We start from the raw sequence: 70236 nt of genomic DNA, 5'->3' as shown, positions 1-70236 counted from the left end.
TGAGTAGCTGCTTTGCCTGACACACAAGGTGTTGTCTTGGTGGTGGATACATGAGAGCGTCGCGTTGCCGGCTGGCTGCTCTGCTGGTCGTGTCCTGGCCGGTAGCTGTAACGGTTATAGGTTCTGCTGGGCTCCTTTGAGACAACTGAAAAAGCCCTGCTGGAAGGAGCCGTGCTGACCTCAGCCTCTCGGTGCGTGTGCGAACATCTCTCTGCTTGCCAGCAGTGCAAAGGATGCCTGGGCTCTCACCAGATGTACCTTTTTTTTTTATAATCAGAATTGCACACCTGCTAAGCTCTCCCAGCTCGCCCCACATCTTTCAGCCCAGCCCCACGGGACACGACGAACGCAGCTGGGATCAGTGAGTAAGTACTGCTGACCCTCGCCAGCCGGGTGCAGGGGCGTAAGCTGGAGGTGCCCTGGGTGGGAAACTGGCGTTCGGAGTTGTGCATTGTCACTAACTTGGGGCACCTGGGATACCAACTGGACTGGTCTGACTACGTGTGAACAAAAATAAAATTGTTAGTGAATTAAGCTAAAGGGATTTAAAGGAGAAGAAATCTGCTTTTAAGAAGCAGCATGTGGTAATTTATAGGACAGCGAATGAAAGTGCTGAAGTGGCACCACTACTTTCTGCAACAGCAAAAGACTGTTTCTGTCAAGTTTTTTCATAATTTATGCAGAGCGTGGCTGGTGGGAAGGGGGAGAGCAAAGCCTGTTGAGAAATGGAAACAGAAAGGGCCACGGACCGTGTCCTGTCACTGGTGAGGGGAGTTTGTGGTGGCTCCATCTCCGGTGGGCTGTACGTAGTGCACAGCGGAGCAGTGTCGCACCAGAACTGGTCTCGGAGAAAATCACGTCTGATTTTGTGGTGGTGCAAACACGCTTGGGGAGGAGGAGGAGGAGGAGGAGCAGGAGGAGGAGGAGGAGTGACTTAGGTTCCTTCAGGTGCTTGAGTTCCCCAGGCGAGATCTGTTTGCAGGGTATCACCAGTTTGCTTTACTTCATGGTTTGCCAATGTTCCCTGTGTCTCCACAGGAACAGCGAAAGTCCTTAAAGAAGGAGCAGAGTGGCCAACGGCACCAGCCCTGTTTCTCCTAAGTTAACCCTTTCTGAACGAAAGCGCCGCGTTCAGTTAACCTTTTAGAGTGTAAAGGCTGGAGAATAGTACCCCAGTTCTGCTCTGGCCCAGTAAAGGCTGTTTCTGTTAGTTGCACACGCACGTACACGCAGGCGCGTGCACAGAGCCCTCTCCAGAATGTGTGCGCCGGTGCTTTGGGAGCTCTGTAGGTGACTGGCTTTCTGGTCCCCAAGGATTCTTTTTTCCTTGTTTTTGATGTTAGTGTCAGCAAGGTAGGCTCAGTGTTCGTTACGTGCTTGGTGTTGGAAGTTACATTAAAACACACCTCCAGTTCCTTCCAGTGCAGACAACCAACCAAATACCCTAAAGATATGAAGCCTGTTAAAAGAAGCCGATGAGCTTTCAGGGAGGAGCCAGGGACAAGTGATGCCACAGGGAGTCTGAGGGCCCTTGGGAAGAGTTGCAGTAACAGGTTGGTTGGTGAGGGAATGAGCAGAAGCACGAAACTAAATACAGACCTCAGCCTTATCAAAACCCAGGTTATTTTCTTTTTTTCCTCTTGTCATCTACAGTGTACTTCATGTTACTTGGCCTCTCAGATTCCTTCCTCTGGTAGATACATCTTCGACCATTATTGACTTAATCTCCTCTTTTGTTTATTTTTTTTTCATAATGTTTTTGTTTGTCTAAATACTGGCTACTGATGTGTTCAAGCTGAGGACAGGTTAAGTCCAATTTATTAGGACCTTATGTATAACTTTATTTCATAACTTCGACTGGATTTTATGTGTCCGAGAACATAGGCTGTTATTTTGGGCCATTTGAAGCTGTACCTTAATTCAATAGCAAGTAAGTTTTGTAATTTGCTGCGTGAATAGCACTCTAAACTCGTGTTTCATAAAATGTCCTCGTGGTAGCTTGGGTTTTGCTTGGCAGCCATGCCATGTTCAGAGCTGGGGACCGAATGCGTACTCAGGAAGGGCTGATGAACGAGAGTTCAGCTGTGCCTCCTCCCATTCAAAAAACAAGCACATACTCTAATTTTCCTTCTTGCTTCCTTAAAGTGGTTGGGATTATAATTGTTTTTGTATTTAAAGTAATTGAGGAAACGGAAACCAGTTCATCATAGACAGCGGGGGTTCACCCAGCACCTCGCCAGGTGATGTACTTCATTTGTAATACGCACACGACCAGCTGCTCTGCATCCCGGTGATGGACCTCTGCGTACGGTGTAGCGTGGCCCTGTCCTTGTGGTAAAAGTGACAAACGTCGTGTGCTGCGGATTCAGGAGAGTGCAGGAGTTGTTAACGCCTTCCACACTTTTCTTCAGGCTCTCTTCTCCGAAACCATGCCAGAGATGACAGAGAATGAGACACCTACTAAGAAGCAACACCGGTGAGTTTCCGTGGGCGAGTGACTGTTCTGTGGTTCTGTAATGTGCGGTCATGGCACAGGTCCAAAGCTTCTAGCTAAAAGTCCAGAGGTAGTTCAGAGGGTTGACCAGGACTGATCCAGAAGTTTGGGAACTGTGGCTGCAAAACCCCCTTGACACAGCAGTTTAGATCTCTTCCTCAACTGCCAGTGGAATCTGGATCTTACATCTCAAATCTCTGCTGAAACTCAAAATACATCTTGAGGTTGAACCGCAACACTGTGACCAAAATTTGTAAACAAGTGGCCTGGAGCCCATTACAGCTTTTCCAGGTTTTCCTTCCTTTGCAGTAGCGTGTCCCCTGTACCTGACTGGTGGGGGAATCCTGCAGTCCCGCGGTAAATACAGCACCCATCTTACACTCGCTGGCCACGTAGGATATTATTTATCATAAGAAAAGCTCAGGGGAACATTAATTTGTCCTACAGAATTTTTTCCAGTCTTCAAGGATTTTGTGACTCTTTTTACCCCACTAATAGAGTATTTTGGATTCGGTATTGGAAGTGGGAATCAAAGGGCAGCTGGGTCTCTCTAGCCCTTATATTCTTGTGCGTTTTTAGGATGTGTGATCAATTCTGGCTGGCAGATGATTGGTTTAGATACAAGTGGGAGAACTGTAGTTCACTGTGAAATTAGAAACCATTTAAAATGATAGTTTATGTGCATTCCTGTTCTGGTGGTGCAAGTTTTCAAGGAACAGAAGATTCGTCGCTTCTCGAACAGCTGTAGAACAGCTGCGCAGCCTACGGTTGGCATTTATGAGACTTGAAGATGTTCATCTTTAGATGTCGTTTCTTAGCAAGTGTCTCCATCTGCAGTGACGTTACTGCCTTGTAATCACTAAGTTACTCCAGATGGACACAACTTTTGGTGAGTTACCCGAAACAAACATATCAACTCAAAGTGTAAAGAACACATGCCCCGTAGTAATCACACGTGTCACCTACACGTATCTGGCTCTCTCACTTCAGATTCCTTGTTAGTATCAGTGGAAGAGGAGGGCAGAAGATGCTGCTCTGCTTTTCGCATACTCCAGCCTAACATCTAGACAGAGTGCGCTGCTGGACAGAAATCTTTTGAAATTTTTTTTTTTTCTAGAATATTTATTTTTCCAGAAAACACGTGCTTTGCTTTACTGTACTTCCTGGAAGCATTTGGCTGGCTGCGTGTGCACAGTACATCTGATTTTAGAGGCAGAGTACACGTCTGGGATTTATTGACTTCCAGCAAAGCAATTTGAGGCATTGCACAATGATTCTGACCTGGTTGTCGTTGGTCCAGAACTCCCAGGCGCACATCTGAGAACAAAGACAACCCTCACACCCCCGTGTTATACGTAGACAGAATTTTGAGGCAGTAAAGAAGAACAGCTGCAGAGGAGTGGTAGTTCTGGTTTCTCGCGCCCAGAAGCGCGTTCGATGCCAGAAGGTACGCTGTTTGAAGGTAACACGTCTGGAGAAATCAATTTGCCTGATAACGTTTTCTCCTGTTTCATTGATCCAGTGAACGTAAAAGCAACATTTCAAAAAAATGGTTATGTTGGTGCTCAGAAAATATCCTGAGAAAATGTTCTATTTTTTTTAATACGTGGCCTGTTGAATGCTGGACAGTGTTCAATAGCTGTTGCTACTGCATAGTTGTTGCTGAACAGAAACATAAAAATCCAGCTCTATCCTATAAATATATGTAACAATAAGCAAGGAGGCATTACTCTATGCCTAGTTATGCTGGAGTTTACTGAAGTACAAACACAAAGGAATTTGTGTTAGAAACTAATTAATACTGATGTCTAAAACCAGTGACTGTGACTTCTACTGTGTTCTTGCTCACAGAGCAGAATATATTATTTAGTATTTTTAGCTGTAGTGGAAGTAATAAAAGAAACATTTGTTTGAATGCAGGTTTTTTCCCTTCTGTTCCACATCACTATTTTCCTTTTGTGTTTCACAGAAAGAAAAACCGGGAGACACATAATGCAGGTAGGAACATTATACCATGTTTGGTCAGGAAATAAGCACAGGAGCTTTGAGCCAGTAAAACAAATTTTGCATGGAGAAGGTTCCCCCGTAGGAGTTTATTACACCCAAAACCCCCCACCCTTCCGAGCACCTTTCTGGGTCCTCGCGTGGAATGTCTGTGCAGAAGGGCTTCGTGGCTGGTCTCGTGTGCCGTTTCCCACAGTACGAGGTCCCAGGAGCACGCCCGAGGATGATCCTGCCCCGGCTTCCCAGTGCTAGGAAACGAAGTCGTAAGCAACTCCAGTTGTGTTCAATTCTGAAGGAAAATAAATGCGCAGGCATTCACACAGAAATAATACCCCACCTCGGAAAATAAACAGGTAAACACTTAAGCAAATTGGAGATGGATATCCAGCCCGAGAGCTTTAGAGGTTCCCTAGATTAGAAGTATTCCTGTAGCCTGTCCCTGAGGCACCCAGCTGGGTGCTGGCATCCCAGAAGCTCTGTGTGAATACCATCCCTATGTTGCAGGAGTTGCATCCCTCAGGCCGCCTGCAGCCTTTCCTTCCCGTCACTGGCTAGCTCCAGTGGCATCTCCTGCAAGGAGCAGCAGAAGGATGGACTGGGAAAAGGTCTGGCGGGTTTTGGCCTGGTTTATCCTAAGAAATTGATTCCAGTTCTTCTGTTACTAAACAGCACTACTGTGCGATCTTCGCAAACTCAACTGGAAGAAGCACTGAGTAGTTCCTGTGTGAAGGCTGTGGAATATAGTGCTGGTCAGGCTGTGCCCAGGCTGTGCCCAGTTCTTAAGGATTAAGAAGCGTAAGGAAATAGTCTCACCAAGGTTACTCAGAAGATTGCCCACCTCGTTCTCATTCTCGGTTCCTGTTTCACTTGCCCGTAGCTTTCCAAAGTCTCCATCCACTGGGCTGAGCTCTGCAAGATGTGGGGACCAGTTCCCTGCCACTCTGTAGCTCACTTAGTCAAAAATACCTGGGCAAGCTGAGTGGGGCATGGAAAATCTCAAAACAAAGGCACAGCCACTGTGATATCTGCCTGTATTAGTAAGACAGATAAAAATTAAGTCCCAAGGACCATGTGTTTTAATGTTGATACAGCTGCTCTGATTTGCATGCTGAATTTCTTGCAGAAGAGACTTTGTCGTGCTGTGTTTAGTGTATTTAGGCCTGTCCCTGTCAACACCACCAGCCTGTCCTGAAATACGAGAAATAGCGTAGTAGTTTGAAAAATGTACATTGAAGAGACAGAGTACTGAAATAAAACTGCTTACATGAGCTCAGTGTATCCTTTGTGAAGGAGCACAGTAAAATACACTCACCTGTGCATCACCGTGGGTTTCCGTGTGCCGCCGAAAGCCGCCCGGCTGCCAGACCCCGGGGCGATGCTCCGCACACGGAACCAACGATACGTTGATTTGAATCTTGACAAAGCCACGACAGAACTTTTTTCCCAGGCTCTTTGGGGGAAAAAGGCATCTAATGGTTTTAGTTTGTATAAAACACAAAAACATCTCAGTCAAAAAAAAACAGCTACATGAGACTGAGGGATACCTGAAGGACGCTGACCGTGGTGGGTAGGTGGACGCTGTCTGTAGGAACCATGCCCAGAGACATTGGCACAGGCTCCTCCAAGCCTGGCAGACCAGTAAATGGTGTCGCCAGGCGACTATAAATGAAGCATTTTCTGACCTTCTCCAAAATAGATAATTCACTGCAAATGCTGCTCGTTAAATATTTTCTTTACTCATAATTGGACCTTGTGCAACAGTTACACCTTTGAACATAAAAAAGGGTAACTGATAGTCCATGTACTTGGAGCTTCACCTATATTTTGTGTTGGCTGCTCCGTCAATACATATTTCAAATTAAGACTGAAAACTGGTAAAATCTAAATTATTTCTCTATTGTTGCTAAACTTGACAGTAGGATTTCAGAGACCCACATTTCCTTCCCAAATCTGTAACTGGTTCTTTCCATAATCTCCGTTCCTCCAGCTTTCTGTAGGGCTGAAGTTCATCCCTCTGCCTTGTGGAAAGGGTTTCGTAAAGCTCCGCTGGAGAGCACGATCAGAACCCGAGTGCCGAGTGGCTGTAGTTCCCTGTTCCCCAGAGGGGTCCAGAACATCCCACCTTTTAAAGATGTTGCGGCTTACGTTCCCGCTCGTAATTCCGCGGAGTGTTAATTCCATAACTGAGGTTTACTTCAGAGGGTTTTTCCCTCTCTGGAGTTACTGAAGGCTCCGATACGTCGGGCAGTGCTGTGTTTGTGAGCCCTTGCCTTGGCACGAGTCGTGCTGCCTTGGCACGAGTTGCGCTGCCTTGGCACGGGTTGTGCTGCCTTGGCACGAGTCGTGCTGCCTTGCCCCACCGGCTGACACAGCATGTGTTGTTTTTGCCTAGTGGAGAGACATCGAAAGAAGAAGATCAACGCTGGGATAAACAGAATCGGAGAACTCATTCCCTGCTCTCCAGCACTTAAGCAAGTGAGTGTCCATGCAGAAGTGCAAACGAGTTTCTTGTAAAGTGCTTGTGTGCTTCCTTGTCTGTAGAAGTACAAATACTTACTTGGCTGTTTGTCTCAGGAAGAAGGCAAAACTGTCTGAATTAGTATGCTTGAAAATCTTACTAGCTATTAGTATTTAAAAATTGTTTGTAATAGAATTCCTCCTTGGAAGTGCAGGGCCACATGAAGGTAATTAATGAAGGTAATTATGCAGATTTTGAGCTTTTTACCTGAAAGTGCTGCCCAGGGAGGTGGTTGAGTCCCCATCCCTGGATGTGTTTAAGAATAGGGTGGATGATCTACTTAGGGATATGGTTTAATGAGGATTAGGGACGGTTGGACTCGATGATCTCTGAGGTCTTTTCCAACCTAGAAATCTATGAATCTATGAATATGAATGCTGAAGGAACGAAACGGTACGAGCTGGACATGTGACTGATCTTTTCCTCGATTCGTACACGCAGTATCTTTGAGCAGCTGTAAACTAGACTGATGTGCCCACAGAGGGTTGGTCAGCTTGCTGATGTCTGCCTGGCATCTGACTCACAGCTTCCCAAAGGTCTCGTTCGGGCTGCCTGAGCGTTGGCAACAACAGGAGGCAAAAATCCCACCGGGGCTGCTGCCTGTCCTCTTGCGTTGGGCAGATGGGTGGACAGCTGTCCACCGTCTCCTCCGCAGGAGGGCTGGCAGGTAGACAGAAGTAGGTTGGATCTGGCCAGTGGGTTGCTGGTTACGTTGTGCAGCTCCTGGTTGTCATTTTCTGCTGGTGCTGTCTGATGTGGTCTGTACGATGTCCGAGTGGTGAAAGCTGTGGGTTAAGCAAGATCATTTTTCAGGTCAGTCTCCAGTCCCTTCTCAGCCCTTTGCTGGTGGCCACTTCATGTCCTAAGATGTAAATAGAATGGCAAGCGTGCTGCTTTTTGTCATCGTTCGTACAATGGGATGAAAGCAATTCAGAAAGTGAAATAATAATAGTCGTTTAAGAAACTGTCCTTGTGAAAGATGAAGTGGGACAAATGGTTTGAGGTTGATGCACAGAAGCATCTTTTTCAAGACAGAGCCATCTACAGCAGAGGCTGTTCCTACAGAACAGTAGGAGAAATTAAGTCAACAAGAGGTTTTGCAGAATAAGCATAGTTTCATAAAAGGAAGAGGGTGGAAGGGTTATGGCATATTTTCTCTTCCCATGTTCTCCAGTATATTACTTTAAAAATTATGTATACACCTCCTTGGATAATTGTTGTATGTTTGTTTCTTTCCTGATAAAATATTTACAAGGCAGTATCCTGGAAATTTCACGTAATGTACATGTTTAGGAGTGAACATGAACTTTAGGCTGCTCAGCAAGAAATGATGCTTGCTGTTTGGGTTCTGTGGCCTTAGTATCTTCTTCAGGCATCAGAAAACCTCAGCTCCAGCACTGAAAATGTTACTCTGTAAAAACTCATGGTGTTGTAGGGTCAGTATCACTCAAGAAACCTGTGGTTCATCTGAAAAAAAGACACTACATCAAAACAAACAAACAAACAAAAAAAGCCCCAAACCAAAAACCTCCACCCAGCAATATTCAGAGAATCATTCAGGTTAGCACATTTTTGAAGTGAAGACCTCTTGGAGCAAGTGCAGTCTCATCGTTAATGGCTCTACCAATGACAGACCTTTCTCCTAACTGTATGTATGTGTTTTCTTTTAAAGAGCAAGAACATGATCCTGGATCAGGCCTTTAAGTATATAACTGAGATGAAAAGACAGAACGATGAGCTGCTGTTAAATGGAGGGAACAATGAACAGGGTAAGTACAGGCGCTGCCGGAGGCTGCGGGATTTCTGTCGCTCGCTTCCGCTGTGTGTCTGTCAGCAGCGACTCGCCACGCAGCCTGGGTCAGCAGGCTGGCATCTCAGGTCGTTACGCACGTACTGGGAAGACACGGCTGCTTAGAGTGTCTGAAACAAGAAGCCAGCAGAATGCCCACGTGCGTGGTCTTGCACATAGCGATGAGGTCATGGAGCAGTTGCGTGGTGATGTAAAGCACTTACAGAGCTCACAGGTGGTGCCACAGCATCTAGTAGATTCCATCCTGATTTTTCCTGCTGTAGTGGCCAGAACAGTTTCTGACAAATTCAGTTAGACTTTTTTTTGTCAAAACACAGTTTCCTTCATACATAGAGGTATTTTTTTTTCCTTTCAAATGCTGTGAAAGTGATACCAGCCTGTTTTATAAAAACGTAATGCATCATATAAAATCATCTTGAACGGATGCGTAAAAATACAGTGATGGAGCTATGACAGAAATAATCTGCAAGCTAATATTTGGTTTGTGGTTTTCATTTCTACCCATAGAACGGAATTCGAAGTAGTTTATTTTTATCATATCCATGTAATAGGGTTTGAAGAGCCTAGGTGACTTTCCGAGTTAGGTGAGCCATCTCCAAGTGCATTGTTGGCTTTTGTGGCTTTATGTAAGTGCTTTGTATTTAATTTTGCATATAGTTTTTAGATGTAATGAAATTTAATTGTCCTGGAAAGCCATGAGATTATCAATTAAATAAAAACCATTTTAGTGTTTCATCTGAGTTAGTCCTGATGTTTTTTCTAACTAAATAATTTGACATATCCTGCTATTGGTAGCAGAACAGTCTGTGAAGTTTATTCACTTTCCTGCTCAGCAGAGAGGGTCATCAGGATAAGAGTCTTCATTTATGTTACCTTAACCGCTTGAAGAGAGCGTACTCTTCAAGAAGGAGTATTCAAGAGAGAGTACTCTCTTCTTGGAGTGTACTTTCTCTCCAAGTCTTGTGGTAACATTACCTGGTGTTTGCGCGGGGGCTGGTGTAATGGAATGCTCTCACTGTTTTGTAGCTGAAGAGATAAAAAAACTCCGGAAACAGCTGGATGAACTGCAAAAGGAAAACGGGAGATACATTGAGCTACTGAAAGCAAACGATATTTGCCTGTATGATGACCCTACAATCCACTGGAAGGGTAATCTCAAAAATGCAAAGGTCTCAGTTGTTATTCCCAGTGATCAGGTTCAAAAGAACATCATTGTCTATTCAAATGGGAGCCAACCCAATGGAAATAACCAGGGAGCCTCTGTCCAGGGAATAACGTTTAATGTTGGTCATAATTTACAAAAGCAAACGGCCAATGTTGTGCCAGTCCAGAGAACTTGTAACCTAGTGACTCCTGTGACGATTTCTGGTATTTACCCGACAGAAAACAAGCCATGGTCACAAACTACAGTTTCTCCACTGGCATCTGCTCAGACAACTCCAGCAGGGAACGTTCGAGAGCTTTCCGCCCCGGAGAATGAGCGAGGCGTACTCACCGCTGCTGCTGCCAGCTCGCAGAGCGCATCTCGATCCAGAACAGAAAAGCAACTACAGTGTTCTTCAAGTAATGCACCGCAGAATGATCAAAATCTCCCCAAAAGTAAAAATGATGAGGAGGGCACTGAATTAACAAAGAAAACGCTCCTGCAGGGAATCAGCCTTCCTTCCAGTGCCTCCACGGAAGCCTCCCAAGCTCAACAGGGGAATGCAACTTGCTCAAACGCACACAGTTCTAGGAGCGACCTTCAGGAAAGCGGTGTCGTTTCAGCCACGGACACAGCCTGTGCGCCGTCTGTGAGACCGGCCACTGCAGACGGTTGTTCCTCTGTAAGTGTCCTCAAAAGCCCGGACGTAGTAAGTAGTGCTGGAACGCCCGTGTCCTCTGCAGCAGAAGGCGTTAAGGCTGCGGCGGCAGTAAGCGCTCCGCCTGCCAGCCCCCTGGAGAACTGCTGGTCGTTCTCGGGCTCTTCGGCTGTCGGCACGTCAGACTTGAAAAACATGAGCAGCCTTACACGGATGCCTTCGGCTGGAAACACGCAGACCACATGGACAACTCTGCAGCTGGCGGGAAACACCGTTCAGCCGCTAAGCCAAACGCCGTCCGGTATCATGACTGCACTCTTAAACGAGCCGGTTAACGGTGCTGGTGCTGTATCTGCTGCTCACAGCAGGCCTTTGGCTGCAGCTGTCAGTGTGAATACTTGTCTGCCTGGAGATGGCCAGGCAGCTGAGCAGATCGTAGTCACCTTACCCTCGTGCCCGCCCTTGCCTCTGCAGCCGTTCATCAGCCAGCCACAGGTGAAAACTCCGGCTGCAGGAAGTATCCTTCCGTTAAATTCAGCTATGCAGGTGATTCAGATGGCCCAGCCAGTCGCGTCAGCGGTTGCGGGAGCACCGGCTAACCAGAACGTCATCATTCTCCAGCCTCCAAACCCCGCTCCGTGCCCGCCGATTGTGAGAGCAGAAGTTCCCAGCCAAAACGTGAGTCAGCAAATTGTAATTATACAAGCAGCTAATCAGAACCCTCTTCCCCTCCTCTCTGCTCAGCCTTCTGCTTCCGTAAGAGTTCCCGTGAACGGGCCGACTGCAGTCGCGAACTCGAGCAGCTCCGTGCAAAACGCCTCTCTTCCACAGACTTTCGGAGGGAAACACCTGGTCCATATATTACCAAGACCATCTTCTTTGCCATCTTCTAGCTCTACGCAAACGTTTTCAGTTACCGTGTCCAGTCAACAGCATCCTCAAACTATCTCACTGAACGGGCAGCTTTTTGCGTTGCAGCCTGTGATGTCTTCATCCGGAGCTTCAAATCAAGCCCCTATGCAAATTATTCAACCCACCACCAGCGAAGATCCAAATACCAACGTTGCCCTCAACACGTTTGGCGCTTTAGCTAACCTCAATCAAAGCATCTCGCAAATGGCCGGGCAGAGCTGCTTACACTTGTCTCTCAGCCACCCTACCCATCCCACAACGGTCAATAACCAGATTGCCACCGTTAACTGTGTGTCGTTACCAACTTCTGTGGCATCTTCAGTACCTGCGGAGGTTCCAGTATTGACGAGTGCTTCTAATTCCATCAACGCTTCCCCCAAAAAAGCGGCTGCTGGTTTGCCATCCAATGCCAAATCAAAAAGGACAAACAAAAAGCCCGCTACGAAGAAACCCCACGCAGTCAACAGTAAAGCGTCCTGCCCCGCAGTTCCTTGCAAAGACGCAGGGAAGGCGGACTGTGCCCCTGTGGAAGCGGGGGCAAAGCCTTCGAGCGGCGAGGGGCTGCCCGGGAACGCTGCCGCAGTGACACCCGTGTTGCCGACGCCGCAGGCGGGCGGTGCGGCAGCATCGAGTGGTGCCAGCGTTGCTGGCTGCGGTTCCAAAGAGGCCACGAGCCCTGAACAGGCGCCCAGACCCTGCTCTGTCCCCGAACCAAGCTCGGCAGAGGCGCCCGCGTCCTCGCCGCTGGCATCCGTGGTGTCGGAGCAGCCAGCGCTCGTCCCGCCGACTGCCAAAGACACTGCTCCTTGCCGGCAGGCCCGTGGGTCGCAGAACCGTCCACCAACCAGCTCTGCCTTGTCGGAGTCTCCCAAACCCTGTGAACCCCCCGGCACCTTAACATCCTCTCGTTCCGAAGCACATGTGACGCCTTCTCAGGTTGCCGGGACGTCAGCGGCACGGAGCAGCACAGCGAGTCATGCTTCCAAGGCAGGAACGATTCCAGAGTCCTGCCATGCGGCGCAGGATTCCTCAGTGGGAATGCAAGATGCGGACTTGTTAGAAGGACAGGGCCTAACCAAAATGCTGTCTGATCTCACAAAAGAAAGAGCAGCTGTGGAAAAAACCTCTTCCTTTACCGTTCAGGGGGAGCAGTCTAATTTTCCCCTGGAAAACTCTAAATCGGCAGAACCGAACGTTGATTTGCCTGAGAAGCAGGAGCTCCTGCTGATGAGCACAGAAGGCGATTCTCTCTCCCAGCATCACCCCTGCATTTCTGACCAGGAGGTCGGCAGCACTTCCCTTATCACCAGCAGGCAAGCGGACTCCCCAATGTCAACCAGCTCTGGCAGCAGTCGAGGCTTCTCGGTTGCATCTATGTTGCCAGATACCACCAGAGAAGAAGTGACGAGCAGCACCTCAACCAGTACCTGTAACAGCTGCACGTTTTCAGAACAGACCGACATTGTAGCTCTCGCAGCAAGAGCTATTTTTGACCAGGAAAACCTTGAGAAAGGTGGAGGAGGAATACAGGTTAACATGAGGGATGCCATCTCCAAGTCAACTGAAGTCGGACCTTTGGAGCGAGAGCAACAGCCTTTTAAACCTCAGCCAGTGAAAGAAAGCGATGCAGCGCCGTTGGAGGCAGCGCCCAACAAATTCAGTGCCCAAGACACAGCAGAGGCAAGCGTCGACAGACAGGTTGAGAAGCCAAGCTGCTCTGCAGGAGCCGTGGAAACGCCAGACACGTCTTTGCAGATCTCCGCCTCCCAGTCCCCGAGCATAACCAGTTTAAGCGTAAACAATCTGATACACCAGAGTCGCATCGTCCATCCCCTTGTGAGCTGCTCGAGTTTGCCCCAGTCTTCAGAGCCAGCCAGCGTCCTTGCAACTGCCAGCCTCTCCCTTCCGTCCAGCACCTACGTCAGCCAGTCGCCGGGACCCGCGCTGATGAGCGAGTACGCGCAGGAGCAGCTGAGCGCCCTGCGGGGCAGCGCCATGCAGCCGCCCCAGCTGCCGGAATCGCACTTAAAGCAGCAAAGCCACGAGGGTCGCAAGGACTCTGCCAAGCGGGCTGTCCAGGATGACCTCCTGCTTTCTACAGCCAAGAGGCAAAAGCAGTGCCAGACGACGCCCGTAAGGCTGGAAGGGATGGCCTTGATGAACCGGACACCAGAGAGCATGGCTGATCAAACGCAGATGCTAGTCGGCCAGATTCCTCCCAATTCATCCAATTCAGTGGCGCCAGTGAGCGGCCAAGGGCACGCCGATGGCCTTAATAGGTTATTCCCATCCAACAGCAACTTTGCGACACCGGCTCTGAGACAAGCTGAGGTTCAGTGCGGCTCTCAGCCACCCATTTCGGAGCAGCAAGGCCAGGCAGGGCAGCACTTGCAGCCAATTCAACACGTTCCTGCTCAAGGCATATCCCACCTTCACGGCAACCATCCGTACTTAAAGCAGCAGCAGGCCGGCCAGCTAAGAGAGAGGCACCATTTGTATCAGCTGCAGCACCACGTCGCTCACGGGGAAAACTCGGTCCACTCTCAACCCCACGGTGTCCACCAGCAGCGAACAATGCAGCAGGAAGTGCAGATGCAAAAGAAACGAAATCTCATCCAGGGAACACAAGCCACGCAACTTTCTCTGCAGCAAAAACACCACGGAAGCGATCAAACACGGCAAAAAGGCGGTCAGCCTCATCCTCACCACCAGCAAATGCAGCAGCAGATGCAGCAGCACTTTGGAGCTTCCCAGCCTGAAAAGAACTGTGAAAATCCCGCAACAAGCAGAAACCATCATAACCACCCTCAGAGCCACATAAATCAGGACATTATGCATCAGCAGCAACAAGACGTTAGCGGCAGGCAGCAAGGTTCGGCTTCCGAACACGTGTCGGGGCACAGTCAGATGCAGAGACTTCTGACCTCAAGGGGCTTAGAGCAGCAAATGGTGTCCCAGGCAAGCATTGTAACCAGACCGTCAGACATGACGTGCACCCCTCATCGGCAGGAGAGGAACAGAGTGTCCAGCTACTCTGCTGAAGCACTCATTGGGAAGACACCCTCGAATTCGGAACAGAGAATAGGTGTGTCTCTTCAAGGCCCTAGGGTCTCTGACCAGCTTGAAATGAGAAGTTATCTCGATGTTTCTCGAAATAAAGGGTTGGTCATCCACAATATGCAGGGCCGCTTATCTGTCGACCATGCGGTTGGCTCGGATGTGCAGCGGCTTTCCGACTGTCAGACGTTTAAGCCAGCTGGACCCAGTCAACAACCGACGGGCAATTTCGATGGACAGGCCTCAAGGAGCGGCGAAATCGGTAATTCGGTGTCATCCCTCAGGGGTATGCAGTCGCAAGCGTTTCGGATCGGTCAAAATACCGGGGCACCCATAGAGAGACAGAAGAGATTGCCCTACCAGCCAGTACAGGGCATTCCAACGGGAAACACCCTGCCGTCAAGGGAGAACGAAAACACGTGCCACCAAAGCTTTATGCAGAGTTTACTTGCCCCTCACCTTGGAGATCAAGTTAGCGGAAGCCAAAGATCAATCCCAGACCATCAAAGGAACACACAGTGCGGCGCCTCCTCCACCATTGAGTACAGCTGTCCCCCGGCACGAGAGAGCGTCCACATCCGCAGGGACGGTGACGGCCCGGGTAGGGAGAGCTGTGACATGTCTATTGGTGCAATTAACACAAGGAACAGTTCTTTGAATATTCCTTTTTCAAGTTCTTCTTCCTCGGGAGATATTCAGGGTCGCAATACAAGCCCAAACATCTCTGTGCAGAAGTCCAATCCCATGAGGATGACGGACAGTCATGGAACTAAGAGCCACATGAATACGCCTGTTTCTAGCAACATGCATGGAGTTGTGAGGCCAACTCATCCTCACCCTGCAGTTTCTCACGGAAACGGCGAGCAAGGGCAGCCTTCTGTTCGTCAGCCAAATTCCTCAGTTACTCAGCGGTCGAGGCATCCTCTGCAAGATAATGGAGGTTCCAAAATACGTCAGCCTGAAAGGAATCGATCTGGAAATCAAAGACACGGAAACGTCTTCGACCCTAGTCTTCCCCATCTTCCTCTCTCCACCAGCGGCAGTATGATCCTTGGGCGCCAGCAGTCTGCGATAGAAAAAAGAGGAAGCATTGTCCGATTTATGTCTGATGGCCCTCAGGTGTCTAACGATAACGCGGCCCCCGACCAACATACTCTCTCTCAGAATTTCGGATTCCCGTTTATTCCGGAGGGTGGCATGAATCCCCCGATAAACGCCAACGCCTCTTTCATCCCACCGGTCACTCAGCCCAGCGCCACTCGAACGCCAGCTCTAATCCCGGTCGATCCTCAGAATACGCTGCCGTCCTTCTACCCGCCGTACTCTCCTGCCCACCCTACCCTTTCCAATGACATTTCTATCCCTTACTTTCCCAATCAAATGTTTCCTAACCCGAGCACGGAGAAGCCAAGTAGCGGAAGTTTGAACAACCGATTTGGATCCATTTTGTCTCCTCCCAGGCCCGTGGGTTTTGCTCAGCCCAGTTTTCCTTTGCTTCCGGATATGCCACCGATGCACATGACCAACACGTCGCACTTATCCAATTTTAACTTGACGTCTTTGTTTCCAGAAATAGCCACAGCTCTTCCTCCAGATGGTTCAGCAATGTCGCCTTTGCTCTCCATTGCAAACACATCCGCTTCCGATTCTTCCAAGCAGTCCTCGAACCGGCCTGCCCACAATATAAGCCATATTCTCGGTCACGACTGCAGCTCGGCCGTATGAAAACTGGTGGACCTGGCTTCTAGCCTGATGTGTTATGTGTTTAAGCAGAAGCAAGTGGATCTCACTGGCATCCCTGAGGGGATCTCATAGCACCGCTGCTCATTTGCCTGCGTGTGTGTACGTGGGGACTTGCCGTACTTACATACGCGCTGTGTTTCCATCCACCTTACTAACTTTAAAGCACCAGTGCCTATAGCAATGCTTCCTTACTCGTAAACCGTAAGGATGCACCATTGGTTGAGAGCTGTGCAAACGTTGGTTGTTGATTTTCCAACAATCAAGTTCGATGTCCGATTGTTGCGGGCTAAGGGCCACCCTCAGTCATACGCGGATGTAAAGGAAGGAGCGAGAGCATCCGTATGGGAGACGGGAAACAGAGGCTACACGTCTCATTTTGTTTCTGATGTGTTTACCCGAAGCTACAGACGGACTCCAAGCGGCTTGGGTTGCTCTTCCTCCTCCGTGACATATCTGCAGGAGGCTCAGCACAAGTCAAGTCCGTGCCAGCCCCGCGTTAAGTGACGCAGACGTTCGTTGTGCAGCTTTCGTCTGGCTGAAGCTTGTCGCGTGCACTTGACTTAAGGCTGACTGCCCGGCCGAGATGGCTGTGTGTTTCCATGGTCAGCAATTAAAAGTACTGGTTTAGAAAATTCAGATTTCTTTAACCCATGACTTTCTGTTCTAAGAAGAATTGTGTTTGGATCCGTTTCAACAACGGCTCCAGTCCCTGCTGAACTCGGTCAGTGCTTTAACGCAGCTGACGACTCCTGGTGCAGTCGGCAGAGGCAGCAGTCGTGTTCGTTACCATGTCATTGTTGGTATGCTGCAAGTTACCTCAGGGTGGGTTTTGTACCTTGTTTAGCACCTTCTTCGTGTCTTTGTTTGTTTGTTTTCCCCCTCTCCTTTTCTTTGGCCCATGCTCAAGCACCAGCTTTCTGGTTTCTGTGAGTGACAGCCCTGTGTTGTACCAGGCAGCATGTGAGAGGACTGAGCCTGTGGCCTCCCGCAAAACGTGCGGGGATCCCTGGGGACACGGTTTTCACTTAATGTTGCCGACAGGATTGGGCCCGAGTAAATATCAGTACTTTGCACTTGAATGCACCTTTTGTCTAAGCCCGAGTGGTTGTGGCTGAAGGAGGAACCTGAACGTGTCGAGACCCAAAGGCTGCGTGCCTCCTGCGTGCCTCCTGCGTGCCTCCTGCGTGCCAGGAGGACGCTGCGTGCCAGGAGGACATCGTGACTTGAGCCCCACGAGGAAGGGGGATGTGTTTGTGTGTACACGAGAGATGGAGCGAATGCACGTGCGCTGGCGCAGCCTCCGGTGCTTTCACAAATTTCAGTCCCGTTTCTTCTAAAGCAAAGCAAAGAACCAGGTAAGTTTTATTTATTTAATGGTTCCGCAATGTGATCTTTCTTACAACAAGGCTGAAATATTTGTCTTTTATTTTTATGTGCTTGGAAATACCCTTCTGGTTTTGATTCTTCAAATAGCAGAGGAACTGCAGGTTTCCTGGTAGGCAGAGTCCTCTCCCCGCCAGCCAGGGCTGGCAAAAACTGCTGCCAGCCTCTCCTCTGGGCAGGGCGAGCTTGAGACACTTGTGTGTCGCCCACCAGCGCATCGTCCTGCTGCTCCTGGGACCTGCCACAGTTCTTCCCCAATGCCTCTGCTAGGAGCGGGGTGAGGAGGAACAGGCTCTCTGGGATTTTTTTTTAGAGATATTTTTTTTTCTTTGAAAAGTAGAAAGGAAGATATTCCTCCGTCTCCGAGAATGGGATCCACAAAAAGGGACCTGAAAGTTTTTTCCATAGGTTGACTGCCCAGGCCACATTTTTGCTAAGTCTTTTTACACTGATCCAGGAAAGTAAAGAGGTTTTAGCGTAAAAAAGAATCGGGCTGTGTCTGTAGTCTGTCCTGACAACTTCTCTGCTCTTGTAACCTGGGATCTGGTGTTTTCCTGCAAAGCTAAGTAAAATGGTTCTGATTCAAGTTGGGAATCACTTTTTAATTCCGATGGAACTTATCTTAAGACACTGAATCTAAGCGGTGCATCAGTTCTCTGTGTTTCTTAAAAAGCACAGATTTTGTATTTCACTTCCCAGCAAGGCAGCTTGACTGGGTTTGATTGTGAATGGGCTCCCCAAGTGTCGTTTCTGACCGGAGGGCAGGACCTGGCCCATGCAGAGCAGGAGGGTTAAGGAAGGATGGTCCATCCTCAACCCCGACTAAGCGCACGGCAGGTCTGGGTGTTATCTGATGAGACTCTGGATCAGACTGATTTCCCTAATGCAGAAGGTCCTGGAGGGGCTGCCCCGGGTGGTGAAATGAGTTCCGTAACGACGAGTGGCTGCGTGGGTCGTGGGTGATACAGACAGGGGTGCTGGAGCAGCGGCTACGCTGCACGTTGCATTCTCGTCTAGACCTTTAGGAAGGAAGCAAAACAGATGTTCTTGCTCTCTTTAAATGGCATTGCGTGTGCAACGGTGCATTTGGCTTTCAAGACAAAGTAGGGAAAAATGAAGCCTTGGCTTCCAGACTTTACATAAAGGTGTTAGTCCTGCACATCGTTCCAGGCATTCACCCAGTACCACAGTAGTTTCCTCTGCTGGCAAAGCCCCACTACTTCATGGTGCCTTTGAAAACTGGAGTGAGCTTGTAAACTTATACAGAGCAGTTGCAACAGTCGAACGTTCCTAAGTCCATGGGGTCTGCTGGGATTCACCCCAGAGTACTGAAGGAGCCAGTGGATGTTACAGAAAGACCCTTCTTGATCATCTACCAAAAGCCTTGGCAGTCTGGGGAGGTGTCTGCCGACTGGAAGCTGGCCAGCGTTATTCCAGTTTACAAGGAGGGCATGAGGGAGGACCCAGGGAATTACAGACCTGTTATTCTAACCTCAGTTCCTGGAAAAATTACAGAGAAGATCATACTGGGTGCTACTGGAATATAAGAATAATGCAGCCATCAGGCACAGTCAGCGTGGGTTCACAAAGGGAAAGTCCTGTTTAACTACTTCGATACCCTTCCACGATAAGGTCTCCCACCCAGGGGATGAAGGGAAGGCGGTGGACATGGTTTTTCTGAATTTTAGTGAGGGGCTACCCTGTCCTCTCTACAGCTTCCTGAGGAGGGCATGTGGAGAAGGAGGTGCTGGTCTCTTCTCCCTGGGATCCAGCGATGGGACATGTGGGAGTGGTTCAAAGCTGTGCCAGGGAGATTTAGACTGGATGTTAGGAAGCGTTTCTTTGCCAAGAGGGTGGCCAAAGTCTGGAACGGGCTTCCTAGAGAGGTGGGTGATGCCCCAAGCCTGTCAGTGTTCAGGAGACATTTGGACAAAGCCTTTAATGACATGCTTTAACTTTTGGTCAGCTCTGAATTGGTCAGGTGGTTGGACTAGATGGTCGTTGTAGGTCCCTTCCTGCTAAAATATTCTATTCTATTCTATTCTATTCTATTCTATTCTATTCTATTCTATTCTATTCTATTCTATTCTATTCTATTCTATTCTATTCTATTCTATTCTATTCTATTCTATTCTATTCTATTCTTTTATTCTTATTCTATATATTTACTCTTTCATATTGCCTTCACTATTAATTTCACTGGTGTTATATCGAGGTTGAATGCGATCCTGAGTATACACAACAGAATATGTTGGCTGTGATTTTAGGGTGGTTTTTTTTTCTTACGTTGTCTGTCATTTTCTGAAGAAGCAGTGGCTGTGGCAGTAACTTTCATGTACCCTTTTTCTGTTTACAAAGATGACCAAAAATAGTGCCCTTATTCACAAGGTACCTGTACCTGCAACACAGGCATTTGAGTGATACAAAGACTACTGTGATTTTGCAGGAACTGCACAGTTTTGTGGTGTGTGGCTCAAAAGTAATTACCCCAAAATAATCCTCTTGAGGATTTTACCTTGCGTTGTCGTGACAGGGCACGCTGATTCCTGCGTCATTACCACCCCACTTTGTCATCCTTCTCAGCACTTCTTCAAAACCTGCTGAGACCAGGATGGAGAAATATCATTTAATTACCCTCCCTGAACGTGGCAATCTCTGTTGCAGTCCAGGCACATACCATTGTGCATCTTTTTATGTGCCATAAGTGATGCTAAATGATCCTGTGGCGTTGGTGTGGGATCAGGAAGACTGCTATGAAGAGAGGTAGGCAGACCTATCTGTGAGAGCTTCACACAAGTGCATTGGTCCAAATCCTATTATTTACTCCCAAATTCTGTTATTTGCACTGCTGACTAGCTTTTAGATCAATTTAATTAAAGAAAAACTGACCCCGTTGTGCAGTCTTTTGGTCTAACTGACTGTCCCAGGTGGTCTTTGAATGCTGAACCTGGCCAGGTCCCCTGGTTTAAGAGCAGCTCCTGGGCTTGCCACGTGTCGCAGCTTCTCCCATGTTCGTGCTCACGTGCCTTTAGGAAAAGCAGCGGATGGACTGGGTATTTCACATCAAAAGAGAGGAAGTTAGATGTTAAGTAATTTTTGTTAGTTTTTAATTATGAAATTGTTTTAGTTTTCCTCTTCAAACTAATCGCCCCCGCCGTTCCACATTGACCAGGCTTCCCGCGTTAGTTTGTAGGTCGGTTTGTGCCACCGACAGGTCCGTGTTTCAGCTTCCGCCTGCCGGCCCCTTCCCAGGGCTTTGGGCTCTGCTCTCAAGGGGAGGAGCGATTGCAACAGCTTTGCCCTTGAGTGGAAACTGGTTTTTCTTTATTCTTTTTTTTCTTCCCTTTCCCTTTCCCTTTCCCTTCTTTCCCTTTCCCTTTCCCTTTCCCTTTCCCTTTTCCTTTCCCTTTTCCTTTCCCTTTCCCCTTCCCCTTCCCCTGGAAGCTGTTGTGCTTAGGTATCAGGTTGATAAGACTGTACAGCAGGCTCACCTTGAGCTTGATAGATGCTTTTTTAGGGCGTGAGGGGGAAGTTTGAAAAAGGAACTTCTGTAAGTTTTGCAGTTCAAATAATTCTGGTTTACTTGTTATTATAACAATTCAACAGCAAATACATTTTCTTCAGCAAATATCTATGACACCAACAATTTGTTATCTTTTTCTCCTAAGAATTACCTGGCAATTAACAGTTATTTTGTTTTTCAAGATCTATTTGGGAAAGATTTTGTGGTTTTAATTGCCGTTTGTTAGCCCGATGGCATTTTCTTTTCTGTAACACCTCTTGGAAGGTTACTTACCTTAACCGAGGGTTTGGTTTGGTATTGAAGGAAGGAAAAATACCCGGTACTGCTTAATTTAGCAAAAAAGCAGTGGAAGAGAAAGGTTCAGCTTGGCCTGAACAACTTCAGCAAAGGGGTGGAGGGCTGGACTGCACATGTGTCGGTGTCGTCCTTGATTAATCGCTCAAGAGGCTCAGGAGAAGAGCTGAGTCAGACTAAGCTGAAAGTGGCAATAAAATAGTGATGAATTAACGTTTATACACCTTTTCAGTGAGAGGAAGGACCTCGTTTAGGAGCAGCTGAGGAGCCAGGAACTGCAGTGATTTGGGCTGGTGGCTGAGCCTTGCTGCAAGGTGTTCTCCAGCTCCTGCTCCCCACTCCTGTCCCCGTGCTGCTGCCCCAGTGGAAGAGCATCCCTCTGGAAAGGCAACAAAAATGCGCTGTGCCAGTACAGAGCCTCCTGAGCGTGCACACATTTCCTACTGCACTTTAGAGCCGCGCTGCCGCTGCCGTGCTTGGTGCCCGTAGTGCTGTTTCAGGAAAGGAATCGGGTGGCAGGGCACTGCAGAGGGCATTGCTGGGGAAGAGGGGTGGCAGGGCACTGCAGAGGGCATTGCTGGGGAAGAGGAGTGGCAGGGCACTGCAGAGGGCATTGCTGGGGAAGAGGGGTCAGTTGGCTGGTTCTGATCTCCTGGTGTCCTTTTACCTGACTCGGAGGTGCTCGCGCAGTCCTGGCTCGAGGACTTGGCCACCAGCTCACGCGGTCATCTGTCTCTGGGTGACTGAGTGTAGGCAGCTGTGCTGACAGCTGTGACTTTTGCTATTCCCCAAATAAGCTTCATGCTCATCACTTTAATAACGATCTCACTTTGACTAGAAAGCCAGAGTAGCATTGAGTCTGTTTATACCAAATCAGTCAAATTTGTGTTGTTTTCCGACACAGCGATAAAAGGAGCTCCGTTCTTTGTCAGCACATCACCCTTCTCCCGCTGTTCCCTTCTCCCGCTGCCGCTGACCCGGTGCCGGAGCAGCCGCACGGACAGGAGTGCCCGTGCAGACACAGGTTTGCACGTGAGGGTGTTTCCCGCTGCCTCGGCCATCCTTAGAGCAAATCTCAAACCTCAGAGCACCGACTCTTCACTGCCACGAGTTCCACTGGCAGCAAGTCATCCTGTGGGCCGCTGAAAGAGTGAGCAGAGGGTTTTGGTCATGACTATACAAACATCTCGCTGCGAACAAGCCCTGCTTAATTACACAGAAGCCATTTATTATTTGCTGATACCAGTTTTTATGAGATAAATTAAAAAAAAAAAAAAGAAGGCATTTCTTTCTGCCTCTCCAGAAGTATTTTTACAAGTAGGTTCCAGGTTTGCAATACGTGCTGCTGCTTCGGCCATCACAGCTGTGACACCACCGCGCTCGCAGTGGGCTTTACCCCCGTTCCTGCCCGCTCACTGCGAGCCGGGAACCAAATATGGATTTTGCCACAGGAGATTAATCAAAGATGCTGTTGCCCTCCACGATGTAAATTATTTATATTCATGGTTCGGAGTTTTCTGCTGTGCTTCTGTTTTATACAACTGTACATTACCTGGATACAGCCCCAGTGGGAAATCTGTACTATTTTGTAATGGAAAAAAAGGAACTCTGCAGTAGAAATCTATAATGAATGAACAGGAGCATCATCTTCCAATTGTAAATAAGATCTTGTTCTGTTTATTTTGACGTCTTTTTACAAATGTGTTGCATTCAGGTGTAAATATCCCCAACCATGATCTTGTTCAGAGTTCTGAGATTTCTATTGTTAAATGTAATACTTTGTTTAATAGCTGTAATAATTATTTGTATAGATATGAACACAATAGTATTTTATTAAAAAAAAAAGAAAAAGAAAACCACTCTGAATACTGTCTGCTTGTTGGTACAGCACCTTTCCCCATGGAAAGCCATGCACTTCACTCCTCGAGATAGGCAAAAATAAAAGCTTTGGTTTGAGACTGGGAATTTACAATTACAGTTCTCCACTGATGTACATTCTGTGCAAATACCAGAGTTATGCACCACTTTACTTGGCTATATAAACCGACATAATCCAGAAGAAATACATACTGGTAATGAAATATCGAAGTAACGGGTGGCAGATGCTGTCCCTGCCCAGGTGACAGTGACCACTGTGTTAAGACACAACTTCAGCTTTAAAAAATGCTTCTCATCACACACTGCTGCGTTGGTGGTGAAGTGCACTAAGATAGTTCTTTTGTCACAGTTTGAGTCTAAAGGGTGTGGTTTGGATGAGACCCATACGGAGACGCTGCGAGGCGAGTAAAGGCTTTTTGGGAAGGTGTGTAATACAGGAGCAGCTTGTAAGCCTCAAAATTCTTGTAGAAGCTGAAGATGCTTTTATGGAAGATAACTTTTTTTCAGTTAAAATTTAGTATTAAGATAGATGAGTTTCTATTTTGTTACTTCAGCAGCAGCCAGTATCTCTAGTTTAATGAGGCGGCTGTGCTGAGAGATGGCCGTGGTGCAGCAGAACATCAGGAAGATGTGTGCATGGCTAAAGATGGTCTCTGAGCAGTCACTGTGACCTACTGCCGGCCCACCGTCCCTACCTTGAGAGGCAGCTCAGGCCTGAGAGCTGGCAGGCAGGGCTCCCTCTGCACCGAATGCTGCCCAAGAGCAACAGCCCCGAATTCAGGGTCACTGTGTTGACAGCACGATGCATGAAGGTGGAGTTTCCTCCCGCAGTGACCTGCTCTTTCCTATTACAGAATCACAGAACGGTTTGGGTTGGAAGGGACCTCAAAGATCATCCAGTTCCAACCCCCCTGCCATGGGCAGGGACACCCTCAACTACACCAGGTTGCCCAAAGCCTCATCCAACCTGGTCTTGAACACTTCCAGGGATGGGGCAGCCACAGCTTCTCTGGGCAACCTGTGCCAGTGCCTCACCACCCTCTACTGTAGTAGAGAGGAGAGGAAACAGGACATGAGGCACCTGAACACCTTCAGGGATGGCCTGATGCCCTCACCACTCGCTAAAACTGCAGCAGATGCAGGCGCGGTGCTTACCTGCGGGACACGGAGCAGGGCTGCTGGCACAGCTTCCATCGCGGCTGCGGCAGCACCCGGGGCAGCGAGGTCCTGCCGGGGCCCTCCAGGCGGAACGCTGCCGGGACCCTCGGGGCTGCGGGGTGCACACAAGCGCCTGGTGCAGGCACACGCGCGTGTACACGAGGGGAACCACATACAAAGCACAAGTGAAACTGGCTCCGAGTGCTGCTGCTCCCATCTTGGGCTTCTGCTCTGTGTAGATGCCGCTGTTTTAATAGGCAAAAAAAAAAAAAATCTACATTTATCTGTGGACAAGTTAACATTTCTCCTAAAACCGTGCCTTCCTGTTTCAAAACACAGCATGCCGCCCCTGCCTCGACCGCTCTTCTGCTGTCCCAGAGGGTTTGGTGGTACTTGTAACCCTGTCAGCTCACGTGATCCTAATGGCTCCCCTAGACTGTGAGGGTGGTTTTATTATTATTATTATTATTATTATTATTATTATTATTATTATTATTATTATACTACAAAAGCTGGAGTTGTACTGGGCAGAACAACAACTTTACCTACATTTCCTGAGAAAACGGGGAGTAGATGGTTGCACGCACCTCCTCTCCTCTCCGCAGCTTGGGTCCACGCAGCCGTGGGAGAGGGGAGACGTGTCCCGGTGCCGGAGCTGTGTGACGAGAGGGGCACAGCAGAGGGCAGAGACAGGTCGCATTGCTACCAGGGGAGGTAGGGCAGAGCCTGACCCACAGCAGCTTTCACCACCCGAAATCACTTGCCCCAACCACAGCCCCGCACCAGCTCTTGCTCGGGAAAGCGTCGGAGACCCCGCCTGGTGCAGGCGTGAGGAAGGCTCTGCGGGAGGCGGGAGGCAGAACACAGGAATGGTGCGAAGCCCAGCGTTGGTAGCCATGCTGCTTATGGAAACAGCAAACATCTCATGACTTGGCAAACGAGCCCAAGTACTTAAAGAGCAACAGCAGAAAGTCAGGGCAGGTGTTCCGGGGCAGGGGCAGCTTCCACAACATACGGAGGGTTACTCTGGCAGCTGCTGCTTCCAGCCAGGCCAGCTCCTGCTTCCTTCCAGCTCTGCAGCCCCTGCAGGGAGCCACGTTGATGAGGAGGGGACCACCAGGAGACTGTCTGCTTCCCTTCCAGGAGCTGTGAAAGCCATTTGTGCTGAGCACAGGCGGGATGAGCACACAATGGGGGGAGCAGGGACCACTACCAGCCCACGGGCAGCAGAAGGGTCCCCACCTCTTAACACAAGTCACGGCTGCTGCTCTGCTTGCCTCCCTGCACGCCTCCAACTAAGCCAGTGACTCCTGCAAATCGCCCCCCCCCCCAGGGAGCCGTTCTTCCCCCCGCGCCGTCACCCCGTGAAGGGCAGGGGGACTGAAGGCACAAGCTGCATTTCGGGTGCAGAGGGCTGCACAGCCGAGTGTGACCGGGACAGCTGGGAGACGTGGAGCTGCCCAGGTGCCCAGCTGGGCACCCACCAGCCAGGTCTGTCGGGGCACCCCTGCAGCCGCCAGGTCAGGCTGGGCTCTGCAGCCAAGAGGTGGGAGGACGGCAGTACGAACGGAAGCCAGCATGCAGGGTAAACCTAAGAGGGAATTTTAAAAACTGATGCATCAAGCTGGAGGCACAGAAGCAGCAGGGAGACGATTTCAACCCTTCCTCCCATCTCTTAGGCTTGAGGTGACTTTCCTTGTATTTAATTTAATTCTCTTACCTTTTCTGCTTGTTCCGAGCTGTTCTGCACCCTTCTCCCACCTCTCTGTCCCTCACTGCTGCTACCACCTTGCTATTCGCACACTGTGCCCATCTCTGCTTAGCTCAGTGAGTCCATATGTTGCTCTTCTACCTCCTACGTCGAGCCTTCCAACTGCTCTTCAACATTAGTATTTTCTCGCATTCCTATTTAGAGAAGATAACCAGCTTCCTGGCTAGAAAAAAATAGGAACAAGGTCTGAGACTACAGACTACGGAAGACATGGGGAGAAGGAATATCTTTTATTAAAAAGTTTATCCGAAACTGGACAAACTTTGAGGCATATGAGCCCTTCTTCAGTCTGGCAGAGAAGCAATATTCCCACTGCCCCAATGCCTTGTCCTGTATCCTTTAGTCTGCAGACACCATAATACACCAAGAGCAGAACACACCTGTAGAAGAGGAAAAGCTGCTCTTTTTTCTCCACACCTAAACACAGAGTAAGGGCAGTGCTGCAAGGTAAGAGCCCGTCCTGCACCTGATTGCACGGGGGGAGCACAGAGGGAACTTCAGGTTAAACTCACAAAACCAGCAGGATTCAACACTGGATCCTCCAAGTGCCACAGCCCCACCCAAATACTCACACCAGTTCTGGCGACCTCCCAGGATCGCAGGTTTTTGAACCGGTGTCCTTCTTCGCCCCATCGCTCTGGCTCAAGGGGACCGAGGGAGGCAGCATTTGCTAATTCCTGTAAGAAAGCGCACCGGAGTCTCTGGCCAGACTTGCCCACTTCATACAAAAACATTCAGTGGGCTCTGGAGGGCTTTGTGGCATGACCGCAGCTGCTAGGTGCGACATGGGCACCATGGCGCAGCATGGGCACCAGAGAAACCCGGCAGTTAAAAGGGTGAAGGCTGGTGAAGGTCCTGCAGGAGGCGGCCGCTCTGAGCGTTGAGCTGCAGGCAACAGCCGGCCAGTATCTCCCCTTCAGGCCCAGCAGAGCCTCCCACCGGGCAAGCCCCCACCGTAGACAGGATCTTTTGGTTTAGCACTTCATGGGAGTTGGTGCTCAACCTGGTGGTGCCAGCAGGCTGTGTTCAAAGCCCGCATGCTCCCAGCGCCCAGGGGTTTATCCTGCCCCCCGCAGCACTGCTGTCCTGCCAGCCCCTCCCCACCCAAAGCCTCGTAACACCCCCAGGCGCGCAGGGGGCTCGGCTTGAACTCCTCCAGGCACTTGCTAGAGCAATAGAGCAAGGCACTGTTCATGCGAGGTCCCTGGTGAGGACTCTGTCAGGAACTTTTCTCCCCTCCCTCTCCTGCTACTTTACCCCGTCTCAGCCCCAAAGCACTGCCCCATTTGCTCTCTAGCTCACCTCAGCAGCAAGTGATGTGACCATCACACCAGCACATCACCTCCCAACAGATCTACCACTGCGCTCTTCATGCAGCTTCCAGGTGGCACCATGCAGCAGGGCTTCGTGCACCCATGCCTCAGACCTCTGCTCCTGCTGCCGGGGCCAGGGCTAAAGAAGGGAGGGAATGGATGGTGCTGGAAGTGGTGTTATCCTGTGTGTTATCACCTGCCCTCGAAGTAGAGCACATCCTGCACGCCCCAGATTTTAGTTTCACTGGTCAGAGAACTGGAAATGCAGCGCTTGGGCTCCTACAGCAGCCCTTGCTTTTGCAGGGAGGGGGACAGGGCAGCACAGAGCATGTGCTGCAAAAAAGCTGTCAGGTCAAAAATTCATACACCTCTGGGTACGAAACCCAGGTGGCTCCATCTGCCCAGCAAGTTTATAACCGTGCTGGGCAAGACAGAGCACCACAGCCCCACCAAGAGCTCCTGAGGCGGGCGGCTCAGTCTTGCTGCCCTTGGCAGCAAGGATTCGGGGGGTTTTTTGCACCTCAGGCTTCCTGGCAGCCTTTCCTTACGGGAAGCAAAAGGAAGCAGCAGACAAGGCTGTGTAGCTAATATTGGATTCTGCCATTTCAGACAGACCAAGAACATATGGCAAGGTTGTAGGGCTGCTGAATGGAAAATGTGGACTATCCTCAGCCTTATACTCCTCTTCTGGTGCTACTCAGACAAAATTAAGGGCCATCTCCTTTCCTGCAGCCCATGCTGACACTGTTAAGGAAGAGAAACTCACGCTTCACAACAAGCCTGAGAAACCTACCCCTATTTCTAGCATCATCGAACACTCACAACTCCATCTGCACAGCAAACCTGAAAGTCAAGCCTGAAGTCTTGTAATAAAACGCAGCACGCAGGGTCCACCACCACCTTCTGCATATTCTGTCACACCCTGCCTGAGACGTGGCTACATCTCCATAGGAGTGCAGCTCTGCTCGGGAAGATGGGTGCTGGCAGCCTCTTGTGCCGTTCCTCCTCCAGCCCTCCGCCAAAGGGGCTACAGTGACAAACAAGAGTGCCTGTTCTGTACTCCAGTTAGCCTCACAAAGGCAATTTGGTTCAGAGAACAAGCAAGCCATCCGTACAAATGCTCAGGAAACTGTTTGTGAGGCTCCTAAGGATGACAGCAGCTGTGTGACACCACTGGGCACCCCTCTGCCCCGAGTGCTCTCTTTGCTGCTGCTGAGAGCTGGAGCAAGAAGTCAGATCCACCTGCAAAGCAGAGAGCCAAGACCAAGAACACTCATTTTGTTAAACAACTTGACAAGCTCCAACTTAGAAAAAAACAAAAACCAGCTACTGCAAAACCTTTCTAGCAGATACAGACTCCTCAGAGTACAAAATTACCATAGTCTTCTGTTTTGGCAAGCACAAGAAGAATGGAGCCTTTGCATCACTGGGTACATGAACACACACCAAAGGAAAAATGCTCAGACAACAAGAATAAGGACAGCAGGCCTCCAAGAATACCTTTTAATTCAAAATTAGCAAAACAGGTCACATTTTACATGCAAGGCCTGAAATAATTCACACCTTATTCTTAATTCTTAAATAACTGAGAATTCAAGAAGAATGCAGAAGCCATTTAAAAACTTGTTTCAGATGCAGAAAAATTGAAGAGGAAAGAAGTTTGGCCCAGATTTTTAGCTAAAGAGCTCAACCTCAAGTGCCCCAAAACCTCCTCCATACTCCCAGCCCATAAGGGAACCTGTTTTGTCAAGTTTGCCCAAAGCAAGTTTGCGGGAGGAGAAAGTCTGAGGCTGCTGGACAGCCTCCCCGTTCCACCCTGCCCCTTCAGCAAGGCCACGCAGCAGGAGCCAGGGAGCAGCCAAGGAGATGCCCAGCACGCCAGGCTGCGTCTTCACCACACCATCTCTCTTAGGGTCGCTAGAGGACAGCACTTCTCATGCTGTGGAGACCATTGCACTGCCAAGCACCCGTGTAGGAGCCACCAGAGAGAAGTGAGGCTGTTCAACATGTGCAAGGGAGACAGGCTGCAAGAGCAAGGTGGGAGGTTCTGCCTGTGGCGGCGCACTCGTGGGCAGCTCTAGTCTGCCCTCTCCCTCCAACGCTGCAGTGCCTTGGACTTGTTTCTCTTGTTACTGTCGCTCCCCACCAGCTACAGGAGGAACCTCTCCAGCAAAAATACAAGGAATCAGTCCCCCAGTGCCCCCTCAGCTTGCAGTCCTTTGCTCACTCAGCAGCTGTGGGACAGGAGCCAAACGCTCTCCCCGCGCTGCCGAAGGGACTCTCTGAGGGCAGCAGCCTGCAGGGTACAGGCGCCGGCTGCCGATGATGGAGGAGCTGCGTCCCACTTGCCAAGCCCGCTCCCAGGAGGGCAGCGGAGCACATCCGCGGGAGTAAGGGAAGCAAAGGTCTCCAACACACCTCCTGCTTCCTCCCTCTTCGCTGGCTCCAGCACCCGCTGCGCCCACAAGCCAGCGGGCTGTGCGCTGGCATCAGCCGCTGGGTCGCGCCTGCCCCAGAGGACGTGGTGGGAAAGGAGCAAACGTCGTCCTCCCTCCCGGTCCCACCTCGGTTACCGCAGCACCCCATCGTGCCTGCTGTGGGATCCGGCTGCTCTGCTCCCACGAGACTGCCAGCCACAGAAGCAGGCTCATTCCCAAATGCTGGTGGCCCCATGCCTTTGGCTGAGCACTTCGGGACGCCCCTGCGCCTCCATCCCCCGGAGACTCAGAACACTGGGATCTTGTCCCTGCGTACTGCATCCAGGTCATCATCCAGGGTCAGCAGGACCTGAGGAGGAAAGCGCGAGGCAGCTTCAGGTCCCTCTGGCCAGCCCACAGCTAGGGAGAACGACCAGCTCCCGATGGCACCTCATCACAGGGGCAGTCCACCCAGGCCACATCTCCAGCAGGTAACAGAACTCACAACCACAACCCATGTTCCAGATTAACTTCGTTTCCGTAATGCTTCCAGCCAGTCACTCTGGCAGCACAGTGGACAGGTAGCTCTGCCTACAGTGCCACAAGGACCTGAGCAGGTAATCCTGCCCCAGCCATGATGGAGACGCTGCTTGTAAGCCGGTTCCTCACCACTAGCCTCTAAGGAGCCGTCCAGGAAGCAGCAGGGTGGACATTGCTTGACCACAGCTCAAATATTGCACGTGGCCAGGCAGCTCCCTCACAAACAGTTTGCACCTTGCATGGCTAGCATTAAGGTCTCCCTTTCCACTTGCCCAAAACGCTTTGCTGTGACCCCACTGCACAGGATGCCTCCACCTTTGCCACCACACAGACCATCAGGCCTGAAAAGAGGCACCAAGTGGAGGAGCACAGCAGTCAACAATGGACGTGAAGGAAGGCCCAGGAGTGAGCTACTCCACACCAGTGATCTTATTGCCTGGATCAAAGGGAGTAGGGTCCCTTTCTGAGAGGTCCTCACAAGCCCTGAGAGAGACAGTCACACCAGCAGCCGTATTACCTACAGTCCCAGAGGGAATTTGAGGCCAGGAGGCACAGGGAGCAACAAGCCAAAGGAGAAAGCCTGATCCCACTGACAAGGAGCACCCCACGGTGAAGGATGTCTGGGGGTTAGAGCCAAGCAGACAAGCTAGGGCTTTTCTGTGGGGTCCTGAGACAGCCACAGCTCCATGCGGATAGAGAGGGACAAGGAAGAAGAGGAGAGGGTGAGGCCATACAGCAGAGTGGGAGGCTCAGCAGGACTCACCAGAAAGGAGAAGAACAAGGCAGCTGCAGAGAGGAAGTGCCAGACATCATGGTCATCGAAGAAGCCCAGCAGGATGCACGGCCGGTTTTTTTCCCGGGACTCTGCTGGAGTCTCCTAGGGAAGCAAACAGAGTGTCAGGACCTGATATTCACTCACACAGGGCCCTGGCTGGACCCTCTGGAGATCACCCTGTCTTCATTTTCCATGCAGGAGCCAGGAAAAAGCATTGTGCTGGCTGGAGATGTGGCAAGAGCAGTGCAGGAACACAACATCATACTTAGACCTGGAGAGGGATCTGAGGCCACAGCCCACAGCTGGAGGTAGCCCTCTGGTCTCCACATCTGAGGTCCTGCACAGCACAAGCTGTACAGCCTCCACCATATCTCCTTGCAGCAAGCCCCTCACTTCCATGGAGATGGACCCAGCAACTTGTCAGAAGGCATCCAGTCAGGATTCTGGAGTTTCCCCCAGGCCACCCTCTCCAGGATTCTGGAGAGCCCCCACAGCCCCAGGCAGGTTATTCCCCATTGGCCTTCTGCACCAGGGAAGTGTCTTCCATCCAGCACTGGTCAGGATTTGTTCGGTTTTGCTTTCAGATCTCCAGCTCCTCCTCTGTCCCCTGGTGAGGATCAGTCAACTCCAGATCATCTGGGTCATAAACGGTCTCTCCGCAGCTGCACGCATACAGTCATTCTTGGCTCAGCACAGCTTCCTGTGCTCCCTTCCCAGTCTGCTGAAGGAGTTAAACCCTTTCATCTCCCCATAAGCAGCCCAAGACTCTTCCCCAGAGTATTTTTTGTGTAAAACGAACAACAGGAAGGAAAGATGACGAGAGATGGAGATGGACAGAAGGACAGTGAAAGGGGAACTTTACCTCCCAGCTGCTGAGGGTCTGGAAGAAAAAGTAGAGGGCGGCTGCCCACACCACTGCCGTGGCCACGATGCAGAACAGGGGGATGGGCAGGAGCTTCTCAGAGCTGCGGAGCTGCAAACAAGGACATAGCCTCATAACGTGCCCCGAGTTCTTCCCAACATCTGAAGCCATGCACAGGGCTGACATGCCAGCCTAGACCATCTGCATCTGCAAAGGGCTTCCCACCTCAGGGAGGCACAGCCCAGTCGCCCCCGAGATGGCTACACAGCATCCCTCCCCAACACCAGCACCTTGTCCCACCCTGCGCCCCACAATGCCCCTCCATATCCTTCTGCAGCACCACAGGAACCCCGACTGCAGCCAAAAAAGAGACCCATCCCTTTCCCCTTTGGAGACAGACATCTCAGGGACAGCTAGAGCTGCCTCCTTTACCTTCATGATGATGTAGAAAGCCAGGTACAGCAGCAGGTTACAGATAAAGATCCCCAGTATGTAGGAGGCGAAGTCTCTGGGCCGATACAGCAGCCCAAAGACAGCACTGAGAGGGAAGAAGGGACGTTAGACAGCCTCTTTCACTGGGGACAGGGCACACCCCAAACTGACCACCACCCGCTGCTCTCCCCAGACCACAGGACACAGCAGCACTGCCACAGCCTCCCAGTTCCCTGGAAGAAACGCACCGTTCACCTCTGCTCCCTACTGAGAAGCAAAGCAGAGCAAACTCGGCCATGGTCGGCCACTGAGAGCGACCAGAGACCCCAGAGGACAGCCTAGGGCCTTGGGTTCCTTCAACTCACGGCCAAACGCATCTCACTCGGCAGGAGCTGGCCCTAGATCTGTACGTTTAGCAGAAGACATGTCCCCGAGAAGCAGCTTTAGTGAAAAGCAAGAGTATGGGGCAAAGATTTTAGGTTTCATCCCTCCATCCATGCCATTACTGCTGAGCCAGGCTCTGTGACTGTGACTAATGAGCATCTGTCTGTCAAGTCTCCTGCACCTTGGCTGCGTCAGAGGCCTCCCAGCTCGTGGGAAGCACACGTACAGCATGACGCAGCACCACAATACCGGGCCAGCCCCGGACAAGCTCGCTCAGATGAGAGCCATGAGACAGTACCAGCTGAAATGCTGAAGAGGTACCTCACGCAGCTCCGTAGTGCTGTATCCTATGGATCTGCCTACCGTTCAGCGCTCACCGGATCCAGCCCCTTGCCAAAGCACATCAGAAGGACCTCAGCACAAGACTACTCCGTAGACCCTGCCACCCTTCCCCATCGCTTCACACCACCTGTGTGTCAATACCCAATTCTGCTGCCCGCGTGCACAAGTACGCCAGACACCAACACCCCACTACTTACAAGGACCAGTTGACCAGGTTTCCAACAACGAGGAGCACCATCCTGTCCTGAAGAGAAGACACTGATGATCATATGAAAGCAGAAGGAAATGCAAAAAAGATGCCTCTGCCTCAGAAATTCAGGATACCCTACGTGAGAATTTGGAGTCTGGTTCCTGCAAACACACATGCACCTGGCTCTGAAGTTTGCTCTGCGGGAGCTTTTGCCAGATGGAAGCTGCTCTGGCTTTCACAAATTTGAGGACAGTGTGGCAAGAAGGAGACTAAACATCTAAAAAAGGACAAGCACAGCACTTAATAATCAGCCTCAGGAGCTTCTGCAAATCCTTTGACTGTTTCCACTGTTTTCCTAGATAGATTCCTTCCCTCCCACCATTTTACAGAAAAATTATTGCACAGAGCAAGGACGTGATGGAAAGAGGCAGCAGGGAAAGCTTTGGACAGCATCCCACCCAAATGCACACCGTTAGCTGGGGGAGCACTGTGACTCCAGCAGGCACAGGGGTTACACCTGTGGGGCACGTGCACATATACAGCTGCTTTCAGGTGCAGCTCATCCAGGCTGGCCGGGCTTACTTTGTGCCTGAGTGCACCGAGCCTGCTTGCAACACCCAGTCTGACACTTATTCAGACATGGGAGAACAAATGATAATCATTAAAAAAAAAAAAGGGATGCTGATAGATAAAAATTTCATCTGGCTTCAAGCCCTAATTAGCACTCTGTGCCAAGAAGAAAGTAATCAGTGGAAGACGAGCTAAGAGCTCCCACTTCTCACTTGTTTGCTGTCTACTCTGAGGTGCAGTAGAAATGGCAGTAGCTGTTGCTTAAGCCACAGAGCCAAAATGGTCACTGCCTTCATCAGAGAGGCTGCGCTGCGCAGCGCCTCATCCCATTCCTCGAAGGGATGCTCCCAGAGAGCAGAAGCAACGGCAAATCCTATCACGCTTGTCTCACCTTTGCTCCGATGTTTTATTCACCAAACCTTGGACCAGGGGAGGCCTGAGAGTGGGGGGCAAACTGCTCCAGTGGAGATCTATGCTTACCCAAGCGTTTTTGGGGAGAGGGAAGAAGGGAAGCAGGGAGCATCACTTTTTAAACTAGCCACAACTCTTTCCTCTGCACATTGCCCAGAAAGCGAGCCATCACCGAGGGAGGTGCTGAGATGGGAAATCACCTACCATGTACATTGGTCGACTGCACTGCTGGATACAGTCTGTGTACAGCACCATCGCCGCCCGCCGAAATATCCCCAAGTCTGTCAGAGAAGAGGATAAAAAGTCAGAACAGCCAACAGAGTGAGTGCCAAAATGCCTAGAGAAGAAAGATGCAGACACCCACTGGCCGACCACAGAGGACCCAGCCTGCAGATGGCCAGGGTGCCACACATTCATTTCTTGCCCTTCGGGCACAGTCTGTGCTGAGCAAAAGGGCAGACACCACAGGATGTGGATGGCACTGGGCCAGAACAACAGGTTAAAAAAAAAAAATCCCTCAACACCAGCACTGTCCAGAAGTCAAAGAGGCCCTTCTGTGCGCGTGAACAGGCTGGCTTTGCAACCGCATCTCTGGAAGACAGATGTGTGCACAGGAAGGGGGAAAAGTACCTTCCCTGGAACAAGCTGCCAGAGCAGGGAAACAGCAGAAACAGATCCCTTTAGAGGGTCCTAGAGGCGCGGAGCTCACTCAAGACACTCCTGCACTCAAAATCATTGCAGGAGCTTCACTGGAGACCCACCAGTGACAGTGGGGATGGACAGACATGCATGCACACACATGCCCCTCTTCACCCACAAATGTGAAGCTTGAAAAGGCTCCTGTGCCAAGATCAGAGCTCTCCTGGGCCGCATCGTCCCCTCCTGCCAAGGAAGGGGACTGGCAGTACTCCTGGCAAACCGACTTCACTTCTCGAGAGCCCAGCCCCGGTGGCACACGAGCCTGCCACCCCACGCGCATCCATGCATTCCCGACGCGCGTCCATGCATTCCCCACGCGCGTCCACGCATTCCTCACGCGCACCCACGCATCCTCCACGCGTATCCATGCATTCCCCACGCGCATCCACGCATTCCTCACGCGCATCCACGCATTCCTCACGCACACCCACGCATCCTCCACACGTATCCACGCATTCCTCACGCGCATCCATGCATCCTCCACGCGCGTCCACGCGTTCCCCACGCGCGTCCACGCATCCTCCACACGTATCCATGCATTCCCCACGCGCGTCCACGCATTCCCCACGCGCTTCCACGCATTCCTCACGCGCATCCACGCATCCTCCACACATATCCACGCATTCCTCATGCGCATCCACACATTCCCCACGCGCACCCACGCATCCTCCACGTGCACCCACGCATTCCCCACGCGCGTCCACGCATTCCCCACGCGCATCCATGCCTTCCCCACATGCATCCATGCCTTCCCCACCGCTACACCCCTGCTCAATCAGGTCAACAGAGAGAAATGAGCTGCTGACAGTTACCTGCGTCAGGGCCATCTGAGGCAGGCGGGAGCAGAGGAGGAAGGAGAAATATGTCTGTGAGCAGAGCACAAGAGCCAGGCTGGGTTCCCCACCAGACCCTCTCCCCATGCCGGGGTTCTATGTAGCTCGCTGCTCCGAGCGCAGTGCCGGGGGAGCTGCAGCTGAAGGGCAGGCTCCCTCCGAAGCCAGGCGTGCTGCCACCACAGAGCAGGCAGGTCCTGCTGACTCCCACAGGTCTGGGAAGCAGCAGCAAGAGGGCTTCGGAGGCATCAGATGGATGAGAGGACAGGACAGCCCAGAACACAAGCACAGGCCACGGGACTGGGCTCACGGATGCGCTGCACAGGCGACCGACACGGGTGAGGACAGGAGGCACCTGCACGCCCTACAGCAAGACAGTTGTCACAGCACTCACCCATCTTGAAGCGGCCCATGTAGTAGATCTGGGTGCTGAGAGCCAGTGAGGCCAAAACATGGATCATTGAGAAAATGACCCAAAACCACACGTCATTTTTCCCAAACACCTGAAAGCAGACATTAAAAAGCCAACTGAGCCCTGCTGTCAGCAGGCTGATCCTTTTCTCTCCTGTGTCACCACGGGGCATTACAGAACCTCGATGAACGTGGAAGAGAAACCCCCAAACCTGCCAACCCAAAACCAGAGCTATAGATTTAAAGTCCAGAGAAGCAAGAGGAGGTCAGCCCTTCTGGACAGGAGACCGTTCTTTCTGAACACCCCTTCAGACGAGGATGACAGCCTGGAAGGACTGCAGCTGGCCCAGGGAGCAGAAACGCAGCGACTCCCCGGCTAGGGAAGCTCTCCCTGCTGGGACAGGCAGCAGCTCTCTGGCCAGGAGCTGGATTTTTACGAAGGCAGTTGAGGAACCAACCGTTACTTTAACAAGCACACCACAGCAGACCAAGAAGGACAAAGCTGCTCTGCAGGCATTTGCACCTATTGTACACTTTACTTAAGGACTGGAAGTGACCTACAAATACACGTTAACGCTATATTAAAACTTTTAATTTTTCAGTTATACATTATGGGGTGCAGAAACTCTGGTCTGCCGTCGGGCTGTGACCATGCACTCCCCTCCCCTGGGGCACAGCACTTGCCTGAACATTTCCTTTGTGTGGGGAAACTACAGCTTCAAAGCATCCCACAAGAAAAGATACAGCCTCCCATGACCAAACCCCGGTGTTTCGAACCTGGCTGTGCAGGTCTACCAGAGCTATCAGAGACCCTTGGAAAGCCCCAAGTTCGCCAGCTGCTTCATGCCTTATGCCACAGACAGTCTGCCACCCAAAGACATTTGGACAACCAACTGATATTCTGACAGTCCAACCTGTCAGTGACTACTGGTGCACAAGAGTGACCCTCTTGTGATCCCTTCTGTTCCAGTGCCCTTCTATGGGCAGGTACTCCAGAAACTTGCCCAGAAGCTCCCCAGCCATTATTCTAGCCCTGCACCTCTCCAAAGATCGCAAGGCCAACTGCAGGAGCTGTACCCAGCAACACAGAGATTTCCAAAGGGGAGAAAGAGGCCCAAGCAACTAAGTTGAGGACATTTTTCTTGGAAGCTCAGCCAGCTTCATCCCCCTCCTCAAAGGTGAGCCACTCCACAGGAGACCAGCTACATGCTTGGTCATGGGCACTTGGATGCATGAATTTCTCCTCTTGAGGGCATGTGGTGGGCAAAGCCCAAAAAGGAGCCCACCTTTTTTTAAAGCCCACCAGAGTTTTAACCAAGAACTGCTCTGCTCTTCCCCTCCCTGCAAGCCCAGGGGAAGGGAGGAGCAAAACCCAAGATCACTGGGAATTCAAACACTAGCAGCTGCTTAACACACTCTTATCCTACAGTGCCATTCTCCCCAGTCATCTGCCTGCTTAAGCTATGTTCCCAGCCACACCATCACCTTCCCAGAGAAGCAGACAGGTAAGAGGGAGCCATACCACTCCAAGGACGGCCAAACAGATGACCACAGCAAACGAGGCATACGCAGAGTAGGCACTGGCATTGATGTCCGGGTGGCGAGTCTGGTAGAGCTTGAGCATGCACAGTCCTGCGATCATGTACATGAAGGAGGTGTCTATGGAGGGAGCACAACAGAACCAGTGAGAGCAGACACTGCCAGTGGCCTGGGGAAGCCACTGACTGCGTATAAACAGGTGTGGCAGCAGAGCCAAACCCCAGGCTGGCAGGCGCAAATCCCTGATGCTGCATACACTGTACAGCACTTTGTGCTTTGCCATCTTGCAGCACATCTACCACGCTCTGGGGCAACGAAAAACAAAAGGGCTCAGAAAATAAGTGCCCAACACAGTGCAGCACAGAAACAGGCAGGGAATCACAGAATGGATGAGGTTAGATAGAAGGGACCTCCGGAGGTTGCCTGGTCCAACACCCCTTGCTCAAGCAGGTTCAGCTATGAGAGGGTTGTTCATGGCCTATTTTCCTGTGTTCAGATGAAGTTTCCTATGTTTTAATTTGTGACCATTGCCTCTTTTTTTGTCACTGAGCACCACTGAGAAAAGCCTGGCTCGCTCATCTTCATTGCCTCTCATCAGGTTATTTATGCACACAGACAAGATCCTGCCTGAGTCTTCTCTTCCCCAGGAAGGTGAAGGAGCCCACAGAGGAAAGAGTTTCCACTGAGATGCAGACAGAGGCTTCCTAGGCTTGAGCACTCTGCCACTCAGGCTGTGCACTTACTATCTTCAAATACTGAGCTGCAAAAGCAAAGGGAGATCTTGCCAGCAGTGCACTTCCAGAATCCAAAGGTCTGGAGAGGAGGTTGAAATGCATTAGTCCTCAGCATCCAAAGCCTCACTGCCTCCTAACTGAGCCCTGGAACAAGCAGACTCCAGGGAGGTTCGTAAGGGTAGAGAGGTGGGAAATGCCAGCAACTCAGCAGGAGACAGAGCGTGGCAAATCCTACCTCCAGCTCAAAAGGAGAAAGGAAACTCAGCTTACCGAACTGGAAATTGGAGTAATTAGGACAGACGTGGTAACAGGCACTGAGAACCCCTTCCATCATCAGGGCGATGCCCATCGCATAAAAGAGACCAAAATGCTTTGGGATCCCATAGTCCTGGAAGAGAGGAGAGCTGTATAGTGAGTACCCTCACTGTCCCGATGACAAGCAATCTTCCCCTCTCTGTCACTTCATCCCTCCTAACCTCTACGCGTGTCCTTCAGTCACCAGAGCAGCAGTGCGCTGTATGCAACTGTAGGCTCTGCATTTAGCCACACTGCACAGCCAGATGAATCCACAGGCAGCAAACCAAAGCTAATCACATAAAAAACTTCTGAAGACCTTGGTGTCTTGGTACTGACATCTTGAGACTAAAAATCTCTATCTGTACCTTGTGCTATGCTGAAATTGAGAGAACACTGTTGACCCAGAATAGCAGTGTTGCTCCTGTAGCTGGTAGGGGGTTAAAAGCACCTGAGGAGCAGAGCCCATCAGCCCAGCTACGAAGGCATTTCCATTAGAATTTGGCTGAGATCTCATCTGAAAATTGTAAGCAGCAGACCCTTAAAACTGCTAAGGCTTTTACTTGCTACCAAGCCAGTGAAAACAAAGCTGTTGGTCTCCAGAAACCACCAGCACCACTGCCCACAGGGCAGCAGATTTCTCCATCCTCTCCCAGAAGATACTGAAGAGACTGCAGAGGCTCTGGCTACAAGCAGCTCTGCTAACCCAAATCCCTCTGGGTTAGCATTAGCAGCTTGGTTGCTACTTGCTAACAAGAGCGCCAAGAAGGAACTCTTGATTGTATGAGACAAATCAAACCTCACTGTAAACAAAAGCATCTCAAGATACTTCTACTGTCCCACTTTCTCCACAGTGAGTGCTGGAGAAATAGCCACAGCCACGGAAATTGTTCCTCTACCCATCTCCTTATCTTCACAAGCCCAGCCTTGCTATGCTCATTCTGCACCACAGCAGAACGGACATACTGTAAGCAGCAAAGTACTGAGGGGCGCGAGAACATAAGCATCCTCACCTTGACCCTTTTACAGAGGTGGAAAAAAGAGGAGGATTCAATCCTCCAGCAAGAGCAGCAAAAGGAAACCCGCTGTGTATCGCTCTGGTTTTCAAGTTCTCCTTGTCCTTCCTCCCTCCACGCAGCCCCATACAACCATGCTTCCTACCAGAGTATAGACATCTTTCATCTCCATGGCCCGACGGTGGAGAATGTCCCTGCGCAACACAATGAGGAGGAAGAGAAAGCCCAGCAGCATGTGGCCCACATTGCTGAGGATGTTGTTGAAGGCACTGCAGGCAAAAAGAAGGTTTAAGACAAAGGCATCACAGCAGCAGGAAGTTGAACCCTGGGCCACGATAAGCTGAATCCATTTTGCTCCCCCCCCACCATCCTGCACCTTGGCAGCTGCCAAATACCTGCTGGTTTTGCACCCCAGATGACAAATTTAGGTTGAGTAGTTCACCTGCCCCAGTGGATTTAACAGTGGATTTTTTTCTCTGTGAGATTCCCAACTCTGGGCTTTCTTTGCACTCCCACATTAGTTCAGAGAAATGCTGCACTGAAAGGACTGATCTGAACTTCTTTGCAGGGCAGCTGCTCCTTGGATACAAGTGAAAGTGTCCAAAAGAGCGTGGGAGCACCTCACTGCTGTGCCATAGGTTTGCTGGGGGAACCCAAGTGCCACATGTTCCTGGGGGCAAGTGTCTCACTGCAACAGAAAGCCATTGCTGAGCAAAGCAGAAAGCTCAGAGTCCTAAGCTCCAAGTGGTCTTATCAACAGCTACTGCGAGCCTGGCAAGGACGAAATCCTGACCTGGGCACAGCACGAACACTCCGGAGGGACGAGACAATAACGCAGCGACCGCTGGGCTCACTCACCTCAGCACCCCAAGGGGATGGGCACACAGGAAGTTGTAGTAGCAGATGTCCTGATTGCCCGTCACGTTCACTACCTGGACAGAAAGGAGGTGGAAGACTTGACATTAGCAAATCCTCCCTGTCCCGGGAGGTTTGCTCTGTGCAAACACCGCACGTACACAAAGTGTACCAGGACACAGCCTACCTCTAGCACTGGCACAGGGGAGTACTGATATCTGCAAGTGAAGCTTTTAGGGGGGACAAGATGTTGTCACAGGCCACAAATCTGACAACAGTCTTCAGAGGAAACGTATTGCGTGCTCTCAACCCCTCCACCAATAGATCTGCTTGCAGATATCTGAATAACAGCAGGATAGCAAGGGCTGGGTGGGGAGAAGGGAAGAGAAATCTCTCGTATCACAGCAAATCCTACTTGCTTTCAGCTGTGTCTTAGAGATAACAGCAGGTTCCTCCTGCCTTTAAAATGAAACAGGCCTCAAATGAGACATCAGACGAGCAGGAAAACAGCTGCACTCTAGCTTCCCAAGCAAAAATAGCAGAACTGCAAGCTCAGCGAGCCAAGCCAGTAGCAACGCTCAACACACGGTGCAGAGGAGACCCCTCAGGCAGAGCAAGATTCCTGAGTGACCCCAGTTGCACTGTGACCGCCATCCTCACACCATGCAACCACAGAGCAAGTCTGAAGGCAAGAGTACCCAAGCACAGAGCCCAACGCACCGTCTGGTAAGTGATGACGAGCTGGATGACTGGCAGGGCATAAAACACTGCGATGGTGATGATGTTCCTGCAGAGAGGAGACAGTAGCAGCAGTTACACACACGAAAACAGCCGGTGCACACCCAGGACAGAGCCCCACAGTCCTTTTGGAGGAACGTAGACACCTCAGTGCTTAAGGGCACAGACTCAGTTCTCCCAGTCAGAGCTTTAGATCTCTGGTTACAATCTCCTGAAGCAGAAGAGCAAATGTGCTAATGCAAACAGGATGCAAATGCTAAGGGCACCAGAAAAGCCAGGATGTGGACCACAAGCTCATGTGATATGCCAATTTCTCTCCTTCCTCAGCATGTTTCAGCACACCGGTCATTACCACGCTTTAAAGCAGTTACGCAAACCAGAATCCATTGTCAGGATCATGTGTGCACTGGTCCACAAATATCCTTATTTGAGGTACATGAGATCTGCAAGTGACTGCTTGGAACAGGGTCAGAAGGTGCAACAGGATGGCTCAAAGAATATCCTCAGGTCTTCAGTGTGTTTCAGAAGGAGGGCCTGGGGACAGACTCCACAACCAGAAATGGGGTCCAGAGCTTGGGCCTTACCGGTTTGTCTTCTCCTTACCAGAAATAGATTTTGTATTTTTTGCTGACAATCCTTCGGTCCTTCCTGGACAAGTCTGATAGATAGAGGAACACCTAAAACATTAGTGGGTGGGGAAAGAGGGACAAAAACAGAACAGAACTAATGAAGACTACAGAAGCCAGTAGAAGACCTTAATATATTTGGAGAAGATGCAGCTTGGTGTTATTTGGACCATTTTTTACACAGTGAGCTCCTTGTGGCCCTTGATTCTGTGGGGAATGAGCTCTGCCAAACCCTCTGACCTCCAGGAATGGCTCCGACCACATGGAGCAGTGCAGGGGGACAAAAGGACACAGTTTGAGAGCTGCTAGCTTAAAGCCCCTCTGTACATCCACTGCAGTCACACTAGTCGTACCAGCTAACTACCTACTGTTGCACCTTATTTTCTCCCCATGCTGTCCCACCTCCTTGGACTTCTTCCTCCTTTCTCAAAGTCCCCGATACATTCTGATTTTCCATTTCACCACTCATTTCAGCAGCACGCATAGCACAGCAGGAAAACCTTCAAGACTCTGAGAAAGCACTAGGAAGCACATTCAGCTTCATTAGATTAAATCGACCCAAAAGGGAAGCAGAAACTTAAAAACCCCGACAAGTGACTAGTGCTGGTCCTGGCCCAGATGCGTTGATGGCCCAGTGTCCCGGCCACAGCCGCGATGCCAGCGTACCTTCGTGCGGATGACGTTCTTATCACTTTCAATTTCTGGCATGGTGTCGAAGTCGCTCTCCTCCTCCACAGAGCTGTCTGTGTCAGAACCAGCCGGCAGCCCACGCTCTGGGGAAGACAACTGCCGGCCACCGCTGGAGCTTGATTCATCTGGAGCAGAGTGGGGAGAAGGAAACTGGCAGGGTAAAGGCTAAATCCCTCTACACATGGCAACAAAAAAGCTGCCTCGGATATCAGCAGCAATCTGCTGGGACAAATTGATACAGTCATTTCAAGGAACAAGTTTTTACATGATCACAAACCTTCCTAAAAGTCTCAGATATCAGCTAAGAGCACTTTCAAGGACCATCTTCCCCCCTCCTCAGCATTTTAGTTTTTCCCCTGCTTTTGTTCTATTTCTTTTCATCTCTTAACATTTTCTGCTCTTTACTAGCCTGGGTTCTGAAATCTGGAAGTGTGAGACAAGTCAGAAAGTTCTAGTGAAAGCAGCAGACAGTGCAGGGGTCCGACACAGGCTGACCTATTTAATTTCCAGATTTTATATAAGCTTTATATATAAGCTTTTCTAAAAATATTGTAGAACAAAAGACAAAGAGGAAGAAGGCAAATTCTTCAAAGCAGGCAGAGGATCAGCTCTGCTCCCATTGCGCGCACAGTATCGGTCACCTGCAGGTCAGCAGGACCTGCCTGCACTTCCCACCGGCTGACCAAGCTCCCAGTCAGCCCATTGCCCATACTGGCACAAGCAGAACACGAGTTTCCTCCTCATTTCCCAAATGCTTTTAAAGCATTTCCTTGAGAACTGGAGGTAAGGGTGGGGTGGTGCTGAAGCCCTCAACTCTACTCTATTCCAGGACTTCAGTCCTCCTGAATTTTTTCCAAACCTCATGAAATATCAGTTCTGTGTTTCTTCCTCGGGCGTTCAGAGATAGCACACCTTCCCAGTCTAACAGCTGCGTGACATCTGAGTGCCAGGGCTGTTTTTACACTACAGTGAGTAAACGCATCCTGAGATGGGACCAAAAGTTACAGAGCTGCTCTCCTCTCTCATTTGAGCAGCTGCCTCACACTGCCCTGGACCTGCACCACATCACCCTGCACCCGGGTCCCCAAGCTGCCAAATTCAAGGATTATGCCCCAAAAGTCCACAGCACTGAGCTGTTCAATACCAGTCCCTCCACAGGAGGGAAAACTGTTGTAAGGAGACTAAGAAATACTCTGGCAAAGGAAGGCATTTCCCATCATCTCCGATTTCCAGGACCCCTGAGAGTTTTTTTTCTCCTCTGCTGCTAGTATGACATTATTTCTCCCCTAGTGAAACCTCTGGATGGCAGGAAGCTCTGACTCTGTCTTGCCTTGTGGCACACAACCCTTCACCCTTGCAGTGAAAGGCATGCTTTGGTCGAACGGCAAGCTTGATGAGCTAGTAACAGACTCCTAGAAGCCTGGTTGGAAAGGACCTTTGTCAGCCCCTAGTCAACCTCCTGCCTGAAGCAGCACTGTCATCAACACTTACCAGATGACTGTGGCTTCCTCTGGCTGAGACTCGACCATTTCCAATGCCAGAGACTCTCTGGGCCCCTCTTCCAGTGATTGACCACCTTTCTGGTATAGGTTTTTTTTCCCCTAAAGTGCAACCTGAATGTCTCAAGCTGCAGTTATTTTGTTTTCAAGTAGTTGCAAGCTGCTTTATTCTCCTCTGGCTTTAAAGCACCTTAAAGTGCCTTCTCCTGTCCCAGGCAGAACCCTCCCCATGCCCCCAGTTCTGGAAGATACTGTACCAATAGCACCATAGCTGCTTCCCTCAGGGGTACTGGCTGTGATGGGGTGCGAAGACGTGATAATTCCAGATCCTGCGATGGAAACAGACACAAAAGGATAGTTAGTTTCATGTCAGTGCTTCAAAGCACATCTCCAAGGGGAATACATGCAGCTTGAAAAGCTGGAGGGGCTCGGGAAAAGCAGCATTTCTCCATACAGATGGTAGCCTCCCTCTAGAGCATACTGTGCAAAGGGGAAATCCTTGCTTTGCCATGTGAAGCAAACCCATTCCCCTTCAGCCTCTCCACACAGGCTGCCAGTTTGACTCAGGAAAGCACGAGCCTCCCTCCAGCACACTGCAGGGATCACATTGAGGAGCTGCAAGACTTTGCAAATTCTAGAGCAAGTCTTATAATATTCGGAGCACCCTTCTGAACTTCTAACTCTTCTCCTTCCCCTCCTCACACCTTGATCTGTTCAAATACTGCTGCCTCCAGTTATCCCTGGAAGAGTCGTAGAGAGCCTTTGGCAAGGCAGCTGCTGCAGAGTTTTAACCAAGCAAGGAGAAAGCAAAAAATGCTCCACGCAAAAAGTGGTCACCATCTCGTGCTGACGACAAGCCAGGCAAACCTTTGAGGGCTGGGAAGCCCCTGCCTCCCACCCACACGCCTGAAGCAAGGAGGGCTGCACCCCGGTCAGGTCGCACTAGGACTTTCCCCTCCTGCCTCCACGTTCCCTCTTTTTGCCTCCATGGTGGGACTCAGCTGCTGAAGCGGCAGCAGACAAACACAGCAGGAAACACAATCAGCTGAATCCCCTCACCGAGAGGTCAAACACCCACCTCCCCAAAAGGGAGGGAAGCACGAGCAGCAGGAGCAGGGCCATGTCTACTAGCAGTGGTGAACGGCAAGGCAGGTCCAGCTGCTTGTAAAGCTTCACCCTTGCAACAACACAGTGTGGCCCGTCGGCAGCAAAGGGACACAGGGCATGGGACTGTACTTAACGCCAAGCAGTGTTTCTGCAGCCCCTGGCAATGGCCTGGCTTCCCCAGCTGCATCTCTGGCTTCCCAGTACCTGATCTGCCCCAAACTGGCAGGCACAGGCAAACTCCTCTTTCCAGCTGGCAATTCTAGGCACTTCTGTAACACCTTGCGTAGGTTTTCATACCATTTCCATCAGCCACATGTGAAGGAGCCCCAAAACTTTTCCCTGCCTGACCCCAATTCCTAGGCAGGGGAGCACCCATACAGCAATGACATTTGATGTTTCAAGTCCAAATTACTGCTTTCCTTTGACACGTTCACCGTGCTTGTCGGGCTGTGGGCTGAGACTCAGTCTCCATTTCAGCTTCTCCACCCTCCTGCCCCATCCCTCTAACAGGGCAACAAACAGCTCAGAGGAGCATCAGAAGGACATCATGGCATGGACTGAGCACCAGAGGGAAGGCTCTGGCACACCACAGCCCTCCCCACGACACACCTTCAGCCCTGAGCTGGGATCAGCAGGATGTTGTTGTAGGTTGCTGTAGGAGCAAGATCCATCTTCTACTCGTCACCTGCTGTGCAACCCTCCCTCTCTCATGGCAGATTTTCCCATTGCTTTATAGTCCTTTGGAAATCCAGGTCACCGGGAAGCATTTCCCCATGTTCATGACACCAAAGCACACGCACAGCTCCTACTCCCGTCGATCCTGTCCCACAGGGATGCTCCCTCCTTATTTTAAACCAGGCTTTATGCTTTCAAGTGACCTGTCAACCTTCTCTCCCAAGTAACCAAGGGAAGATTTAAATCTGGACAGGGCAGGGACGCCAGGGAGAAGGGGTGCTCTGCCCTGTCTCTAACAGCTACTTTGGACCCAGCTCACCCACTAATTTCAGTCTGACTTCCCAGTGTGCAAGTGAGTCAGCAAAGTAAATGTACCGCACTAGGTGTGGTTCCTCCAGCTGTTGACTCCACCAGATAGTGAGGATGTGGAATGGGAGGTGTCCCACAGGATTTAAAAAAAAAAAGTTAATCACAGAGGTCTGGCATAAGATGGGTGACAGCAGCAAAGGGGCACATGGAATTGCAGAATATTCAAAGACAACAGGCAGAGACAGAGTGCACCCTCTCTTGGTGGGGAAGGAAAGAGGAGCGATGGAGAAGGAAAGACCCAAAGGCTCCAAAGGGGTACTCTGGAGGAAGAGAAATTCCAGTGGGCGGTAAGAGAAGAAAAAAATTGAAAGCCAGCATGCCCTGGGTGATCTAGAGGACAGGGTAAATACTAGTTATCATTTTATAGGCATCAGTCAGACACACGCCCTGAAGAGACACAATAGAAAAAGAAACAGCACGTGGTTAGGACACGGTTCGTCCCTAGAGGAAAGGAGGTGGCTGTGACATGCAGTGCCAGGCAAGTGAAGATGGCACAGAATACGAGGGAGTGGACAGGTCACAGAAGGAGCAGGTGCCTTTGGGAGGCAACCTGTAAACTGTGAAGGAACTGTGCTCCTCTGTCCTTTCACAGGGATGCTGTTCTGCAATCCTCCCTGCCCAGGAACCCAGTCCTCTGCCCTCCAAGTCTGTGCTAAGCACGGCATCTGTGCCCTGCAGCTTCTCTGGGAACTTGCCAAGCATGAGAATTTAACTTCCACCTCTCACCAAGGCAGCTTGGAAAGCAGCTTCTTAGCTTCCTTCAGCACTTGCACCCTCAGCTGCAGCACCAGTTGCACTCCCTGGGGCTTCCGGTCTCACCTGGCTGAGACTGTGCCTCCTTGCCTTAGACAGCGATCCCTTGTCACCAGCCTGGAGCTCTTCCAGGGTCTTGGCCAGGTCCCTTCAGCTTCCCCACACTCCCTGACACAGAGGCCCTTACCATTTCTCCAGTGCCCAAAGACCTACTGTTGTCTCACAGCAGGATCCATCCCAAACGACTTCAATTTAGAATATTTTTAAGCACATTTTTACAGTCCCTTGCTCATTCGGTTGTGAAGAAAACCCTTCATACAGGGGTGCCCATGCGGATCTCAGTGGCTGAAGAAGCCACTCCTGAGAAGCCAAATGCCCCCAGGTCCTTGGCAGAAATATCAACCCAAGTTATGCCAGGTCAGAGTGAAGTTCCAGTGCTGATCCTTTAAGCACAGCTCAGTTATACTGGTACACTTATTTGGTGGTATGTAGCAGACCAGAGAGACTGAAGAAGCAGGGGATTAAAAGAGGGAACACACCAAGAACCTTTCAATGCTGCCAAAACATAACGTTCTCCCTTTCCCCAGGAGAGAGGTACAAATGACAATGCCTTTATCCCCAGACCAATGCCTTGAACTACTTGCAGGCACTAGATATTTAAACAAAATGAAACAGCCAGCCTCCCACACTCTTCCAGAAAGCAGAAACTCCCTGTGTCCTCCACCTCAAACCACGACAAAAATTTACATCTTTCACTGGTAGCTTCCTAAGCTGCGGCTATGTTTTTATAACGCAGAAATCTGCAGTTATGTTGAAACGTGGGTGCAGCATAAAGTAAACTGAATCCAACACCAAAGTAAATAACACAAACACCACTACCTAACTGCACTAGTCATTCCTTCACTTGGTCGTCTGCAACTCCCAGTTAAAAACAAACTAAACTAAATTAAAAAATTAGAGACTCGATGCTTAAACCAGGCAGGGGAAATCTTAAAAGCGTAGGAGCTGACGAAGTGCGTTATTTAGAAATGAACAGACCTGGCAGCAGGAACATTAGCCTGTAGTCAGGTCTAGCCAAGGTTTATCTCTCCTCCACCCCTCCAAACGCCAGCTGCCCAGGGCAGGATCAGGTTCAGGGGAGCCTGCTTCAAACACCCTCTCTTGCGAGGGCAGAGAGGAAGCTCTAACGTCTTTCATCAGCACCAGGGACTATGTGGTACATGTATAGGGAAGAAAGCTCGAAGGGACAGAAGGTATTGTCTGAGAGTCTGCCCCTTGCCTGTCCTGGGACCTGTGCTGTTCACATAAAGCTGTCACACAACAGGAAAGAGACCCTACCGTCCTCAGGACTCAATCTCCCCGCCGAAGCCTTCCTCCGAACCCTGAAAAAGAACAGGCAGCACTCATGAGATAGCCAACAATCCCCACCACCTGCCAGCCATGGCAGGATTACCTAGGACACCAACAGGTGAATGCTGTGCAAGCTCTGAAAAAAACAAAAACCCAACAAAAAGAAACAAACAAAATACTGTTTGGACTAGGCATGGCTCAGCCATAATGGCTTGCTGTCCACCTGCTGCTTTGGAAATTGGAGAGAGGTGTTTTAGTTAGCCCTTCAATTATCCACCAGAGGCAGGACAACCAGTTACACGACCATCCCATCTTGCACTGCATGTTGGGAGAGGCTCTCAACCCAATTCTTCCACTCAGGGGACCGAGCGCATAAGAATCTACTGAAAGGGCAGCAGGAGCTAGAGGTGCACATCAGCACAATGCTGAAGAAGCCAATACCACCTCCTTCAACGCAGGTGTGAAGAAAAAAAACAAACCAAAAACCCCACATGCTCACAACGAATTAAAAATAACAGAAAAAAAGAGAACACACACACACACTTAAGTCGTTTCATTGAAATGTTCCAATGAAATGTTGTTTCATACATGTGTCTTCAAGTTAAGCCATACTCCCATCTTGAAATTCTTTTGTTTCAGAGCACCAAACTTTTAAGATTCCCTCTTCTGAAGCAGCTGGAAACTTTTTGCCACGTTCGGTCTGAGGAGCTGGCTGACAAGCGTGGTTCCCACAAAACCAACCTGCTATTTGCTGAAAGCTTTATGTGGCTCTTCTCGTGCCAACCTTCGCCCAGTAGAGCAGGAAAGAGCGTTGAAGCGGCCTCCCTACTCTCAAGCCTCCATGCTTCGGACAAAGGATCCATTTAACTGTTGTCACTGCCCACACAGACAGCAGGGACAGATCCCAACAAACTCCACCATCCCCACCACCTTAAAGAGCACCTGCCTGCTGCCCTACCACGGCTCTCATCCTGTGCTAGCAGTTACCTGCCCTACACAGACAAACCTTCCCTCCCTTTTAGGCTGCTGTCCCCTTCCTGCCCCTCTAGTCCTCCTCTCACTCAAGAGGACTTCAAGGTCACCTCCAGTGAGCAACAAGGGACTCTGGGGCAGCTGTGAAGAGTTTTGCCTTTTTTTTCCTTTTTTTTTTTTTTTCACACCCTAGAACAATCTGTCATGGTAACTGTGCCCAAGTCCACCTCAGATGCAGATATTTCCCTCAACACAAGTCTGGGCACTAAGGTTTGGGGCAGGGGAAGCCGGTCAGGAAGGACACCAGCACTTTTGGGACTCCCAGGCCCTATTTGGGTCACTGCCACTTATTGCAGTACTCAGTCCAGCACTCTGGGAAGTACAGCTTGGTTCCTCAGTACTCTGTCACCCCATATCCCAGACTGGCCTCATCACAATTTCCATCTGCCACCCAATGTCCTCATGTGAGGAAACTCAGGAGTAGGGGCACTTCAAAAGCTCTAGGGCAGAGCCTTAGTTTTTCATCATTGCCATGATCCCCACAGCAGAGGAGAAAAAGTTTTCTGGCTGCTGGTCAGTAGGAGCCTACTCAGCCGTCGTGGACCTCTTCAGCTGCCCTATTCAGATGCTTACTGCCCCACTCACCCCAAATGCACTGCAGGGTGAGGCATCTCTGAGGATGAGGAGAAAGAGGAAGGCGGTTCTTGTAAAACCCTTCAACTCACCTGATGTAGTGCACGAAAGCAACCACCACTGAGCCGAGGTAAAAGGAGAGGAAACTCAGAAAGCTGAAGAACATGGCCTGGACATAAACAGACTCTGAGGAAAGAGAAGGCATCAGTCAGCTCACAGAGCAGGGACAGCCCCTCTCAGAGGCAGCGCTCCTGTCCTGCTCTTCCCAACGCCACCTGGCCACAACACCCAGCCCCAAATAGCCCTTCAACACCCATCTGCTTTCTTCAGGAGGAATCACCAGAACCTATTGCAAGGTCTCCTCCCATTTCTTCACCCCTAGTGTTACTGATGTGTCCATGAGACCACCCTGTGCCACACAGCACCTCCTGGAAGAGACCAGAGCTCCAATTGGTTTTGACTCCTTTGCTGGTGCTTTCTGCACCATCCCATCAGAGGGCTGCTGGCCCAGCCATACCCTTCTACGCAGAAGTGCCAAGTCCCCCAGTAAAGTCGCATTGCTCCACCCAGAGACACTGACTTGTAATAGAGGGCACAATCGTCACTTGAAGGTTCTTCGTCCGCTGCAGGTTCCAGGTACGGTTGGCATTTCCTGTGAGATGCAAAGTGTACAGCAAGTGTCAAAACAATGAAACATGAATGATCTCTGGCCCTGATCTTAGTTCCCTGCGCTCGGAAAAACACCAAGGTCTGGCTTTTCACTATAACTGGCGTGCAGTTTTACTCTAAGCTTTTCCCAGATTTGCTAATATACAGCTTTTTCCATGTGTTTGTTTTTTTTTTTTTCACCCCTCTCTATCTGCAACCTGGTTTTCAGAGTAGAAACCCCTGCTTGAGCCTTCCACACATTGCTCAAGTCTGGACACCTAAATCCTGAGGGCGTCTTCTCTCCTATGCATCTAGTCCCCAAAGGGCAGTTCCTCTCACTATAGATACTGGGGCACCATTTCTGCCTTTGGCCAAAGCTCTGCTGGCAAAACACTTCTGTGCAGGATGCCATGCTTCAGCCGGGCTGAGCATGCCCTGCCAGTACAGCTCTGCTGACAGTTTTAGGATAAAAGACACCCAGAAGGTGACAATTCTTTATTTAGGGGGAAATTGAGGGGGACAAGAGGGATATGAGGCTGTTGAGGGAGCCCAGTTATCTGTTGGTTGCAGCCTTGCTTCTCCTACAGGGAGGAAGCCATCTAGTTTTGAAGATAGGAATGTCCCAACTCCAGTTCCAGCTACCACACCAGAGTGGTGGAGGCTTTGCTTTTACCATCACCTAAGAAGCAGACATAGTCTGGTTCCACAGACTTTCTGGCTAGGAAAGGCACTAGAACAAGTTTATTGTAAAATTACTCGCCCAAAATTACTGATTTTTCCAGTTCTCCCAAGGCCAGGGCTGTCATAGATCCCAAGATAACAGTGGGAGAAGATGTTCTGTGCAGGAACTGCCATCTGGGCCTCCATGAAGGCAGGACAATACAGGGTGGGGAGGAGGAGGTGGAACCCAGAACAAAACAAAAAGCTGTAAGCAGCACTGTCTGGATGTCTCCAGTATCTCCCAAGACACCAGGAACTCCTCAGAGAGCACATAACCTCAGCAAGCCAGGCACCGTACTAGCCAGCCGCATCCTGGATTGATCAAAACCTTTAACCTTCCCAACAATATCAATTTTATACTTCACTCTTCCTCACAGCTACCTGGATACAGAGCTACATGACCATCCCATGTCATCTCACAGGAAGGTCTCAAAGGACTCCCGCTGCTCCATCACCCAGATGCAGCAACCAAATCTGCCCCCCAGCACAACTCACCATGGATGGAGGAAGGCACGGAACCTCCACAGGCGTAATCTTCCGGCTTGATGACAAACACAACGAAAAACTGCTCACCTGGGAAGTCCTTTCTCTGCATGGGAGGATAGAAGACAATGACAGAATCCATGAGAAAAGTGAAGGAGCCTCTCCCTTCAACGCAAAGCAGAGACAGTGCTCCAAAGGGCCAGAGATCAGATTCTAGCTGCTACACACTCACTAGCCTTTACAGAGACCTGCCTGTTCTGGACAGAGTTTGGCTTCCGGGGATGTTCCCCGCATCCTTGCTGACAATAAACTGTCTGAATTCACCAGAACACAGTACAGCAGTGCCCCAGTATGAGCAAACCAATGCTAATGCATTCATTTATTTATTATATTTGGTCTAAACCATCTGCCTAAGCTTTGCTCATTATAAGGCTCTACTACCACCACTTGGTGGTAGAAGAGCCAAGGTCTGAAGACACCTAGCTGCAGCTCCTCTGACCTAGAGCCTCAGCACCTGAGATGTAACACACCTATCTAAGCAAACATAACCAAGGCAAAAGGTAACAGCTCTTCTTCTACTGACATCAGCTGATCTAATAAAAACAAAGGATCACAGCCATACCAGAATCAACAAAATAAAAGCAGAGATGCACAAGACAAGTCACTAAAAAAAAAAAAAACCAAAAAAACACAAACCACCACAACACCGGGACAAAAAAAATCAGCATCTCACCTGCACTGTGATAGCTGCTTGCTTTGTCATAGACTGATAAACACCGTTGAACTCCACGTTATGGTCCAGGTCATACACTGGGCACTAAAACAGACACGAGTAAGGGTTAAACGAGGCACAAAACCCAAACTAAGTTTGTAGAGAGCCAGCAGAACAGACAGTGCAGAGAAACAGAAAAAGGCTCCACTTGGGTTGACAAAAGGAAGGAAACAACTAAGACCCATTGAGAAGTCAGAAAAGCTGCTCTGAAGATGACACCGGTTGCGGCCGGCACTCCCAGATCTCAGCACTCCCAGGAAAAGGCTGCAGTTTAATCCCAGGAGAGGATTCAGCCAGACTGCCCACCCCACCGCTTCCAGAGGGCAGTGCACACGTCAGCTGTACGCCGGCTGTGTCGCACGCTCTGCGGTCTCTGTTCTGTGCCAAGCGCCTGCCCTCGTCTTACTCTTCCCCACTACGCTTAGTACCTGACAGGTTGAAGCCCACCCGTGACAGTCTCCCCTCCTGCCTTCTACCATCCAAACACAGGGACGTGGGCAGGAGTCGATCTCACCCATTTCTCTCCTCGCCCCAGGTATTAAAGGCAATGGCCAGGACTTCAGAGGCAGCAGCCAAGGCATCTTGCACCTCCTGTAACCATCTTGCTGCTCCTATACTGCAGGTCCCTGCACCATTCAGGGAGGTGGGAAAGGAGGATAAATATGGGGCTACTTCCCAGCTGCAAACAACAGCCAGCCTCCACGGCAGGGAACAGCTGCTCTTCCCTTCCCAGGAAAGGGAATGAGTAATTGCATAGAGAGGAAATGGAATTGGAAAGAAGAGACCTTATGCCTGGAAATCAGAAGTTCCCCATGCTGCCATGAGCCAGGGGAGAGCCCAGGGAACAGCACTGTCCTCTCCCTCGGCCGCCAGCATCCCATCCATCACCACTGTGCAGAGAGGCAGACCCACGTCACACGACAGCAGGGCATTAACCTCACAAGGGGAACACAGCAAACGCCTTATGGACAGGCTGGAGAGGCGCCGCGTGTTCACCTACTGGCAACAAAAACCTGCGTACGCCCTGCTCAAACTCAGCATCTCCGTCTTTGCCTCCTCCCCACAGGATTTCCGTTCCTCTTTCAGGGGCTCCCTTCACCACCACCACAGCAGGGCGAAGCCCTGCCCAGGGCTTCTCCTTCTGCTGGGGCACAGAGTCCCTCGCAGGAGGGCACAGAGCTCCAGCAGGCAGCTCCTTACTCTTATCTGCTCAGACTTACCACAATATCCTGGACGGAGACAACCGAGCACGGGTAGACTGCATCAGACACCACTTTAATAATGACTGAATCGACATCCTGAGGAAACTTGTAGAGAAAATACTGAGGAGAGAGCAGAGTACTGAGAGTTATGGCCCAGAGATCGCCCCTGCCAGTCGCTTCAGAGCCTCCGCAAGGTACCTGCGCAGCCTGAGCTGGGCTTTGGTGTTGGCTGCGGAGGGCTTTCCCAAAAATTCAGATTTCAAATGAGGACCTTACATTACAGAAGAGCAGATTAAATACCTACAGACAGCCCTCCCCCTTGCACAGGCATGCTGTTGGACACAGACATCTTCAACACGCAAGATACAGCATAGCTTCTGCTCCCCTTAAGCTTCTTTCCACCTGATCAAGCTAAAGTGACTTCATTTTATACCCTGCTCCATTTTATGTTGCTATGAGCAATTTCCAGACGTTTCCATACTGCTGGCTGTACTTTACATACGGCACATATCACGGAGTTTATCTCAGACAGGTTGCCTCAAAGACAGACTGTGGAAAGCGTTAGGTCAAACGGTTGAAACTCTGTCAAGAGTTTCATTGATAAATGCCTGATATCAGTTGCAGGATTTAGGTTTTCTGGGTTTGTTTGGGTTTGAGGGCAAAGAGTAATGGAGGTTTTCGCTTCTCACTTCAGCTTTGAAAATAATTCAGCTATAGCTCAGAAAAATTTTGGGAGAGACTAACATCTGCCAATATTCCTACTTTACCTCTGGGGGCAAGGAATGGTGTTTCCTGTCCTTCCATGCTTTGAGCAGGCCCACAGGACAGTCTGTCCCTTCACTGTCTCAGCAAGGGCCTTTTCAAGATTTGGGCAAAAGACGTCCCAGGCAACAGCGTTATTTGTGTACTTTTCCAGTAAAAGTGCGATGTACTCCACCAGCCAGCTGCTGCAGAAGTAGGGTTTCTGTGCCCACCCCTGCAAGCAGGTTCGTTGCACGGGCTCCCACTGTCCTGCTCCAAGTCCAGACCCTGAGAGCTCAGGCTCACAGTCAGAGCTACCGCGAGGGGCTGACGGGCACCTCACCCCACCTCAGAGGGGACACAGGCTGAGGGCTGCCACCAGCCACCTTCCTCCCTTCCTTATGGTCATCTGGCAGCACTGCTGCTGCTCTGGGGCATAGCCCATGGGGAGGGAAACTACTGAAGCTCCTGCTCCAAAACCATAACCTGAGCCATTCTCAACTGGCGAGCTCCCTTCATGCCACATGGACCTTAGTGCTGACAAGGGCCACCCGTTTCTGATTACCCTTCCCCATCCCTTTCCCAAGGACTAGGTCCCCCAAAACCAGAAAGGCAGCGATAAGTAAGAAATCAACCAGGCTTTCTCCAAGTTTTCCCGTTTCTACTAAAGCATTCATTCCCACCGCCCCCCTCCAAGCAGGGTCCCTTCACTGCTGAGGGATCGCTGGCTCCAACCGCAAGCCCTTGCAAACTGAAAACTCACCAAGCCGGTTTCTTCAGCAGAGCACGTTTTATCTCCGCCAAGAAAGGACGCCAGCGGTCTGAGCTCCTTCATTTCCCAGGCGCACCACCCTTGGAAAGCTCTAGGTCCTTGATGAAGTCACCCATGAGGACCCTTCTATAATTTTCTTTTTAAGCCACGCTTCTACCAGAGTACGGAATTAACACAAGGAGCATTGAGATCTCCAGTTGTCTCCTGCACTGACTGTGGGTGGCACGAACACATCCAGGCAACACTCCTGACCTATACGAGCGTATCTAATTTCTCCTTTTGCCCTCAAGCATGAGCTGGGTTCCGGAAAACAGCTCCTTCAGTTGTTATACTTTTCTTTTTCCAGCTTAGGGCTATTCCAACAGTCATGGAGATTTTGAATTGCTTTTTTTTTCCTCTTCCCCCTGCAGACTAGTTAATACTTCGATTTACAAAACTCTCAGCATTATACCAATTAAGAATCACTCATCTTCTACTTTCTACACCTGGCCTTTAATTAAAATGCACCAATTTCATATTATTAGTTGTGACAAATAACAAACCAAAGTCATAAAGTTAATTCCAGGCCAGATCCTAAACACTCTATATTCAAATTACACGATTAATGAGGGCTTATAAAGAGCCACCACCATTCCCTGTGCTTCCATAGTATAAAATACTGTGTGCATCTGCAAACCAGCTTAAGACATGTGGCAGCAGAAAAGATTAGCTGGGATCCCTCGTAATAGGAAACCTAAAATTCAGTGGTGTTACTAACAGCGATAGCAACAACCAAAATGGAGTACCAGACAGCCTGGGTAAATTACAAACTCTCCCAGCTCTAGGAGCTTCTGCATCACTATCGTTACTGCCAACAGTATTTTCACTCCAGAGAGGACTTTTAGTATCTGCAGGGCTCTACACAAGGCTGCTCGGCTGGATGTGCTGTGCACACGTGCTCTCTTCTGAGCTAATAACCAGACTTGTCAGGCATTTCATTTATCACCTCACAACCTGACCTGCTGCCTTGAGCAAGGAATAGCAGTTCGAGTTCTGTTGCACCTCTAGAGCTTATTTATTTACATATTTATTTTTCTCCAGTAAAGACTGCATCTTGGCTAGTCATGCTACGGCAACTGGACCAGTGCTGGCTGGAACAAGACATTGGTGCACACCATCTCACTTTCCATGAAGTGCAGCAGTCCAATGGCCTCTGGACTTCCATACATTTCTGGAATTTCCTGAACTGCAGATACCATTCATTTGCTCTGGCCATGGTTCTTGGTTCACTTAGTTGCTTTGCAAGAAGACCCAAACATGCCCTTAGAAGGGCAGAGGCACAGCTACCTCTTCAATATATCCACAAAAAAATTGAACAGTAAGGAAGTCTCCCTGCATCCTACGAGGGAAATGACCATCTCCAACAAAGGACCACATCAACCATTTGGATCTGGTAAGACATCCAAGCAATGCTACACAGGACTCCTCCTTACCTGGGGCTGGGAAGGGCTGGCAGTGAAGTTAAAGGCTTTGTTGGTCCTAGAAAAGAAATGCCAGCATGTTGAAGTCTAAAACTTTCAGAGTTGGAATACACACAGAGTACCTTCAGATTAAGCAAAAGAAAATGGGTAGTGGTTTTAAACTAACAAAGGATAGATTTAGACTAGATATAAGGAAGAATTATTTTTTTTTTTTTACAATAAGAGTATTGAAACCATGGAATAAATTGCCCAGAGAGGTGGTAGATGCCCCATCCCTGGAAACATTCAAGTTCAGGTTGGATGGGGCTCTGAGCAGTCTGATCTTGTTGACGATATCCCTGCTCATTGCAGAGGAAGTTGGACTATATGACCTTTAAAGATCGTTTCCAACCCAAACTATTCTATGAAAAAAAACAAAATCTTTTTTTTTTTTCCTGGGAAGAGCAGGCTGATGGACCAAATCCCTGTACAACAGATACATGAAGAAATCACATTTGTATTCTCACATCCCAGCTTACTCAAGTTGGAAGTGCTCAAGCCTGGTGACTAGCAGCTCATATGCAATATTAAATGGTGCCATGGAAGCGACGTCCACAAATATGATCTGGTCAGAGAGTCCTGCCTCAGGTGTTGGCTCAGAGGGACAGAGGGTCCGACTCACTTCTTGGTAATTGTAGGTCCTCTGATAGCTACGACAGCCAGGGCAAGGAGAGAAGAACAAGTTCGATCGAACAGAGAGAGAAAGAGAGAGAAAGCAGTTTAAAAGTTGTTCTGCAGTTCTGACAATGGCATAATTTGTCTCCTGTTTGCACAAGTGAAATACTAATCTGAAAGGCCAAGATCATTCGAGTCTTTTATTCAGAGCTCAAACTCCACCTCTGTTGCCTCTTGTGGTCTGCACAAGGAACCGGTTGCTTTGCACCAAGCCCTGCGGTCTATGCAAGTGGCAAGATCTGGCACTTGAGGAAGGCTGATACTGGACACAGCTGGCAGACCAGCATGTTACAAGAGAAGAGACTCCAGTACTCACAGGCCTCGAAAAATTAGTGGAACCTGCCACGACAGCACTCCCTTCTGTTGGCGAACTACAAACAGGACAGGATATTGGAGGTTCTCGGAGCTGCTGTTCACGTACACCCGCACTGCATCTACCTGTGGGAAGGGAAAGGAGAGTACAGATAGGTGTTAGTCAAAGGCAAAGAACAAGACAGCTCCAAATCTAGGTGGGAGAAGCCTGTTCCCTTCCTCAGTCTGACCTAAAGGCTGGCAATACCCACAGGGAGATCTGCAGTGTTTGTCACTGGACTGGTTATTCAGATCCAGAGGTCATTTACAGAAGTGCCTCCTTGCTGCTGCTCCAATCCAGACTCACAGCCCTGTCCCCACGTCAGAGGTGACTGTCAGACGCGACACAGTGGACAAAAAAAAGCAGCGGACGTAAGAGGAAGACAGTTCAGTGGCTTCCACCTACCCCATTGGGAGCAACCTGAATGACTTCTGTTACAAAATGGAGCAAACGCACACAAAACATAGACAGCCCTCAGTTTAGTATTTGCTTTGAGAAGCGAGCAAGCAGTTTGCACCAAATGGAAATGGAACCATTTCCATTTGAAAAGAACAAATTTCAGCTCTCTCTCCAGAGCTGCAGACATTGCTCAAGAAAACAGGGTGTGAGAAGGCATAACTCAGCAGAAGAGACAGTACGTCTCCATTAGAGGCCTTTAATTGATGAAAGCGTATCAGGTAGATAAGACATACACATTTTAAATCTGGCCAGGGACATCAAGGGCAACAAGAAAAACTTCTATAGGTCTGTCAGTGATAAAAGGAGGACTAGGGAAAACGTGAGACCTCTCTGGAAGGACGCGGGATATGGCATCCAATCATTATTAGCCAGCTGGACTGAGTTAAATAACTAATTAACTAATTAACTCAAAATACAGACCCTGCCTACAAGAGGCAGGCCATTTCCTCCTGGCTGTGGAAGATGCAACAGTGTCTTTGGTGCTGCAGCCCAGGCTGGTGAGCAACAGCGGGAGACCTGGTCACCCCAGAGATGGAGAAGGCTGAGGTACTCAACAACTTCTTGCCTGAGTCTTCACTGGCAAGTGCTCCCGCTGCGCAGCCCAAGTCACAGAAGGCAAAGGCAGGGACTGGGAAAGTGAAGAACTGCCCACTGTAGGAGATCAGGTTGGAGATCAGGTATGATTCCATCACGCTTCTTTCACTCCTCTCACCTTTCTCTCTGCACTCTCCACAGGCAAAACTGCTTCCCCAGCCACACTCAAACAGGGTGCTTCAGACAGAGAGGAACATCAGCAAGTCACAAGCAATGTTCACACAGCAGCTCAATGAGAAGATCCCAGTGTAATTTAAATTTCACCTCGATATAGTAACAATTTACTTGCAGTGAATACCTCTGCTCTTCCTATGTTTGCACAGAGCCCAGATCAATCCGGAGCATCGCGCCACCTAAGCCCATCCAAATCTTTATAACAAAAGCCCAGGAAAAAAACAGAGTGATTAAGAAGTTGGACAGATTCCAGCCCATCAGTTATTCACCCTGCCACCATCACCACAGTAACACAGGGCCTCTCCTGGGCAGATGCTGCGCTTCCAGCAGAGGGGCCAGATCCCCACCCCAGGATGCAGCTCCACTCTCCCCCCTCCCCAGGTCTCAGGGATACAGCAGCAGCTCCCAGCAGCACAAAGCTTTGGGTGATGGGCCCCCGCCTGATGTAACAGCTATTCCTCCAAAACACAGCAATAAAACAGGTGGGATTTGCCTGTTGTGGGCCAAACCTGTTCAAGGAGTTCCAAATTAACAGTCCTTCCAGATCCTCCCCACCACTTGTAAAGGAGCTCGGGGATATCAGAGCAACAAAGTTCAGCAGAATCTCAGTGCAACTACAAGAAAGCTTGGGAAAGCAGAGAAAGGATTAACACTTAACTGCAAGCAGGGCTTCTCTCATCTGCTGTCAATCACTCTGATTTTGTGCTACAGAGTGGAAGGAACTCTAATTAGTGTCTTGGAGAAAGACACTTTGCCTGGCTGGGGGAACTGTCTAGCAAAAGCATCACAAGGGACAGGGATAACAATGCATCACCTATGAACTGATGTTTGTGCTTTTTCAGGCCTCCTTCCAATTAACCTACCTTAAACTTTTAATTCATGTTTTGCTTCTAGATTCTGTCGCCTTGATATGGACAACACACACATTTTCACACAGCAGATCTAATGACCTCACCACTGAGCCAGTGCCAGTAGCACCATCTCTCCCTTTGAAAGTCAGTATTTGGTTTTTGCCTCAAGGGTATCATCTCCAGCAAAATATTTTTAGAAGAGTGGGAAAAAAGCAAGAGGAGAAGGAAAAAAAAGGTGATTTATTTAGTGCAAACATCATTCTCCATCCGCACCTTTCCAAAGACTATTTCATTTTAAGAACAAGCAGTTCTGACATGAAAACCCCTCCCTGCTACTGAACCTCTGCTCCCATTACGTACACCCCTCCCTCTCAACAAAGAAGATCCTAACTATGTTGCATGTAGAGAAAAGAGGAACTCCAGCTAAAACTCACAATTTTTATCAAAAATAATAATAATAACAATAATCCCACACTCGACTATGAGCCTCCTCTGCATCCACCCATACTCATCTAGCACTGATGAGATGAGGAGGACGTTTCCCCTGGTCAGTAAGAGGGTCAGCCAGGCTGCCACCACTGCTGCAACACCACCACTGCTGAGGGACTTCGCTCAGGTGCAGATCGTTTCCAGCACCACAGAAAACTATTTGCACCTCTGCCTTCCCCTTCCTTGTCCACACACAGATGGAGGCTGCCTATACTGGTGCTATAATGCAGTGCCAGACTTCATCTGTACCTTCCAAGCTGAAATCCTCACCTCCTGCAGATACCTGCAGTTAGGTTTGAGGTGGGACAGTCCAGGGTGGGTCTTGGGAAACACTCTCGTGTCCCAAATGCTCTCTTGAACAGCCAGGTCCTGCACGGATGTTTGTCACCAGTAACCATACTGCTGCCTTTTGCGTTGCAGGGCTGAGGCAGGGTCAGGGCTGCTTTCCAGACGTCAGCTCCTCACGTTCCTTCCCATGGCCAAGCCTTTGCCACGTGCATCCCCACTGACCAGCCAAGCTCAGGACAGTTTTGTTTCTCAGATGATCGACTTTGAGCTTTTTTCTGTATTTCGAGGTGGACAGAGAAGTTAGACAGCTGAATAAAGAGAGAGCTCTCAGCACTATGTAAAAACGTGTTAGACCTGGAAAGACAAATATTTGTACTTCACTTCCATCACCACCCTGGAGATAGGGGAGAAAATAAAAAGGAAAGAAAGAAAAGAAGTGCATCTAATTCCACTCTCTAGATGGGAAGAGGCAGGAGCCGGTCCCAAATTCACACAGCTGAGCAGGACCAACATGGCTGCAAACATTAAGCAAAATAAACCGGGCTCTTGTTGACACAAAAGAGTCCTTGGACTGATTATTAAGTCTGCATTTCCCACAGAGATTACACATCAGCTTAAGTCAGCAGGGATGCAAATTTAAGGGCAGGCAGGAGGTTGCAAGAACAGATTCTCCTGCAAGCAAAGCTTTTCAAGAGCTTTACTCTGGATTCCTTTCCACCACCTCACGCTAAGCAAAACCTTCGAATCACACCAGGGCTCCGCCACGTTCTCCGCCGCACCCACACACAAGGGACTCCTTGCAAGGCCGTTGGGAATTATCGGTCCGCGTCGCGACAGCACTGGGTCGTGTGCCTCACACGGCCCCGAGCCGAGGCGGCGGGCAGGGAGCACACCTGGCAAGCAAACACACGGGCTGCTAGTGACTACGGAAGGTCCCAGTGCAGGATACGCCTACAAAAGCCACTGAATTGCTGCTGGCTGCTGTTGCACAAGAAAGAGGCGCTTCGTTTTTACATAAAACCTGAAATTAAGTGAAGTAGGATTCGGCCAGGTGGGCTGGAGCAATTGAGGCAGCGAAGGAAGCAGATACCCGTCAGCGCTGAACTCAGCTGCTCTTCCCACCGACAACGCAACCGAGGGAAGCCAAGACCTTGAAGGAAAATCGTTATGAGACACAGTGACAGGCGTTACAGAACCTCTTTCCTGCCCTCTCGTGAGATATAAGCACCACTCCTGTCTGACAAGAGAACAAGTGGAGCTCAGAGGAGCATTCCCTTCCCTTCCAGCCCTTCTCCGTCTGACTTTGTGCCCCAACGTCAGTAAGTCTCAATCTGTCAAGCAGCCTTGGCTCACCGCTTTCTTCCAGCATTTCTGCCACGCGTATTAAATATCCAAAGCAGCATAAACTAAGTGACAGACTCTGGGTATGTCAAGCACAGCCTTAGTCACATTAACATTGTTCCAGGATTAATATTTTTCGTTTAAAAGTTCCACTTTGTGCAAATACGCTGTGTGGACTTACAGTCTGCCACGGACGTTCCCATGAGTTCACTTGTTTGCAACAGTATCTGTGCAGCATAAATAGAAGTAAGACAAATACAAAGCTTGTTAATATTTATCTTTTTCCTTTTTTGAGATGTTGTCCTCTAACCAAGGTCACTAGGGAGTCTCCAGGACAGCCAGAAAGAAAATCTAGGAGTTGCCATGCTGGATGAAGTAGGTATCTGTTTCTGACCACCCTCGGACTTCAGAAAGACATTAAAAATAAACAATAAATCCTTTTTTGAACAGCCAGTTCAGGAACAAATTACTCTCTAATAAATAGTGTCTTCCTAACCCCCAGCAGCTGGAGCTCTGGGCTAGGGCAACCCTTGAAACAAAAGAGTTTATAACCTTTCCAGATGTGTTGCCAGGGATTACTGTCACAATACAAATGCCTGCTTCTTCCCTGGCTCCCAAGTTCTTCACCTCAGTGGCACTTCGCATGTGGATTGAATTATGTATCCTACGTGTTGTCTCATTTTCTTTTCTTTTTTTTAAACCCTTGTTCGTTTGTTTCGAACCACACCGAAGCAGCTATTTCTATGCCCAAAGAAAAACACCAGCATAAAGAAAGGTCGGAAGGCTGTTTCTGAAATCGCTCGCTTATGCCAACATACTAAACTATATCCTCAAACCGAGCAGATGGCACACCCTTACAATTTACCTTTCAAAGACTGCTCTTTCATTCCCTAAATATCCCCTGAAATAGCAGATGAGGTCTGTAGAGGAAAAGCATACCTTCCTATCCAACGACTTCGGCACAAGTTATTTGAGGACACATCAGCCTCCACTGAGAATGCAAACGTTTGTGATATAAACTGCTGCACTGTTCTTGGACAGAGTTCAAAGTGAGAGACATTTTTGATGAAGTTACTCTTAATCAGAATTTTTTTTCTTTTTTAGGCTCAGCATCTTGAGAGGTGGGGAAGGGTCGGCAAAACCTGATGGGAACAACAAAACCTGATGAGCTTTTAAACAACAGGACAGTCCAACAAGAAGAGAGTGATTTTAAGGTTTAGAACGACAACCAAATTCAAAAGAGATGCTTTCGTTCCATGACAATTTATTGGGCTTGACAGCATGAGCTTATACATTAGAAATAAAAATAAAATTCTTGCCAGCAGCAAATTCACCATCTGAAGGTCTGTGGGCCACCCTGCAAGAAACCAGAGCAGACCTCTCAGGTGTTCTTCCTAAAGCCTGCAAACCGATAGCTTCCTTCAAGACGTACTCTCTTTTGCCCCTCTAGGAAAGGAAACGCACGAAGAACAAAATCCCAGAAAGCCAAAGAACGATCTAAGTTTGAAGGGATCTCAGGTGGACACGCGATCCCATCCCCAGCTCAAAGCCAAGCCACCTCCCACACCGTTCTTTCACTTTGGATATCCCATTTTTGCCAGAGACAAAGCCTTCGAGACTGTTTTCTGCTGCAGAAAACAGCAGCCAAGTGCGTGTTTCCAGCAGATCCCCACGTCATTTCTCTCACAGTTTCCTTCTGCTTCCTCCTGTAAGCAAGAGCTTTTGGCGCGACTCCGGGCAGGGTAAGGAGCGGCCAAGAGACCCCGCTGAGAAGCAGCGAGAGCGTTCCGCATGCTGTGTGCTCTACATTGCCTACCCTGTCATCTCCTGGGGTTGACTGTTTTCTTTAAAGAAAAAGACAAATTATATATACAAAAGTTATTCCAAAGGGATTCTGCTGAACCTTGCTAGGCTTCAGACACGAGCATTCAGACGCTAAAACTTGCTTTGATTTTTCTGGATTTGACATTGTGCCTACATTTCTGCCTCATAAGGAATTTAATATTAGGCTCCAGAAATGGTGTGCTGAGGCCCTTCCAGTGTCCTGTGGTGAACAGACTAGAGCCAGCAACCAAAAAGCAACAGTCTTCAGGCCCTGGAGATCCTGCAATAACAGGAGCTTTTCTGACCTTAGGAGATCTCCTCGCTCAAACATTTGTAGCGTTCTCAATTTATGTGTTTTTTTAACGGCATCTTTGTGGCTAAAACTGTGGGCTTCCACTCAGCATCAAGGAAAGACAGAACCTCACCTGTTCCCCTCATTATAGCTCAGGCTCAGCCGTCTCCAAACAGGAGACCAAAGTTTTACTGCATGCATGGTGTAGCTGTGGGCTGAAACTTGGGCTGCAGCCAAGACTAACATTATGGAGAAGACACGCAGGAGAGCAAGGGAATACTTTCAGGGGATTTAGTTGCAGCCTGAAGAGTCCTACACATGAAGCCCAAAACCAGCTCAGAAGCAAGAGGTGAAAAAATTGCTCCTGCAGTTGTTGTAACTGACATGGGTGCTGCTGGAGTGGGACCTACATTGGCACGTGAAACAGCAAAGAACAGCAAACACAGATTTGATCACTGCCACTCATTAAACCACGTTGCCCCACGTAGCAGATCAGGGAGTTTCCCCGCAGCTACAACAGATGGCTTTGGTCTGAGCAAGTGACTCATCGCACAATCCCAGAGGAATGTAGGGGTGAACTCCTGTTCTGGCTCCTTGCCTAAAGCAAAGCAAGTGCAGCTGCCACCCACACCTAGGCTGTAAGAGACCCAGTCACCAGGGGACAAGAGGAACCCAAATACATCCATGCTCTTTGGGCTGGAAAAGGCACTTGGTCTCTACTACAGGGTCACAAAGTTTAAGGCATCTAATTGAAAGACTTCCATTCTTCTTGCTAGCATCAATTCCCCTCTTCCCTTAGGTCAGCCAACTTCTTCCCACCTGCAGCCATGAAAGAAGGAAGGGGAATGATGTTAGCAAGCCTGCACGGGGGTACACAGCCCCTCCACTCATTCCCTGAAGGAAATTTTTTACTTATCACCCACCCCTCAGATAGATTCCATGTTGGAAACAGTCACTCCAGGCCTACACATCCTCACATGGCACAACTGTTCAGCAGAGAAGCCACAGCTTAATCTACTGCCAAGCACAGCTTTACAGTAAGGCTGGGCCATATGGGAACAGAGATTGGGGCGCTCCGTTCCTAGTCCTGGCAAGGGAGGAGGAGGAGGAAGAAGAGGAAAATATCACCCACACTTTCTCCTAAAATAGGTGCAGCCCACTGCTTGGCTTTTGGGCTCATCACAACCAAGAAGCACTGCATGAATGCCCAAGAGCTGTGTCTTTCCATTTCCCTACAAATGGAAAGCTGAAAACTTGTTCCCCTGAGAGATACTTGGTTTTCTAAATATAGTCCACGTGTCTTCCAAATCACGCATTCAGCTGACCTGAGCTCTGATTAGGAAGAACTTTCGTTGTCTCCAACCGTCTTCTTGCTCATGATAACTCTCCTGCACCACTCAGGACCTTGTACAGGAAATACCCACAAGCACAATATTAGCGTCATTTGTGTTTTTTGCAAACTAACCATTAACAACTGCCAGAACTTACAGCGGTGAAAAGAGTCGTTCACTCTGAATTCCATCAGTATTTCTCCACACATCTTTTCTTCTTTTTGGAAGCACTTGTATCACTGCAATCATGGAACTAAGCAGGTTCTCTCACTTGTCATATAAAGCCTTCTCCACTCAGCAGTAAATCCAGCAGAAATATTTTGCAACTCTTGTTCAATCTTCTGGGTAGGAACACACTGCACAGACAGCTCCAGCAAATCAGTTCTTCCTTCCTCCCTCCCAAGTAGAGACATGTTGAATACGTGGAATTGGAGATGCTCATGAATGTGCTCATTTTTAGCCCCCCATCCTGGACGTTTCCAGTTTAAACAATCCTAGAATAAGACAATCCTGTTTGCCCAACTAATTGTTCACCAGATTTCTAATAGTGCACATCCACCTCTGCTGTTAGAGCACGGGTGCACAGTGACAGGCACAACAGCTGGGTTTATTATTGTGTTTTTTACACTCACAGTTAAACATTAAACAAGCAGTTGTGCAGAGGGGGAAATTTCAAAGTGCTGCTAGGAGGAGGAAAAGAGAACCTGAAAAGCAGTAAGAGCAGCCCATAACAAATGAAGTCTTTCCACCATGAGGAAGGAGTTTGACAGGTCCCTCTGGTCACAGGCCAACTCTAGAAGACCTTGCAGCAGAGGTGGCTGTGCTCCTGCTCAGCACAGCTTCACTTTTACAGCTCCACCTGAGGAATTAAGGCCTAAATCCTAGTTGCCAAGCACAAAAAAGCCTGACAGCTCTCCTGTCTCCAGACACAAGGTGCAGTATTTCTGTACAGCACATCGGAGGGGTTTTCCCCCTCCACACACAGAGTGAAGAGACCTGGCAATGTATACATGCCTCAGAGTTCCACCTAGGTGGCTTGGTCAGCATGTAAGAACCCTTGTTTTCATTTTACACACCCAGGAGTTGCACAGAAGGGAAGTGACTTGCCTGTCTCAAAGCAGCTCTGCTTCAGAGCCCCGAGTTGGACTTCTTTACCTTGTATGCATCTGCTGATCAGCAATCTCATAGGACTCGCTTTTCCCCCTTCCCTCATGCATGCATACCTGTATTCCAGGGAGTAAGGAAGATTATGTGGATGAAGAACATCCTTTGAAATACACACAATTCTTTTCAGAAAGCAACATCTCTAAAGTACTAGACAGGAGTGGCAGGCTTGTTCCCTCCTTTCTCTCCTCCATCATTTAAGCACGGCTTTATTCAGCTGCATTTTCATATGTGTCCTGGCAGCCACAGCACGTGAGAAGACAGAGAATTTACAGAGGGCTAATGGGTCACAAGCCAATCTTCACGCCTCATCCTTGGTTCTGAGTTGTCCCTTGCTTTGTAGGCCTGTCTTCACGGGAGAGAGCAGCAGAGAGGGGAAAACAGCAGAACTCGCAGCATCAAGAAAACAAAACCCTGTTTCAGAGCCAGGCCACTCCTCCCACTCTTTGCTTCAGAGGGAAAGCAGTTAAACTCATCCACTGCAGCCCTTCCACATGGAAAATGCTCTTTTTATTAAATTAAATTTTCTGTAACGAAGGTTAATGGTCCATGTGGTATCTGCCTCAAGGTATCCGAGGCTTCTGGATGACCTGCCATCAGCACAGAGACAGGAGGAGACCAAAAAGGACCAGGAAGAGCAGAGAGCTTGCAAGTGGCAGGCAACTGGCAGACACTGGCTGGCGCTCCACTCGCTAAGAGTTCGAGGCTAAAGACTGCACTGAAAGGCAACGACTAGTACACCGAGTTTTTGCAGGACTTGCATTCCTTCAGAAGGTCCAACAGCTACCCAGTGGACAGCATGGCCCTAAGTATCTTCACAACTCTTGCACGAGAAAAACCTGCTCACAAGAGCATGGTCCCAGATTAAAGTCAAGATTTCTAATACCAAGCTTGTAAACTTTGAGCAACCTTCATCACCAGCGAGATGCAGGACCACCAGGAAAAAACAGCTTCCAGCTCTGATCAGGCTGGCAAGAGAAGACACAGTCATATTTGCTTCTTATCAGTTCAGGGCTACAGCTGCGGAGGGGGCTGCACACACCCACAGCCAATTCATGTTCATGGCAGTGCTTGGAGAGTTCTGCACTAAAAAATATTAAGCCTCAAACCTGAAGTTTCCCGTCTTGGATATGCTCTTGACTTTTAGATATGCTCAGTATCTCTGTAAAGATTTCACTTTCCGGCGGCATACAGGAACACGAGGATAGTCCACTAAAGTTTCCACTTAAGTGCAGCAGTGGTCTGGACTGGGAATTCTCCACAGCCACGGGAATAGCCTAGTGTCTGAAGGCAGCTGTCGAGCAAGAAGATGCATTTAGATACCAGCAAAAGCCACCAAGCAGCTGCGTACTCCCTTCCTGCCTCCTCCCACTCCGCTATCGTCCTAGTTCTCCAGGAGAGAAAACTTTTTTGTGGAAGGTGTCCAGCAAAACACATGGCTCCAAAGAGTATGTCCAACAGAAGGAATTGGATTCATTTTAACCGAAGTCTGAATTTCTGCTAGCAAGTCCCAGACAACAGTTGATCTGCCAAGAGGTCCTCATCATAATACCCAATACCTGTAACTCCCGAAGAATCCTAATTTACACCACTGCCAGCTTCTTTAAGGAGGTTTATGCCCAAAGCATGCTTTTGACCTCCTGGGTTCAGTGGTGACACCAGTTCAGTAAGGCCGGGCTCAGTTGCGTCATAGCCCTGACACACAACTCCTGCCCCGTAAATACCAGGTGCACTTTATTACACAGTAGCCCACAAAATGGAAGAAAAAGAGTCTTTAAAGGTCTGGATCTGCTGGCATTTCAGAGTAAAGCAAAGCAAGGGATGACTAACACCACTGTCCCCTGCTTTCCCCCTCTCCCCTTTTTATCATGCTCTCTACCAACTCCCTTCATATTGAAGCATTAGAAATACAGTGTGGAAAAAAGTGATGTTTTCCATTTTCTCTTGTCCTATGTGACTGAGGACAGGAGGGAAGATTCATTTGCCCCATTCACCATTTTTTGGTACGCAAGAACATCTTATCCAGCAATTAATGCCCAATCCAAACAACGGGGGCAGAGTTTCCAAGGTACCACTTAGATATTGAGATAAACACAGCAAAAAAGGAGGGAGGGGGAATACCCGCCCCAGCGAGGCACACAGAAACGACAGCTTTCCTCCCCCCACCGAACAGCCACGGCTGCAGCAGCGCTGCCCTGCAGCATCCTCGCACCGCACCCCGCCGGCACGGCCCTGTCCCACCTCCCAGGGGAGCGCACCCCCATCCTGCAGAAGCGCTCAAGTGTGAAAAACGGTATTCAGAAAGGCTTATTAAGTACGACACCCCAACCTCCCCCCCCCCCTTTTTTTTTTTAGGTAGGACTATTATCCTCATCATTTCCGTCTAGACTGCAAACCCATTTTGTGCTTAGAAGCTCTGGATACCAGACCCCCGTCCGGGGGGGTGCGCCAAACCGCCCGCCCGCCCCGTGCCCTCGGGGACACCGCCGGCCGCTCGCCCCGCAGCCCCGGGCTGCGTCGGCCGCGCCGGGGAGGCCCGACGGGAAGGCGAGGGGAGCCCGCAGGTGCACCGCGGCTCTCGGCCCCGCGGCGGCGGGAGGATGCGGGCAGGACGGCGGGGGCGGCGGGAGCGCCCGGCCCGCTCCCGCGCGGCGGCGGAGCCGCAGCGGCACCGGCGCCCGCCCCCCCCCCCATCCTCCCCGGCTGCACCGGCGGAGGGAGGGCGGGCTCGGGGGGGCCGGGGGGTTTCCTCGCCGGCAGTCCGCCGGCGCTCCGGGGAACGCTCTTACCTGCCCGGGCTCGCTGCTGTAGGCGAAGGCGTAGACCCGCTCCGCGCTGATGTTCACGGTGCCCCGGTAGACGCGGCCGAAAGCGGCGGGCACGGGGCTGTCGCCGGGGCCGCCCCCCGCCGCCGCCGCCGCCCAGAGCAGGGCGCAGAGCAGAGCCGCGGGGGCCGGGGCGGCCCCCCCAGCCATGGGCTCGTCGCCACCGGCCCCGCGGGGCAGCTCCGCGCCCGCCCGCCCAATGCAGCACCCGGGCTGTCTCGCCCGCGGCGGGGCGGGCACCGAGGCGCTTGATTTGCAATTTAAATAAAGAGCTCGGCGGCACGCACCGGCGCCGGGGGGGCAGCCCCGGACACCCCCGCCTCTCGATCGGGGGGCACCGAGCAACTTTCTCCAAGGAAGGACC

The 70236-nt window shown here is 50.0% G+C and overlaps 2 protein-coding genes across 3 annotated transcripts; one reads left to right on the top strand and one right to left on the bottom strand.

Moving 5' to 3' along the window:
• Positions 1-2416: 2416 nt before the first annotated feature.
• USF3 (upstream transcription factor family member 3) lies at positions 2417-18014 on the top strand. Its single transcript, XM_086616521.1, has 5 exons — positions 2417-2476; positions 4464-4492; positions 6891-6973; positions 8689-8785; positions 9853-18014. Exons 1-5 carry the CDS (start codon positions 2430-2432, stop codon positions 16320-16322), a joined length of 6726 nt encoding a protein of 2241 aa, XP_086472647.1. The 5' UTR covers positions 2417-2429; the 3' UTR covers positions 16323-18014.
• Positions 18015-30384: 12370 nt separating this feature from the next.
• Positions 30385-70022, bottom strand: SIDT1 (SID1 transmembrane family member 1). Of its 2 annotated transcripts, XM_086631769.1 has the most exons (26): positions 69837-70022; positions 58205-58326; positions 57693-57863; positions 57187-57232; positions 54220-54321; positions 52961-53044; positions 52240-52333; positions 50957-51028; positions 50469-50562; positions 48760-48803; positions 44775-44846; positions 42995-43143; positions 42306-42379; positions 41685-41751; positions 40968-41041; positions 40255-40378; positions 39070-39187; positions 38049-38185; positions 36510-36618; positions 36095-36109; positions 34788-34864; positions 33610-33656; positions 32687-32792; positions 32255-32365; positions 31381-31494; positions 30385-30447 (listed from the first exon to the last, which is right to left on the bottom strand). In XM_086631769.1, exons 1-26 carry the CDS (start codon positions 70020-70022, stop codon positions 30385-30387), a joined length of 2472 nt encoding a protein of 823 aa, XP_086487895.1. The 2 variants fall into 2 exon arrangements, with proteins under 2 accessions (XP_086487895.1, XP_086487980.1); XM_086631854.1 differs by lacking the exon at positions 36095-36109.
• Between the last annotated feature and the right edge of the window lie 214 nt (positions 70023-70236).

This window comes from Tauraco erythrolophus, chromosome 1, assembly GCF_009769465.1.
Source record: "Tauraco erythrolophus isolate bTauEry1 chromosome 1, bTauEry1.pri, whole genome shotgun sequence".
In the NCBI taxonomy this organism is placed as follows: domain Eukaryota; kingdom Metazoa; phylum Chordata; class Aves; order Musophagiformes; family Musophagidae; genus Tauraco; species Tauraco erythrolophus.
This window is presented reverse-complemented; position numbering and strand designations above follow the sequence as displayed.

Excerpts from the sequence above, each read along its gene's own strand:
- SIDT1 (XM_086631769.1), bottom strand. The coding sequence starts at position 70,022 with ATGGCTGGGGGGGCCGCCCCGGCCCCCGCGGCTCTGCTCTGCGCCCTG. Across the intron at positions 58,327-69,836 it reads ACAGCAGCGAGCCCGGGCAG|GTAGATGCAGTGCGGGTGTA; the intron begins GTAAGAGCGTTC and ends CCCTTCCCACAG. Across the intron at positions 40,379-40,967 it reads CATCCCCTTGGGGTGCTGAG|TGCCTTCAACAACATCCTCA; the intron begins GTGAGTGAGCCC and ends TTTTGCCTGCAG.
- USF3 (XM_086616521.1), top strand. The coding sequence starts at position 2,430 with ATGCCAGAGATGACAGAGAATGAGACACCTACTAAGAAGCAACACCG. Across the intron at positions 6,974-8,688 it reads GCTCTCCAGCACTTAAGCAA|AGCAAGAACATGATCCTGGA; the intron begins GTGAGTGTCCAT and ends TTTCTTTTAAAG. Across the intron at positions 8,786-9,852 it reads TGGAGGGAACAATGAACAGG|CTGAAGAGATAAAAAAACTC; the intron begins GTAAGTACAGGC and ends ACTGTTTTGTAG.